This window comes from Rhinoderma darwinii, chromosome 2, assembly GCF_050947455.1.
Source record: "Rhinoderma darwinii isolate aRhiDar2 chromosome 2, aRhiDar2.hap1, whole genome shotgun sequence".
NCBI lineage: Eukaryota > Metazoa > Chordata > Amphibia > Anura > Rhinodermatidae > Rhinoderma > Rhinoderma darwinii.
Genome location: NC_134688.1, coordinates 461,689,955 through 461,752,602, shown reverse-complemented (window position 1 = coordinate 461,752,602; position 62,648 = coordinate 461,689,955). Strand labels below are relative to the sequence as shown.

Genomic DNA, 62,648 nt, shown 5'->3' with positions numbered 1-62,648 from the left:
AGTATTTCCAAGGGTCATGCGTAGCTGTCTGACTTATTTTTGCTGATAAGGAACATATACAAACCTTATACATGATAATAACTGATGTCAATGGTAGCGTTATACCTTCAGAGGCATGCCACTCTATTGATGTGGGCATAGGGCTTTAGGGTTGTGCATCAGCCACCACTGCTGAAGGGAATGCCACAGATGGCCTGGCTCTTAAGGCTTGTGACCACCACTAAACGTCATATTATTTGTATAGCAGTTTTACATCGATTGGCCATAAGATAACCTATGACAGCTGAAGTGAATAACATTGTATTTCTCGTTACAATGGCGCTAGTCAATGGGGGGGGGGGGTATATTAGCCGGCAAGAGATCAGTCAGTTCTTGAAGTTGATGTTTTGGAAGCAGGAAACATGGGCAAGTGTAAGGCTGGATTCACACGAGCACATTACGTCCGTAATGGACGGAACGTATTTCGGCCGCAAGTCCCGGACCGAGCACACTGCAGGGAGCCGGGCTCCTAGCATCATAGTTATGTACGTTGCTAGGAGTCCCTGCCTCTCCGTGGAAGTACTGTCCCGTACTGAAAACATGATTACAGTACGGGACAGTTGTCCCGCAGCGAGGCAGGGACTCCTAGCGTCGTACATAACTATGATGCTAGGAGCACGGCTCCTTGCAGTGTTCGGTCCGGGACTTCCGGCCGAAATACGTTCCGTCCATTACGGACGTAACATGCTCGCGTGAATCCAGCCTAAGGATTTGGTAACAATAAAGGGCCAAATTGTGATGTCTATACGACTGGGTCAAAGCTTCAAAATGGCAGGACTTGTGGGGTGTACCTGGTATGCAGTGGTGAGGACCTACCAATAGTGGCCCAAGGAAGGAGAACTGGTGAACAGGGACATGGCTGTCCAAGGCTCATTAATGCGCTTAGGGAGCGAAGGCTAGCCCGTCTGATCCCACAAAACAGCTACTGAAAAATGTAATACTGACTGTGAAAGAAAGATGTCAGAACAAACAGAGCATCACAGATTGCTGCTTTTGGGGTTGCATAGCTGCAGACCGGTCAGTCCCCATTCTTACTCTTGCCTACCATTAAAAGAGCAATAAAAGAAGGTGACTCTTTCACATCATGTGGACGGCCGGGTGTATATGCGTCCAGGGGCGTAACTAGGAAAGACTGGACCCCATAGCAAACTTTCGACTGGGGCCCCCCTCCTCTGGGTATCACACAACCCCCCCCCCCCCTTTTAGATAGTGCCTCCCTATAGATTCCACCACACAGTGCCCCCTATAGATAGCACCATACACAGCCCCCTGTAGATAGCGCCATACACAGCCACCTGTAGATAACGCCTTACAGCCCCAAATCCCCCCTGTAGATAACCCCATACAGCCCTCCTGTAGATAACGCCATACAGAACCCCCTGTAGATAATGCCGTACAGAACCCCCCTGTAGATAACGCCATACAGACCCCCCCCTGTAGATAACACCATATAGCCCCCCCCCCAAAAAAAAAATGGCCTATAGTTTGTCCTACAAAAGACATGCATTCCGATACATGTGTGATCGCTGGCAGCGATAAGGAGAACAGGGCACCGAAAGTCCCCCGAAGTTCTCCATGACAAACCTCGGACTTCCGGCGTCTGCACAGTTCAATAAAAATGGAGCGCTGGTCACGCATGCGCACAAGCGCGACCGGTGCGCAAATAATTTCTATGGAGCTACAGACAGACCCCGGAAGTCCGAGGTTTGTCATGGAGAACTTCAGGGGACTTTCGGTGCCCTGTTCTCCTTATCGCTGGGCGTCCCAGCATTCACACATGTATCCCCGGGCTGCAGGCCCGGTAGCAGCCGCTACGGCTGCTATAGCGGTAGTTACGCCACTGTGTGCGACCCTTACCTGGGAAAGAGATGGCACCAGGATGCATTATGGGAAGACAAGCCGGCGGAGGCAGTGTGATGATCTGGTCAATGTTCTGCTGGGAAACCTTGGGTCCTGGCACTCATCTGGATGTTACTTTGACATGTAATAACTACCTAACTATTGTTGCGGACCAAGTACACCCCTTCATGACATCGGTATTCCCTAAAGGCCGTGCCCTGTTTTATCAGAATAATGCCCCTGCCACACTGCAAACATTGTTCAGGAATTGTTTGAAGAACATGTAAAGAGTTCAAGGTGATGACTTGGCCTCCAAATTCCCCAGATCTCAATCCGATTAAGCGTCTGTGGGATGTGCGGGGAAAACAAGTCAGACCAATGGAGGCCCGAACTCACAACTTACAGGACCTAATGATAATGTCTTGGTGCCAGATACCACAGGAACCTTCAGAGGTCTCGTGGAGTCCATGCCTCGAATGGTCAGAGCTGTTTTGGTTACGCTAGGGAGACCTACACAATATTAGGCAGGTGGTTTAACCACTTAATGACCGGGCCTTTTGTGTATTAATGACCAAGGGATTATTTTTTGTTTTTTCACTGTCGCATTCTAAGAGTCGTAACTTTTTTTTTATTTCGTCGACATCGCCATATAAGTGCTAGTTTTTTCCAGGACAAGTTGCATTTTTCAATTGCACCATTTTTAGATGCATATAATATATTGATTAACTTTAGAGAATTGAAAATAAGCAGCTATTCCAGCATTGATTTTCGCGTTCTATATTCACGCCATTCACTATGCAGCGTAAATAACATGTGGTCTTTATTTTATGGGTCGGCACGATTACGGGGATACCTAATATATAAAAGGTTTTATATGTTTTCCTACGTTTGACCAATAAAAACCCTTTTAAAAAAAATTACTTGTTTTTGCATCGCCGCATTCCAAGAGCCGTAACTTTTATATTTTTCCGTCGATGTGGCCTTTACGGGACAATGTGTAGTTTTCATTGGTACTATTTTAGGGTGCATGGGACTTATTAATTAACTTTTATTTTATTTTTTATGGGGGAAAATGGGAGAAGAAAAAAAAAAAAAAAAGAAAAGGAATTTCACCGTTTTTTTGGACGCCATTAACCCGGCGGTTTAATTAATGTGTTCAATTTATTTTTCGAGTCATTACGTTTGCGGCGATACCATATATATTACTTTTTTTTTTACGCTTATACTAAATAAAACCACTTTATTTATGGTTGAACGGTCATATATCGGATCAGTTACTAAATCGGTATCTTGATGCAACTTTGGGAATAACGTCAGTATGGGTTCCTCTGTCTCATCAGGTAATAGAGCTCCCTTTTAAATTCATATTCCGTTTCTGTGGCAAAAAACGGGGCCACACCGGTTATCACTTATTACACTCCGCACTACTACCTAGACACTACACCTCCTGCAGTTCATCCTGGTGCAGATCGTGAAATGTCAAAAATCAATCCCGAGAGGAAGTGTTCAGTAATAAAACTGCTAATTTTACAGCAAATTATCCGCGATTGACTCCGTTAAACGTATAACAACTGAAAGTGAGCACATCCATTTAGAAAGTGACTTGAATGGCAATGTGACTCACTTGGAGTAAATATATAGACTTTGACTGTTGCTAGGCAACACTCCAAGCTCTGCGTCATGACGATGCCGGTTCTGTACCTGTAGAGTGCCATTACCTTACACAGAGCGGTATTAATCGCACGCAGCGTTTTTCTTCCCCAATCCTAAAATTAAAAAACCAAAGAAAAGGTTATTTTATATTTTCCATTGCTTTTTTTTCTATTCAATGATTCATTAGCAATCTCCGAAGGCGATGGTCACATGACTGACAGAACAGTGGAATTTTACAAAAAGCTCAGTGATTTAATCAACATCTGAAAACGCCTCATGCCACTTTCTGTAAAGAGAGCCGGGGCAGCTGACTATTAGGATGAGCCCTGTCATATGCCCAGCAGCAAGCGCCGGAAATATCCCATACAAAACAATGACATTCCATGCCAACGATTAAAAGTGAAATGCAGCTCGATCGGGTTGAGATCTGGTGACTCGGCCGTTGCAGAATATTCCACTTCTTTGCCTTATAAACTCCTGGGTAGCTTTCGCAGAATGTTTTGGGTCATTGTCCATCTGTCCTGTGAAGCGACGTCCAATCAACCTGCTGCATGTGGTGGAATCTGAGCAGAAAGTAAATCCCTGAACACTTCAGAATTCATCCGGCTGCTTCTGTCTTCAGTCACATCATCAATAACCACTAGTGACCCAATGCCAAGCAGCCATGCATGCCCATGCCATCACACTGCCCCCACCATGTTTTACAGAGGATGTGGTGTGCTTTGGACCAGTGCGCTCTTATTTTTCAAGAATGTAGCAAACTGTTGATTTGGCCACTCCTAACATTTGTGCTCTCTCTCTGATAGATTTCTTCTTTTTTTTTCAGCCTAACGATGTTCTGTTTTACTTGCATTGAGAGCCTTTGACCTCATGTTGTGAGTTCACAGCAACAGCTTCCAAATGCAAATGCCGCACCTGGAATCAACTCCAGACCTTTTACCTGCTTAATTGATGATGGATTAATGAGGGAATAGCCCATGCAGCCCATTAACCCCTTAACGCCGAAGGACGAATATATCCGTCCTCTGCAGCTGCTAGTTCGCGCAGGAGGACGGATATATCTGTCCTGTGATGGCGCGGGTACTGACATTGTACCCGCGCGATCAGCGGCAGGAGCACGGCTGTTATACACAGCGTGACTCCTGCTGCAACTGCCGGAATCGAAGCGCGCTCCGATTCCGGCAGTTTAACCCATTAAAATGCCGCTGCGGCATTTAATGTGTTTGACAGAGGGAGGGAGCTCCCTCTGTCACACCATCGGCGCCCCCGCAAAGAAATCACGGGTCGCCGTTAGGTTTTCATGGCAGCCGGGGGTCTAACAAAGACCCCCAGGTCTGCCTTCAGCATCTGCCTGTTAGGCGATGCCGGAGGCATGACCTAATAGTTTGCCTGTCAGTTTTACACTGACAGGCAATAATGCTTTGGTATACTAAGTAAACCAAAGCATTATAACAGCGATCAGCAGATCACATAGTGAAGTCCCCTGGTGGGACTAAAAAAAAAATGTAAAATCAGTTAAATAAAGTTTGTGAAAAAAAAAAATAAGTACAGTGAAAATCAAATAAAACTTTGCCCAAAAAGTGGTTTTATTTAGTAAAAGTGTCAAAACAAATCACACATACACATATATGGTATCCCCACGATCGTAACAACTTGAACAATAAAATTAACACATTAAACCGCCGGATGAACGGCTTAAAAAAAAAAAAATCTACGGCAAAATTCTTTTTTTTCTCCCATTACCCCCATAAAAAAATTAAATAAAAGTTAATCCATAAGTCCTATGTACCACAAAATAGTACTAATGAAAACTACACCTTGGCCCGCAAACATCAAGCCCCCATACGGCCACATTGACGGAAAAATAAAAAACGTTACGGCTCTTGGAACGCGGCGATGCAAAAACAAGTAATTTTTTTCTAAAAGGCTTTTTATTGTGCAAACGTAGGAAAAACATATAAAACCTTTACATATTTGGTATCCCCGTAATCGTGCCGACCCATAGAATAAAGTTAACATGTTATTTACGCTGCACAGTAAACGGCGTAAATTTATAACGTGAAAATCAATGCTGGAATAGCTGCTTATTTTCAATTCTCTTCTAAAATAAAGTTAATAAAAGTTAATCATTATATTATAAGCATCTAAAAATTGTACAATTACAAAATACAACTCGTCCCGCAAAAAACAAGCCCTTATAAGGCTATGTCGACTGAATAAAAAAAAAAGTTACGACTCTTGGAATGCGACCGTGAAAAAACCAAAAATTAATTCCTGGTCATTAACGTGCAAAATGGCCCGGTCATTAAGGGGTTAAATAGCTTTTGAGATAATTGTCCAATAACCTTTGGTCCCTTGAAAAAGAAGCAGCTACATATAAAAGAGCTGTAATTCCTAAACCCTTCCTCAAATTAGGATGTGAAACCCTCAAATTAAAGCTGAGAGTCTGCACTTTAAGCCCAAATTGATTATAGAACTGTATATGCAATGTTTTGTTAAACAGCTAAAATTCTAAAACTTGTGTCACTGTCCACATAATTCTGGACCTAACACATACATATATATATATATATACACACACACACACACACACACACACACACACACACACGTATGGCATATGGACATGCTGGGTAACTTGAACTGTATGGGGAAGGTTCTCCTTTCACTAATGCAAATTTTGGAGCCTTTACTAGAGGCTCTTGGGCCCCAGTGCAAGATTTGTAACATGGCCCCTCCATCTGCTTATGTGGCCTCTGGGACCCCTCAGACACCAGTGCTCGGACGCGTCTGAATGCAATTATGGTTTAATTTATGCCAAGCAAAATCTATATGAAGGCTCAATGGCAATTTTACTGACATAAATGCCATGTCTTGTTTGTATTGGTGAAAAGGGTTTCCACCGTATAACCAGGCCTCGTTCAATAGTGTGCATCATATTCATCAAAAGCCATGTACCTATTGGCAATATGGTGCACGCTGGCAGGTATGTCGGTCTTAGGGTCATAGTACACGGCCCGACATGGACCGTGTAAACGAGCGCCGATCACCGAGACAACTTGTTGATCGTTTGCTCCTTTCACAAGGTGCTATGTATGGGGACGAGCGAACGTTACCACGTTTTGTGAACGCTCCTTTTCACAATATTTGCCCCGTTTAAAAAGGGGCCAAAACCATTATTCGGAAAGACAAAAAGTATAAAAGACAAAATGTATAAATTTTTTAAAGGGGTTGTCCCAAGATTAAATGTAATCCCCTAACTACAGGATAGGTGTTAACATGCTAATTGGTGGGGGTCCGATCACTGGGACTTCCACCGATAACGGTGGTCCCATTACTCCGAATAAATGGAGCAGCAGGTCGAGCATGCACACTGCTGCTACATTCTTCGTATGGGATTGCCGGAGATAGAGAAGTAAAGCGCTCGGCTATGTCCGGCAGTGCCATAGACAGTGAATGGAGTGGCAGTGTGCATGCTCGACCTGCCACTTCATTAGTTCGGAGGAATGAGACCCCTGATCTCGTGATCGGTTGGGGTCCCAGCAGTTGGACCCCCATCGATCAGCAGGTTATCACTTATCCTGTAGTTAGAGGATAACATTTAACCCGTTAGTGACCGGCCCATCGTGTTTCTACGTCGGTCACTAACGGGCCTTATTCCGATGCCATAGACTTTTTACGTCGCGGCATCGGAATAAGTAAACAGAGCAGGGAGCTGTCAAATCTCCCTGCTCTCAGCTGCTAGAGGCAGCTGAGGGCTGGGGGCGTCCCTGCTCTGCCGTGTGAGATCGATATTAGTATCGATCTCACACGTTTAACCCCTCAGATGCGGTGCTCAATAGTGAGCACCGCATCTGAGTGGTTTTGGAGAGAGGGAGGGAGCTCCCTCTCTCCCCCACCGACACCCGGCGATACGATCGCCGAGTGTCTGTGTCTCTAATGGCAGCCGGGGGCCTAATAAAGGCCCCCAGGTCTGCCTGGAGTGAATGCCTGCTAGATCATGCCGCAGGCATGACCTAGCAGATGCCTGTCCGTGTTAAACGGACAGGCAGTAATACACTGCAATACAGAAGTATTGCAGTGTATTATAATAACGATCGCAGAATCGCATATTATAGTCCCCTAATGGGACTAGTAAAAAAGTGAAAAAAAAGTTTAATAAAGTTAATTAAAAAAAAAAATGTGAAAAAAAATGAAAAACCCAGCTTTTCCCCTTACAAACTGCTTTACTATTAAAAAACAAAATAAAGTTAAAAAGTTACACATATTTGGTATCGCCGCATCCGTAACGACCCCGACTATAAATCTATTACATTATTTAACCCGCACGGTGAACGCCGTAAAAAAATTAATAAAAAAACTATGGAAAAATTGCTGTTTTCTGTGAATCCTGACTTTAAAAAAAATGTGATAAAAAGTGATCAAAAAGTCTCACCTACTCCAAAATGGTACCAATAAAAACTACAAGTCGTCCCGCAAAAAAAAAAAGCCCTCATACAACCGCATCGACGAAAAAATAAAAACGTTACGGCTCTTCAAATATGGAGACACAAAAACAAATAATTTAGAAAAGAAAAGGGTTTTTACTGTGTAAAAGTAGTAAAACATACAAACGATACAAATTTGGTATCGTTGCAATCGTAACAACCCGCTGAATAAAGTTATTGTGTTATTTATATCACACGGTAAACGGCGTAGATTTAGGAGGCAAAAAAGTGGCGAAATTTCAGATTTTTTTCTATTCCCCCCCAAAACAAAGTTAATAAAAGTAAATAATACGTCCCCCAAAATGGTGCTATTAAAAAATACAACTCGTCCCGCAAAAAACAAGACCTTATACAGCTATGTCGACGCAAAAATAAAAACATAGCTCTTGGAATGCGACGATTGAAAAACGTAAAAAATAGCCTGGTCATTAACGTCTAAAATAGGCTGGTCATTAAGGTCTAAAATAGGCTGGTCATTAAGGGGTTAATCTTGGGACAATCCTGTCAATAAAACTGAACTGTAATATCAGATTCAGCCCAAGGACAGGTGTGGCGTTATTTTTAGAAGAGAGCAGCCATGTTTTTCCAATACTGGCCAACCTTTTTAAAAGAAAAATAAAACCCATCACTGTGTGAATAAAGCCAAAATCTGCAACTTTGTGTGCAGAGAGTCCGTAAAGGGTCAAAAAGCCCAAAAGGGCGTTGTGGCTGGAGCGGTTATGGGGGCACTGGTACTGTTAATGGTGTCTTGTTGCGGTCACTGTGTTGAGGGCACGGTTATGGGTGCTCTGTGGCTGGCACGGTTATGGGGGCACTGTGGCTAGGGCTGCTATGAGGGCACTGTTTGGTATAGTTATGGGTCAATGGGGCTGTATTCATTTAATTTTTCAAATATGACAACTAATGTCCAGGAGGCTCCTGGAAACTTTGTGAGGTGGCGCGATGGAGTGGAAAAATTCTGGTCCTACTGTGGGAGTAATTAAGTACAACTGGATTAATTTAAGTGCATAAACAGGATTGTGCTCCAAGTGGAGACCCAATATATATTTACCTATACAGTATGTCTTACCAGTAGGCACATATGTACAATAGTAAAATGAGCCATTCAATAAACTACCCTCCACCACCCTAGAGAAAATACCAATCAAGCGAAAATAACATTTCCCTTGAAGCACAAAGACATAGGAAATCTAAAAAGTTCCAAAACACCAATATTGATACTGGCTGAATTCTCTCCATTCTCTCCAGTCCGTCTTTTAACAGACACATTAACAACTCATTTCTTCTGGTTTCTTGGGCCAAGAATTCACAAGCAACAACAAAAAACACTCCTTAAACCATCTTAGCCGGCTCGTCTCAAGAATTACAGATTAGTGGCCTCCTGACGGTGCGAGAGCGACTTTCATTTATATATTTATTTTGTTTAAGAATAATTTTGTTCATTATGGGAATAACTGATCCTTAGAAAAATTTTTGCCAAGTAATCGTACAATATAATCCCTTTATTGGATGGAAGACAGCCTAAAATAAAATCTAATGCCAGGTTCGGACTGGCCCACCAGAGAGTCCATTGGTGGGCCCAGGCTCTAACACAATAATGGGCACAAAAGGTCCAGCAGAAGACAACCCCATTTGAAGGGGACTGTGAAGCAATTACTTACCATTAGGGTCTATTTCTTATGGGATGATTACAAATAACCTATTGGATCTTATTGGTGATATGTCCTGTGTGTACAAATGATAACAATAAGGTTTAGGCCTCATGCACACGAGCGTATTTTTGCATCTACAATTCATCCGAAAAATGCGGTTGAATTGCGGACCTATTAATTTCTATGGGCCTATGCACACGACCGTGGTCTGTGCATTGGCCGGGAGCCCGGACTGCAAAAGAATATGACAAGTCATTATACGGTCCGAATTTGCGGTCCAGGCTCATTGAAATCAAAGTGTGCACGGACCGTGAATTGCGGACGGCCCACGCATGACACTCCGTGGCCGTCCATGATGAGCACAGGGCTACGGCCGTGTGCATGAGGCCTAAGGCTGGATTCACACGAGCACATTACGTCCGTAATGGACGGAACGTATTTCGGCCGCAAGTCCCGGACAGAACACACTGCAGGGAACCGGGCTCTTAGCATCATAGTTATATACGCTAGGAGTCCCTGCCTCTCCGTGGAACTACTGTTCCGTACTGAAAACATGATTACAGTACGGGACAGTTGTCCGGCAGCGAGGCCGGGACTCCTAGCATCGTACATAACTATGATCCTAGGAGCCCGGCTCCCTGCAGTGCGTACGGGACTTGCGGCCGAAATACGTTCCGTCCATCACGGACGTAATGTGCTCGTGTGAATCCAGCCTAACAATGCAATTAAAAAGTAGACATGCACGTGTCCTGTATGGATGGAAGGTGGTCCTCAGAATAATTTCCTCAGGTGGGCCCAAGGAACCCCTTTGAGCTAGAAAATAAAAGCAGGATAGATCGACGTCCTTGAACTTTAACATCTGTAAAGTCTTTTGAGAATATCTTACATGGCAAGGGAAGTGGGTGGATCATTGACCAATTTAAGCTGCTAAATGATGGGAAGACCCAGCTCATTGGAAAAGACAGTTATGCTTGGAAACAAGGCCGTACATGCAGCTGCAATAGGGCCCTTGAAGAGAGAGGGCCCAGCACTGCTTGGTCCTAACTTCTTTGTTACTGGGTGTTGAGAACTTGTGCAGGATGCCCCTCCCCAGAGGAACCACATTTTTATCAAACAAGAGGGTAGGGAATTGGTCCAAGGGTCGTTAAAATACCATGGAAGGCGAAAACAAAAACAAACACTGTCTTGTGTGGCAAAACCTGCCACCATAATGGGGGCCCATTTTGAGCTTTACTATGGGACCCCTCTCTTCTATCACAGAGTGACAGTTTTATTCCCTCTGGGGAAGAGATATTTTGCACACTTTTTCCAGGAAGCATTGCTGTAAAGACTTTCTATCTTTTGCAGGATCTCCATAAAAGAATAAAGATCTATATCCATCATGGGGCTGATACCCCTTTTGAAAAGACAAAATTCAAGAGCTTTTTGAATGGCATTAGCGTGTCTTCGTACCAACACTTGCTGTCCCAGCTACTATGAAGAGAAAGATGGCAGCCATTACCCATCATTGGATCATGGATTTCTTATTATCTGGCAAAGATTCCATTACAAACTTTCGATATTAAGGCCCCTTTAACAAAGACATAACCCAATGTTATCCTTGTGTATCAAGAAATATCATACAATGTGAAAGTTTCCTTGATAGTTCTTTTGTCCCATAATCCTTTGCCTTATTGGCCACTATGGAAAGCTTTTGGACCTATGTAAATGTTTTTATTCTCTTTGTCTTATGTGTACAGAGGAGGTTTCAGAATTTTTCTGCATCTACAATAAAGGCTTTGTGCCTGGTATACACAATGATCCCATTGTCAGGACTAGGACTGGGTCTCGCTCAGTAATACATTTTGAAAAACCGAAATATTTTTGGCTTTTATTGTGTCTTGGTTAAACACTTCCAGAAGCGCAGAATGTAGGAATATTTGCATCTAGTTAGAACGGTCTCAGATTTTGCTGTCCATGAGGTGGTCTTGGATTTTATACAAATCCAAAACCGTCATGGAAAATAATCCGGAGTTACTGAACGATTACGGTATTGCATAGAAAACTATACAACTAGGAGTGTGAATAGGTCCGACAGCAAAAATCAGAATGGGGTCCTGATGGGAACCCCCTAAATCAGCACCATCACAACCGGATTATAAAATGGGCAATTACTACTGAACATCAAACAGAACAGTTTACCAACTTACAGTATAATGCGGTGTTAGGCCACACAAGTGAAATATGGGCAAAGTATTAGGGCCGCAAGCCCTGGCCTGTCCTCAGGACTCATGACCCCCAACTAACAGCATTATAGAGACCGATGGACCGGGCTGAGATTTGCGTCGGAGTAAAACTGGCCTAAGCAATAGTGAACTTGCACCACCTTGGGTTACATTAATTTCCTTCTGCACTGTGTATTAGGTCCGTGATACCCTAAATAACTTTGTATAAGAAATTCTCCGTTTCTTTTCTTCCTGTATGGGACATCCAGTACTTCCTTTTGTCCACCCTCAGTACACAAACACAGTCCCACGTTCCACCATTTTTCGATCTTTCTGCCATCTTTTTTTATAATTCTGTGATTCGCCATTCCTCCGTTATTCCTCCTGGAAACGAACCAATTGCCAAAAATAAATTGACAACTGGGTATTACTATTCTCCATGTCTGACACTGTCAGCACTGACTGGACAGTGTCAGACTGTGTAGGGACTTGCCCCGTTGACAAAGGAATGGTAACGTCCAGTTGTCAATTAATTCATATATTTCCAGGAGGAATGAGAGAGGAACGGCACAACACCAATTCTACAAATAGCTATTCCAGAATTGCTTTTTTATGGGGAATGGAGGTTTTTACCTACACAGACATGCAGTGCGGACAGGTCCTCTTTAATTGGCAAAATAAGAGGCTTCCCCTCTGGGCCCCACTTTATGCCACATATTGCAGGTAACATTCTTTAACACAAGGATATTAAGGGTATGTTCACACGGCCTATTAACGGACGTAATTCGGGCGTTTTTGCCCCGAATTACGTCCGAAAATAGCGCCTCAATAGCGCTGACAAACATCTGCCCATTGAAAGCAATGAGCAGACGTTTGTCTGTTCACACGAGGCGTAATTTACGCGCCGCTGTCAAAAGACGGCGCGTAAATAGACGCCCGCGTCAAAGAAGTGACCTGTCACTTCTTTGGCCGTAATTGGATCCGTTATTCATTGACTCCAATGAATAGCAGCGCCAATTACGTCCGTAATGGACGCGGCGTTCAAGCGCCTGCACATGCCGTTACGGCTGAAATTACGGGGATGTTTTCAGGCTGAAACATCCCCGTAATTTCAGCCGTAACGGACGCCCTCGTGTGAACATACCCTAAAAGTCTAAAATTCTCATGCAGGCATAAAACCAGCGCTCACGTATCCCGAGCAAAAATCCAAAATTAGAACAACGGATTAGGAATTCTGAACGCGGAAGGGCATAAAATATCTTACCCAATTGTACCAAGATGTAGAACAGTCCTTTACGGACTAACAACAGGAGTTCAATCTGTCACAGACTTGTTTCTATTGATCTCGCCAGCGCAGACACGCGGGCACAGAATAATACGGCAGATTGCCCGTTGTACTAGAACGAGGTCCGCTAGAATCAGGTTTTGATAAATCCACCCATCTAGCAACGGTGTCTTCCCTTTACAAAAACCTTCTTGCCAGAAACGCGTCTTCATCGGAGAGATTCTTTATAAACTGGAGGAGAGACATCCCACAACTGGAGGAACTATGTTTTTTACGGGGCGAGCTGTAGTTTTTAAATTATTCTTTTGGGAGGTAAGGTGACCAAAAAACAGCAATTCTGACTTTTTCTTTTTACGGTGCTCACCGTGTGGGATAAATAATGTTATATTGTAATAGTTCAATCTTTTACGGAGGCAGCGATACCATAGATGTATGTTTATGTAACGTTTTTTACATTACTTTAGGGGATAAATGGGAAAAGGTTGTTTTTTTTACTTTTAATATTTTCTATTTAAATTTTTCCTATATTACTTTGTTTCAGAAGAGGACATAAACATGTGATCGTATGATCGCTGGTAGAACACACTGCAAAGCTTAATAGGCGGACCAAGATGGCATAACTGGGTGCTCTCATTAGGCCCACAGGCGGTCATGACAATCATCGGCACCCTGAAATTATGCCGTGGGGAAGGGGGTGCCTATAGAGTGGGGGCCCCTCCATCACCCAATCTAGTGGCTTAGATGCCACAGTCGCTATTGACCGTGACATCTAAGTGGTTAAGTGGCCTGGATCAGACTTACCTCAAATCCCGGCCATTAGTGCGAGGTGTTCGCTGTAATAAACACGCTGTGTATGGAGCCGGATCCATAAACCCCCATGTATGTCAAATGTCGGGAAGGGGTTATTACACATATTATATTCTCCTCTGAATGGGCTTTCCAGGGATATGCGCTCAGAGGTTAGTCTACTGGGCTTGGTAACTGAGGTTATTCCCATTGAATATGGTAGAATCCTATAAAGACTAACGTTCTATGCTAAGAAATCACTGCGACGACTCCTATACAATACTGGGTAAACTTAATGGATGCTGATCGATCCCTTTACAAGCTAAATATTGGACCCTCTATCGTATTGCCCAAATATCCATAGTATGAGTGACAGGTGACTGCGCGCTGGAATGGTATTACCTAGGTGATCGTTTTAGGTCAATTACGATTGCTTTTTAATGACCTGTCTTTTTCCTTATCAATGGAAACCGACATATAACATCTGAAACTAGTGAGGTACGAGTTTTTATCTTCACCGTTACGGTTTCACATAAAATGCAAAAAAGAAAAAATAACTTACTGCCCCCATTTTGGCTGGTGAGGCAGCCAGTGGCTGCGGATTCCAGATTGGGACTAGTGGAGAGCAAAAAGGTTTAAAGTTGGGAATACCATATATAGATTTATTTAAGGGTCAATGCACACGAAGTGTATTACGTGCGGTTTTGCTGCACGTTTTTGCGTGCGACAAAACCGCAGCGTGATACAGTACCAGCATAGGCAATGGGATTCCAGGAAATCTCATGTCCACGCTGCGGTATTTGATGGGACGTAAATTGACCCGCGGTGCATATTTTCGAAACCGCGACATGTCAATTTATCCTGCGATTCCGCTTGCAAATTCTACCTTCCTAGTTTTGAAGAAAATACGCAGCAAAGCCTGCAGCGATTTACGCAACAAAACCGCACTGAAAACCGCATAAAAAGAATAAAAAAAAAAAAAACACCTTCAGGTGCGTTTCTTTCCTGCGAATTTCTTGCGGTTTCCCTGCGTATTTTCCGCAGCAAAGTGTGCATATAGCCTAAGGCCATCATTTCTTGTAGGTCAGGTTAAAAGAAAACCAGAGTTGACTTATCAGGATACTTACTGGTAAGACAATGTATTATTTGTAACGCAGCCTCCTCTAGTGGTAACACATGGTACTGCATGTTACAATTACACGCCATGTGGCTGTAAAGGACTATTCCCACCCTTACATTGCTCCTCAGTCCCGCTAGTGAACTATTATTTGGAGGCGCTGCTACACCATAAACACGACACCGAAATTCTCTGCATGAATTTTTAGCAGACAAACTTTTCTGTACTAACTTTGCATTTAAAAAGCAACAACAGCACAAGTCGTATGACATCCACTGTACAAACTTCTTCCAATTACATTCCAATAACTAAAAAGGGGAGATCCAACGGTGCCCAATCTATCCGATTGACGTATATAGGGGTCCATCAGGGTACCTCCGTGTTGTCCGTCGTTTTGACTGCAGAAATAGCGCCCCCATTATCAGTGCCACCCAATACATAACTCCAAACAACCTGCACAGATACAGAGTTGAAGACTTGTCAGATTTGTATGCAGCTGTTTGAGGGCAGCATAAAATAGTGCCAGGCACGCTGTCACTTTTTCTGTATGTTCACGCGTTTCGGACAACCAACTTACCTTATATATTAGCGGCGCACATGCCAGCGCTGGAGTCCAATGATATGCATGATATTCACGCTTCGCCTGCCCTCTAATCGCTGATTGACACATTTCTCCCCATACACAGTAATATGGAAAAACGCGTCAGCAGCTAGAGGAGAGTGAATATCATTGGGCTCCAGTTCGTGTGCGGCAAGTCTAAAACGTAAGTTCTCAGAATTGACTGAATAAGTGAGACGGCTAAAATCCACGTGTCCAGTTCTATAGAATTCTCTTCCGCTATTTCATACCTAAATCGGTTACTGGGAAAGCTGGGTGACAACCAATATGGCTTCCCCTATAGTTCCCACATAAAAACGTCATTCTGCTTTTCCAGAATCCTGCCCAATCTACCTAGTATACGGCTACATAACTAGGCATATTTGCCACTCAGGAGTCTAGGAAAGATGTGTGACAGCAAATAAGACATTATAGCTCCCACAGTGGCTATCACCCAACTTTCCCAGTAACCGATAAAAATAAGTAATAGCTGAATAGATCTGATTAATATCCTGTATACAGAGCAGCTGTATCTAGCGCTGAGACCTGAATCCGTCAGGTCAGCGGGACTGACGGGTTCAGTGACAGCGGGTCCAGTGTGTTCGTAACTTAGAAGTGATCGATAACAGGTGGATTCTGTATGTCAGAGACACGCAGGACCCGCTGACTCTGAACACGCCGGATTCAGGTTTCAGCGCCAGATACAGCCGTTCTGTATACAGGATACAAAGCAGCTGTATCTCAAAAAGCAAAAATTATATTCAATAAAAAGTATTAGAAAGTTGCACCAAACTCACTGAGACATTTTATAACAAATAAAACACATTTTCAAAAAAGGTGTACATGGCCTTTAAAGGGTCTTTTAGTCTTTAAGGAGTTCTTTAGAGATGGAGCCGCTTTCGACTCTTTCGGTTATGGGCAGAAACTGATGGGTAGACCCCTCCCCCCACTCGGTTTACAAATGTTCAGTTCACTCCCCTGTGATCTACATACCCAGGCTTGTTGGTGTCCCCCCTCCCAGGGCAAGTGCTCTGCATTACCCCCCTACCTAACTACGCCGGTCATAAAACAGCAATGTCAGCTAACAATTTTTTGCCCATTAACTCTTCTCATTTTGCCCGAGGATTTCTCCTTGTGGCGACACAAAGTAACTTGCAAAAGAGTTTCTGACCAACATGCCACTCACAGGGCCTCGCACCGTGCTCCATGCCACGTCATGAAGCGGGTTACTGAGAACGTCCTCAAAAACAAAGCCGTCCCTTAGAAGCACCAGGTTATGTAGTACGCAGGCCGCCTTTATGATGTCTTGAACAAAGTTTGATTCCAGCTGAATGGGGGCATAGAAGACTCGCCACTTGTTGGCCAGGATGCCGAAGGCACTGTCTATTGTCCGTCTTGCCCGTATAAGCCTGTAATTGAAGACCTTCTGGATCGGAGTTATATTCCTGTTGGGGTAGGGCCTCAAAATGTTCTCAGTGAGCCCAAACGCTTCATCTGCAACAAAAATGAACGGCATAGGTGGGCGACTCGCGCCCGGCAAAGGTTTATATTCTGGCAAATGCAATTTGCCTTCTTTCAACTTACGCCCCAAGTTAGACTTCTTAAAAATGCTGCAGCACCCTGTAGTCCCATACGCTCCAACATCTATGGCAATGAACCTATAACTGCTGTCCACCAAGGCCAGCAGGACAATAGAGTGTTTGTTTGCGTCCCATTGCTTGGCGCCGCTATTAGGTGGCATTTTCAGTCGAATGTCTTTGGCATCTAAGGCCCCGACGCAATTGGGGAAGCCGGTTGTGGCATAGAAGTCATCAGCTATCTTCTGCCAGGTTTCAGTAGTCGGCTCTGGCATGAGGGCATTTAGCAGCGTGTCACAAATTGCTCTGCAGGTCTCTCGAACGATCAACCTGATGGTGGCTTTTCCAATGAGGAATCGAAAGTGAAGAGAAGTAAAACTATGGCCGGTAGCCAGGTACCTGCAAAGTCAAGGAGACAATCTCAACAAACAAGACTCGTAGAAGAGGATAGTATACGGGTGTATATATGTTATATATAGTGTAGTGATATTTTTACATTTTATCTCGAGGTGAACATGGAAATTAATGACTGCTCTTCCTTAAAGCCCCCCTTCACTTATTCCGCAGACTTTGGAACTTCAGGTTACCTAGCAACCACTTGTCTTCTTGTCTGGGTGACCACCATTCTAAGGACAAATCCAACTAAAAGAAGATGTAATATGTCACAGATACACGACAAAAAAACAAAACAAAAAATAAAAAACACATCGTCTATGATCCTGAACCACCACGAAGGGGCTTCAATGCTGTACAGCAGCCTCTTTGGTACCACTCAGAGGTTTCCGTGACTGGAATGGCCCTTAGAAATTCTTTTAAAAACATCCAGTAGAAAAGGGTTTGTTGTTCACGCTAAAGCCCCATGCACACGAACGTGCTTTTGCGGCCGCAATTCCCCCGAAAATCCACGGGAGAATTGTGGCCCCATTCATTCCTATGGGGCCATGCACACGACCGTGGTTTCCACGGTCCGTGCATGGCCCAGGAGCCCAGACCGCAGAAAGAACGTGTCTTATTACGGCCGTGTTCTGCGGTTCAGGCTCATAGCAAATAATGGCCGCAGCCATGTGCACGGCCTGCGATTTGCGGGCGGCTCGTGGGTGACACTCCGCCCCCGGCCGACCCGAAACTCACGGCCGTGCACATGGCTACGGTCGTGTGCACGAGGCCTAAGAGTTCAGTGTCGATCATTTTTGGTCCTTTGATGTGCTGATCTTGGGGGTGTCCATTGCAATCAGTTGTTATCAGCGGGGAAACTCAATACTTAGACCTTATTCACACGACAGGGTTTCCCGGCCGACATGCCCTATTTTCGGCCGTTCATTCGGCCGCCTGGCTCCCATAGAAGTCTATGGGGCCGGGTAATACACGGCCATCACTTGAATGTGCTCCAAGTAACGGCCGTGTCTTCCGTCGCTCGCTCTCTCCTCCTTCTCCCCACAGTGCGAAGTGCATCTGAGGAGGAAGAGGAGGGTATTTTTGTGCTCCCTATAGGAGCAGAATCCCCAATCCCCGGCCTCAGCTTCGGCAACGCTGTGGCCGGGGATTAGGGATTCCACTCCAGAAGTCCGTGACTTCACTGTGTCCATATATGGACACAGTAACGTCACAGACTTCTGAAGAGGAATCCCCACCACTGTGGCTGGGGATTCCGATCCAGGAGAAGTCCCTCACTTCACGGTCCATATATGGACAGTGAAGTGAGGGACTTCTCCTGGAGCCGTCTCCTACAGGAAAGTAGAGGGGGTGACTATGTACAAGGGGGCTGTGTGGGACTACCTACAGGAGGGGGGCTGTGTGGCACTACCTACAGGAGGGGGGCTGTGTGGCACTACCTACAGGAGGGGGGCTGTGTGGCACTACCTACAGGAGGGGGGCTGTGTGGCACTACCTACAGGAGGGGGGCTGTGTGGCACTACATACAGGTGGGGGGCTGTGTGGCAAAAATTTACAAATGAAATTCATCCGATTTGAAAACAGACAGGGAAAAAAAACGGATGCTAAATGGATCGAAATCGGCTGTTAAAAACGACAACACGGCCCGGAGTCGGAGCGGATGCAAACCGGCCGGGAAAAACGGCCCATTTTATCGGTCGACACTCGGACCCTGTCGTGTGAATAAGGCCTAAGGCCTTAGGGCTTGTCCACACGTAACGGAATTGCTGCAGAAAATTTCTGCAGCAATTCCACAGAAACTAGCAGACAATCTGCACCATTTCCTGAGTTTTTTACTGCAGAATATGGTGTGGATTTTGCGGCGTTTTTCTCAATGTTGCGAGATGGTGACATCTCTGAAAAACGCAGCAATTCAGTCCACTTTCCGCAGCAGGAATTGACATGTTGCAGTCGGAAAAATACGCACCGCAGGTCAATTTCTGGTCGGAAATTATATGCAGCGCGTGGATGGGATTTGTGTAGTCTGCTGCGTAATTTCCACCCGCAATTCCAGAAGAAAAATACGCAGCAATTCCACTACGTGTGGACAACTCCTAACTGCGATGCGGTCATGTACTGGGCTCTCCATTCATGGTAATAGAAGGGTCTTGAGCAGGGAACTCTGAGGATAGACCATCAATAACAGATCAGTGGGGGTCCAAGTCCAGACACCCCTGTCCATCAGCTGACTAAAGGGGCAGCGGCGACGAACGCAGCGGCCTCTTCAAGGTTTAACAGGCACAGCGCCGTACACTTCCATACCCGCTGTGCCTGGCATTGCAGCTCCGTCCCATTCAATTGAATGGGACCGGAACTACAATCCACGGCACAGCCACTATGGAAGTGTATGGCGGCCCCTTCAGTCAGCTGATCAGCGGGGATGCCAGGACTCAGAACCCCACCGATCTGATATCGAGGGCCTATCCTAACGGATAGGCCACCAGTATAATATTCCTGGAGAACCCCTTTAACTATTTCACCCCAATAAGACCTTGAAAAAGGGAAATTCTTAAAGCGGACCTGTCATTAGACTATGTGTGGGGGCAGGTCTGCTCTCCTATTAGGCCAAATAGCATGAAAAGAAAAATATTGTGCCTTTTGACTAAAATAAGCTATCGAAGAATAGAGCGGATTTATAGTTATGAGTCCCCTTATTCATGAGGGGCGCACTCCCCGCCGCCCGTCCTCGCAGGGATTGACAAGATTGCTGTGTTTCTTTGATCACTCCTACCAGTCAAAAAAAAAAAAACAAGCCATGTTGCCCATAGCAACCAATCACTGTGCAGCTTTCATTTTTCCAGAGCAGTGTGAGAAACGAAAGTAGAGCTCTGATTGGTTGTTATGGGCAACATGGCCACATTTGATTTTGGACAGTTTTGATAACTGAGGCCCAATGTTTTTTTTTGTGCAATTCAGGCTAATAGAAGAGCGGACCTGTCATAGGACAGTATAGTCAGATGACAGGTTCGCATGTCCTTTAACCCCTTGGCGCCGCAGACATTTCTCTCATTTCTTGCTTTTTTCCTCCCTTCATTCCAAAAGCCATAACTTTTTATTTTTCCGTTGATCTAGCCATATGAGGGCTGATTTTTTGCAGAATGAGTTTTTTTTTTTTATTGAACTATTCAACGTACCACATACATTTTTTAAGTTTCCCAGTGCATTATTTGTGGGGTTAAAGTGGGAAAACCGGTGATTCCACCATCGTTTTTTCTGTTTCGTTTCTACGGCATTCACAGTACAGTAAAAACGAATTAACTTTATTCTGTGGGTAAATACAAAATTCATAGTTTTTTGTTTTTTTTTACAAAGAAAGAACTTTGTTAAAATATATATATATATAGCTGTCGCCATATTCTGAGACCCGTAACTTTTTTTTTCTGTCAATTGAGCAGTCTGAGGACTTGTTTTTTACGTGGCGAACTGTAGTTCTATTAGTATTATTTTGGGACACGTGACTTTTTGATCACTTTTTATTCCCTTTTTTGGGAGAGACAAGGTGACCAAAAAACACTATTTCTGGTCTATGTGAATTTTTTCCTGCGGCGTTCATTCAGTGGGTTAAATAACAGGATATTTTAATAGATCAGACTTTTACGGAGGCGGCAAAACCAATTACGTTTAATTTTTTTTACATTATTATAGGGGGAAAATGTTTTTTTGTTTTTTTTTTAAACATCTAATATTTCTTATTTTTTTATTAAACGTTTTATTCGCCTGTTTTCTCCTTTTTATGGTGCCCCTAGTGGTCTTGATTGCTGGTACAATACACGGCAATACCTATTCCGCCAAACTGCCATGACAACCATTGGCTGCCCACAATCGCATCGCGAGGAGGCAATGGAGGAGGCAGACCCCTGTTTCGAACGGCTTCGATGCCGCGGTCGCTATTGACCACGGTATCCAAGTATTTAAACAGCCTGGATCTGAGTTTTCTCCGAACCCGGCCGCCGCAGTACACGGTCGGCAGTAACATACAGCCAACACCCGCTCCATCCCGTACGGCTGTGACATACAGCTACGTCACAGGTCGCCAAGGGGTTAAACAACATTTATACTAGAATACGACATACTTAATAGTCACGCAAAGCCGCTCCTCCGGGGAGATCGCCAGTCGCATCTTCGTGTCGCTCCGGATGAGGGCCGGCCTCAGATTCTCCAACAGTTCATCAAATGTTCCTATTGACATTTTAAAATAATCGAAAAACCTTTTAGGGCATTTGCGCAAGTCTCCATAACGGAGGTGAAACTGTCCCTTGGAAAACCGCTGACTGGTCAGGGGGTGCACCCAGTAATTCCTGACCGTCTCTCTTTTTCGCCTCTTCCGTTTGGAAACGACGTAGCCGAGCAGCAGTAACCAAAACTGGATCTCGTGTTCGGTTGTCATGGCTACTCACGGAGCAGGGGCTACAGAGAGGAAATGAAAAAAATATATCAAATCTGATAAAAAACAAGGTTTACAGAGACAAAATGGATCTCTGCTTGCTGCCAGTGAATGGAAACACTCACTGATTACATCCAGAGGCTGAAAACCTGTCCTGTTTTGTAACGGGCCACACGGATGCATCAGTTGGACATAATCTTGACAGTTTTAGCGCCTCTGGATGTTTTCGTTTACGGACAACAAGCAGATATTTTAAAAACGGTGAGGAACAAAGTAAATGAGTAATCTGCATAACATTGCATGGACATTGCTGGGTTTTGAACTGCTGTGGGTGTCACTGCCCCCTTACTCTGTTGCTCGTGGGTCCCCCCGATTTACAGCGATGTGCAGGAAGGGGTTAAGGAGGGGTGTGGCTACGATGAGTCGCCAAACGCACCAAAGGAGTGCGCCATGTAAATGCACACGACCAATGAGTTTGTGTAAGAAACAGAAATGCGTTTAACATGCCTAGCGAGTTGCGCCAAACATTTTACGCCACGTGTACCGTTTTGATTATTACAATTTGCACCATTTTGGGCATTTCATGTATCGTGAAGCTTTCTTTACCAAAGCGGTCGCAGAAGTAGGTTAAAAAGAACGCAATTAAAAAAAAACAGACAACTTTTTATAAACGTGTCCCTCTATGTACACGCACGGCGTGCCTATAGCTCGCAGCTGCAGTGAACCCTCGCTCCTCAGTATAGCTACATGGAATACGGCAGAAACTTTTTTTTTTTTTCCCAAGCAATGCGATATTTTTGTCTCGTTATTTTTACCGGTTGTTCCAGCTGTCTGACGGACGTGTAGCCTGAAAACCGCATAGTGACCTCTCATACTGCTCCGCGTCTGCTGTGCCTGTCAATCCACGACAAAGCCTGAAACTTCCAGAATGAGACGAGCTCCTCCCAGCGGTGACTACAGTCCCAGTACACAGCCGACCTCCTGCCAGCAGCCAGACCAGTATAGGAACTCCTCTACACACGGCCGCACTGACGAACCAGGATGCCGGAGTTTAATTGGAATGTAAGTGGGCATTATGCCTTAGATTAGTTCATTTTAGGAGCACTAAAGATCCAGCCATAAGACCCGGGAAGACTCCCTGCTAGCTGGAAAAAAGGGGTAGTGCAGTCTAGCGACAATATTCCTTTGCTACGTATAGACGTAGCAGAGCTGTGTTTGTCATCTGGCACAACTCGTCGTGATATTACGAGGTGCTCTGTAGTCTTACACAGGACTGCAGGTAAATCTTACCTGGAAAGTTATCACAACCACATGCAGACAGGGCACCCTCAAAGAGTTAAATAACAAATTCAGCTCTGCTACATTTGTACAATCTTGCATTGCCTTGGGGTTTTCAAGCTAGACATTGAATATTTTGCAACACAGATGGCATTTACGTGGGTTATAAAGATATTTATCATCCATTTCCAGCTGGCAAAGCAGTCTCTTACCAGCATGTAAGGCCCTGGGAGCCTCCCTGGTCTCCTTCAGCAGCTCCTCGCCGTGCGAGATTAGCAGGGTACAGTACTAGAACCGTGTCTGCTGTAAATCATCCAGTCATATTCTGCTACATGCCAACCACAGTCCTTATATTGTGACTCTCCTGCAGCCTCGAACAAAGGGATACAAATGGAAAAATAACCAGTAGAAGTAATCTGAGAAATGTCTGCACTGAGTGGTGGTGTCGGCCATTTTCATGAAGTCCAATGAGCATCAATCGGCTCAGGCTAGTGACGCCTGAGCTGGAGACGTTGTGAGTAGAGTACATGGCGACCTCTAGCGTTTAGATCAGTTTTTCAGGTTTCTGCAAGGTTAGAGGATTTTTTTAATGTATTTTTTTTTTTTCCACAAACCTACATTGAATAAAATGCTGAATGGCACATATTCCAGTCACGATTCATACGCCGCACGTCACTATTCAACCACTGAGACCGTGCCATCCACATGATATCAAATCCATGTGGTCATATGACACAGCCATACAGCCACATACCAGCACCAGTGACTACTAGTCTTCACAAGGACATGGAGATACAGAGCGGTCATCCCTGCCAGGTCGGCTTGTTACTAGGCAACAATCAACCGATTCAGTATCTGCCTACCAGACTTAGGCCTCATGCACACGACCGTAAAAACTCCCGTTATTACGGGTCGTAATTACGACCCGTAATAACGGGCTCATAGACTTCTATTGGCGACGGGTGCCTTCACCGTTTTCTCACGGGAAGGTGCCCGTGCCGTTGAAAAAGATAGAACATGTCCTATTTCAGGCCGTAATAACGGCACGGACAGTCCATAGAAGTCTATGGAGCTCTCGTAATGACGGGTGGCTACATGTGTGCACCCGTCATTACGGCAGCATTGCTAAGCGACGTCAGTAAATAGTCACTGTCCAGGGAGCTGAAAGAGTTAACTGATCGGCAGTAACTCTTTCAGCACCCTGGACAGTGACTACCGATCAGTATAAAGCTGTAAAAAATAAAAATAAGACGTTCATACTTACCGAGAACTTCCTGCTTCCTCCAGTCCGGTCTCCCGCCCGTTGCCTTGGTGACGCGTCTCTCTCGACATCCGGCCCGACGTCCTGGATGACGTTTCAGGCCATGTGATCGCTGCAGCCAATCACAGGTCAATCACAGGCTGCAGCGGTCACATGGACTGCCGCGTCATCCAGGGATGTCGGGCTGGATGTGAAGAGAGGGACGCGTCACCAAGACAACGGCCGGGTAAGTATGAATTTCTTTAACTTTTATTACAGAAAGGGCTGTCCCTTCTCTCTATCCTGCACTGATAGAGAGAAGGGGCTGCCGATTAGTGCAGTGCTATTTTGCCGCCAAAAACGTGCTCGTAAATACGGGTGGAATACGGGTGACACCGGACCCATATTTACGAGCACGGGTTCGTAAATACTGGTGCAAAACGGGTGGAATACGTGTGACACCGGACCCGTATTTACGCCAGTATTTACGGGTGGGAAAAAATACGGTCGTGTGCATGAGGCCTTTGGGTATGTTCACACGCTAAAGTGAAAACGGCTGTAAAACACAAGAGAAAACAGCCTCTGATTTTCAGCCGTTTTTAAAGCATCAAACGTTTTTTGATGCGTTTTTTTTTAGCTGTTTTTCTATTGACACAATGAAAAACGGCTCAAGAAGTGACATGCACTTCTTTTTAGTGAGCGTTTTTATTAAGGAACCGTTTTTTCAAACAGACGCGTAAAAAAAACGCCCCGTCGGAACGAAATGCCGTTTTTCCCTTTGAAATCAATGGGTAGATATTTGGAGGCATTCAGCTTCCATTTTTTCAGTCGTTTTTCGAGGCGTTTACGCCCTGAAAAACGCCTGAAAACACTGCGTGTGAACATACCCTTACTGCTTGCACAGAATATCCTTAAAGGGAATGTGTCGCTAGAAATTTTTTATTTTTTTTTCAGTTAAATAATTAATATTAAAGTGATTACACATTGTTTTACTTTTTTCACAAGTCAGGAAATATTATAAATTAGATTCTAATTTATAACATTTCCATGTGCTGGCCACTAGAGGGAACAGTTTCCAAAATTGCAGCATGGTCAATGTGGTAAAGCAACCTCATTGCTTTATGCTGCAATTTTGGGGTGGACACACTCGCTCTAGTGTCCTCACACAATCCCCCCCTCCCTTATTCTGGCTAGTGCCAGGAGAAGGAGGGGGTTGAATCTTCAAACCTCCTACATTGTGTGCTGCCATTTTCTGAGCGACTGCACAGTGTAGGAGGATTAGATACAGGTCTCAGCAGACAGTATAACACGAACACACACGAACATAACACACACGTCACATACACGAACATAAATTACCTGCTCCTGCCTCCGCTGGTCTACGCTCCTCTTCCTTGCGTCTTCGCTTCCTTGAACATATGGCCGGAAGCCGCGGCCCGGAAGTCGCCATCTTACTGTCCGGCAGCGGCTTCCGGTCCACAAGAAAATGGCGCCGGATTTCGCTCTGCGAACGAGCTTCGTTTTGGTCTGTGTGGGAGCGGCGCCGTTCCCACACAGACGGCGTACACTATAGTGAATGGAACAGCTCCCGTTCGCATTCTCTATGGGGATGTATGTGCCGTATTCCATCTCTGTATCGTTAATCGACACATACAGAGATGAAAAAAAAAATGGCAGCACCATAGAGAAGTAAAAGTTTGAACACAGTAAAAATTAGAAAGTGACAACACAAATAAATACAACTGTTGTTTATATTTTATTAAAAGCAAAATAATAATAATTAAAAAAAAATCATGACACCTTCCCTTTAACAGGAAGTCTGATGTAATGGGTCTCATTATGTTCGGATCCGTTACACATGATCGGATCCATCAGAACTGTCACGACTCTTGTAATAATGGCAGCCATTATGCCAGTGTAAACCGAGGCTAAGCTGGCCATACACACTGTCCTCTAAAAGATCTTTAACCCGTTAGTGACTGCCAATACGCCTTGTCACGGCGCTGCATCAGAATAAAGCTGCGCCGTCGGGAGCAGTTGAAACTCCCTGTTCTCACCTACCAGAGGTAGCGGAGAACTTGGGGCAGCGCTGCTCGAGCGGGAGGATCAAAATCCACCCGTTTAACCCTTTAGATGTGGTGCTCAATAGTGAGCACCGCATCGAAGTGGTTTTGCAGAGAGGGCTGGAGCTCCCTCCTCACCCCACCGGCACCCTGCTATGAGATCGCAGGGTGGCAGTGTCTTTTATGGCAGCCGGGGGCCTGAATAAAGGCCCCCAGGTCTGCCTGTAGTGGATGCCTGCTCTGGCATGGCCTAGCAGATGCCTGTCCATTGTAAACGCAGGCAGCAATACATTGAAATACAGAGGTATTGCAGTGTATTATAAAAGCGATCGGACGATCGCATAGTGAAGTCCCCTAGTGGAATAATAAAAAAGTTAAAAAAGTTTAATGAAGTTATTAATAAATAAATAAGTTAAAAAGAAAATGAAAAACCCACTATTTCCCCTTACAAAATTCTTTATTATGAAAAAAAAAGTTACACATATTTGGTATCGCCGCGTTCATAACGACCCAAACTATAAAGCTATTATGTTATTTAACCCGCTCGGCGAATGCTGTAAAAAATAAAAAACAATGTCAAAATTGCTGTTTTCTGTACATTCTGCCTTCAAAAAAATGTAATAAAAAGTGATCAAAAAGACGCAATGTACTCCAAAATTATACCCACAGAAACTACAAGTCTTTCCGCAAAAAAAAAAAAAAAAAGCCCTCATACAGCTGCATCGGCGGAAAAATAAAAAAGTTATCGCTCTTCCAATATGGAGACACAAAAACACATATTTTTGAAAAAAAAATAAGGTATAACAGTTGGTGACGCGGAACATCGTATGGGATTGTTCGCGGATGATGTGCGGACATCCGTCTCCACTCCTAATATATCTCTACAAGCCATTCTGGACATAATTCAAAATTTTAGTAATGCCTCATATAAAATGAACCTTTCCAAAAGTCAAATTCTAGACCTTGGCCTTCCCAGTACACAACGTATTAATCTAACTCGCAAATTTCATTTCAAATGGGTGAAAGAAGCGTAATCTCGCTGTAACCTGTCATTTACAGCGTGATCTCGCGAGATTACGCTTGCGGTGCTGTAACTACCACAGAAACGTTAACGAAGTGTCGGGATTGTGAATAGACATCCCGTCCTGGCTGGAAGGAATGTCTAGTCACTGTTAGGAGATAGGGCACTTATAATGTGGTGACGGAGCCTCTTTAAATCCTTATGGCCCTTTGGACCCCCTAGAAGTTGCCATTCCTAACTTGTCTCTAGCTAACTGGAAAAATAATAATCTAGTTAAGTTACATCAATTGTCTCCTTTTCTCAAGTATCCTCTCTCTATAACCTACCTAAACAAGATTTTTCAAGTACTTGCAAGTACGTCATGCTCTAAAATCCCTTCCTCCACCCCAATGTAATACAAATTCACCATAACCCTTAGAAATTTGGTTAAATTCAAACAAAAGTATCTCCAAATGCTATAAAATTCTAATATCCCCCAAACTCAGTATCAAGTCTCAGTGGGAAACTGATGTAACGCGATCAATCACAAGTGATCAATGGGAATCGGCTCTCAATGTGGTTTCCAAACATTCTAAATGCATCAACCACATTGAAAATGCTAAAAATATATTCTATAGATGGCATTATACCCCGTTGAGATGATCGCAATTCTTTCCTGATTTTTCTCCTACATGTTGGTCTTGTGGTTCACATGAGGGATCTCTCTTTCACTTATGGTGGACTTGTAAAAAAGCCCAATCATTATGGAATATAGTATTTAAAGCGTCTCTGCCACCACATTATAAGTGGCCTCTCTTGTACATAATATGATCGGCGCTGTAATGTAGATAACACCAGTGTTTTTTATTTAGAAAAACGATAATTTTTGACGGAGTTATGAGCAATTTTAGATTTATTCTAATGAGTTTCTTAATGGACAACTGGGCGTGTTTTACTATATGACCAAGTGGGAGTTGTACAGAGGAGTGTATGAGGCTGACCAATCAGTGACCAATCAGCGTCATACACTTCTCTTCATTCATATACACAGCACATAGCGATATAGCGCCGTTTTTTCCATTGATGTTTGTTGGTGTTCTGCTTCTGGTTTTTCGTCCGTTTACGGCCCGAATAACGGCCAAAAATAAGCCGTGTGAAAATACCCTTAGGGTTGATGCTGCCCTAGGCACTTTTAGTGCTCACTCCCCCTATAACTCCCCAAATTACGTAACATGCGTAGCTCGTTCAGCTATGCTTTTTCTGTAACTTCCGTTTCCCCCTATGAAAGTTACGCAAGCAGCATAGAACAGCCACGGTCGGCATTGTTTCTGTAACTCCCGTCCCAGGGGGTGAGAGAAGAAGCCCTGAATTCCCATCTGACTACTGAGAGGAGTCAGTCAGAGGTCAGCACACAACACTCCCCAGGGGCAAATACAGGATTATAATGGGGATTTCCAAATGCATACCGGCTGCCCTCTGTTTTTTATGCTACGAGTATCGATCTGCCGAGCCCTTTATATTACAAGCTCTAATATAAAGGGCTAGACTAGTGGACATGTGCTGACCACTAGTCGTAGCATAAAAACCAGCCCCCTGTACATAGTGCCACACTGCCCCCTGTAGATAGTGCCACACAGCCCATGTACATAGTGCCACACTGCCCCCTCTAGATAGCGCCACACAGCCCATGTACATAGTGCCACACTGCCCCCTGTAGATAGTGCCACACAGCCCATGTACATAGTGCCACACAGCCCATGTACATAGTGCCACACAGCCCATGTACATAGTGCCACACTGCCCCCTCTAGATAGCGCCACACAGCCCATGTACATAGTGCCACACTGCCCCCTGTAGATAGTGCCACACAGCCCATGTACATAGTGCCACACTGCCCCCTCTAGATAGCGCCACACAGCCCATGTACATAGTGCCACACTGCCCCCTGTAGATAGTGCCACACAGCCCATGTACATAGTGCCACACAGCCCATGTACATAGTGCCACACTGCCCCCTGTAGATAGTGCCACACAGCCCATGTACATAGTGCCACACGGCCCATGTACATAGTGTCACACACTGATTGTTTCCTTGCCTCACCAGCACTTTCAATTGTATCTGCGTCCTGAGTACGCCAATACAATTAAGTACAATAGCATGTAAGGACTTTATGGCCCTGGTCACAGGGAGGGTTTCCGGGCAACTGGAAATCCCCCTGCGTGCGCCACTGCCCCCTCCCCCTATGGGTGACCTGACATTCGGTGACAAATATGGGCCTATGTATTGCCAAAAAAGTCTCCGTGATGAACATGCCCTTAAAAAGCAACCGGGGATGTCAGCGCTGTTGTCCATCATTCTGAGTGTTTGTATTATTTTCTGCTTTCAGGCGTTGGACAATTTTCCGCTGCTGATGTACATTTTAGCAGCGAAGACCCTGCTGTTGTGTCTGGCCTTTGCTGGTGCTAAGATTTACCAAAGAAAAAGAATTGAAGCCAAACAAAAGCGCGAGCAAGAAGAGAGACTGAGGAAGGAAGCGGAGAAGGAAGAAACTGAGAAGAAAGACGACTGAGGTAAATGATGAATTACATAACGAGAGGTTACTTATCGGTCGCATTGTTAGGCTATGTTCACACGGCAACGCAAAATACGTCTGAAATTACGGAGCTGTTTTCAGGCGAAAACAGCTCATAAATTTCAGACGTTTTTGCAAGTACTCGCGTTTTTCGCAGCGTCCATTACGGACGTAATTGGAGCTGTTTTTCAATGGAGTCAATGAAAATCGGCTCCAAAAAGTCCCAAGAAGTGACAAGCACTTCTTTGACGCTGGCGTCTTTTTACGCGCCGACTTTTGAACACCTCGTCTGAACAGAACATCATAAGACCCATTGCAGGCAATGGGCAGATGTTTGCAGACGTATTGGAGCCGTCTTTTCAGGCGTAATTCGAGGCGTAAAACGCCCGAATTACGCCTGAAAATAGGTCGTGTGCACATACCCTTAGACGTCAGGTCAGCACAGCAGAGCTGTTGGAGTTGGAGCACCAGATAAAGTTTTGTAATAATTTTTTTTGATTTACAGAGATATTGCCATTTTGGGTGCAACAGGAAAAGCAGCAAATGCTCATTCATTGGCTGATCGCAACTTTTATGCCGCCATAGAAATGGTTGTTTGTCGACAGCAGACCTCTCCGTGTAAACAGATGATGTGTCGCCGACAAACTATATGTGGGCGCACAATCGTATTAATCGATTTGTCACACTCATCATTGCTCTATGTAAAACAGGCGCCGAACAACTCGCTGTAATTGTTGTTCGGCCCTCGTTACCGGGCAGAAAATGTAAATTTTTTGGGACCAGAGCGGGACATACTTAAAAAAAATCTGGATGTATCTGGCCTTTATCTAGATGAGTATCTATAAGTGTTATTGTGGCCCTTGAGAGTGGTGAAATCTGTCCCCCAAAACAAGAAAAGTTGTGCCCCCCGCCCAGCTATAGCGTTAGGGTATGTGCACACACACTAATTACGTCCGTATTTGACGGACGTATTTCGGCCGCAAGTCCCGGACCGAACACAGTGCAGGGAGCCGGGCTCCTAGCATCATACTTATGTACGATGCTAGGAGTCCCTGCCTCTCTGCAGGACAACTGTCCCGTACTGTAATCATGTTTTCAGTACGGGACAGTTGTCCTGCAGCGAGGCAGAGACTCCTAAGCATCGTACATAACTATGATGCTAGGAGCCCGGCTCCCTGCACTGTGTTCGGTCCGGGACTTGCGGCCGAAATACGTCCGTCAATTACGGACGTAATTAGTGTGTGTGCACATACCCTAACATTGAACATGTAGTCTATTGTACTAGGGGGCAATAATGTTTTTTTTATTCTTTGCAGCTTACGTGTCTGTGAAGAATGAAGCCAGAGCATTTTTTGTTTTTTCAAGCTGAACGGACTAATAAAGAATTTGTGGACTGCTAAATTATTACTTTACATATAATATTTTTCAATATCTTGTTGTACAGAATAATAATAAACTTTATAAAAAATGGTGAAAATAATTTGTCTACCTGATTTAAAAAAAAGACACGAAGATGATTATTATCTGACATGGATTCAAATGTCAGCAAAAGGAAATCCAGAAATCGAATATTATTTTTTAGATGGTCAGCGTTGTTCACAATACATGATTTCAGTGACCGCCATTCTCTCGCTACATGAGCAGGCATAGGGTTATTATATCAGAAATTCAATGAAGTCGCTGATCAGTGGAAGAACTAGAAGCCCACAGGGCCAATATAAGGCCTCCCGCACACTTCCGTTGGCCGCTGTACGGCCGTTAATGACGGATCCGTGAAACACGGGCCGCACGCGGATGGCTTCCATGTTCAGTCCGTTGTTTCATGGACCAAATATATGAAAAGGCCGAGACTGTTCCGTCAAAAACGGACAGGAGTAGGACCGGTCCTATTTTTGTCGGAATGGCCACACGGTTCCGTTAAAACAACAGAATGTGCATGGCCCCAATGAAATGAATGTCAGGGTGCGATCCGTTAAAAAAAAATGATAGCACCCTGACGAAAATAACAGGTGAGCACGAGGCCTAAGACATTTCTGGTCCACATGCTGTCAAATGAACAGTCTCCACACTGCCCCCTGCCCCACAAGGCCAGTACCACATGCTGACGACAGGTTCAATGCACACGATGCGTATTACGTGCGGTTTTGTCGCGCATATTTGCATGTGGCAAAACCGCAGCATAATACCGTACCAGAGTAGTTAATGAGATTCCGGGAAATCTCATGTACACGCTGCTTTTGTTTCCCGCCCGTAAATTGTCCTGCCGTGCGGATTTGAAAATCCACAGCATGTCAATTTATCTTGCGTTTCTGCTTATGAATTGTATCTGCCTAGTGCTGTGGAAAAACACACCAAAACCCGCAGGATGAAAACGTAAGAACCGCACTGAAAAACGCACAATTAGGTGCGGTTTTTACCTGCGAAGTTCCTGCGTATTGCTGTGGTTTTGGTGCGTATTTTCTGCAGCAAAATAGGCAACGTGTGAATGTAGCCTGAAGGGTTTATGTACATATTCTACGGCCTTGACTATCCTTCCTCCCCCTCTGGTATGCATTAAAGTAGGGATGTCACGATACCAGAATTTGGACTTCGATACCGATACTTCGTGTTGTATTGCGATTTCGATAGCAAAACGATACTTTGCCAACAGTAACAATAAAAAAAAGTTCTTCCATTTTGTGATGTGAGGCGCGAGGTGTGATGATGAATTGTGCCTCACATTAAGGCCGGGTTTACACGAGCGTGTGCGTTTTGCGCACGCAATAAACGCGGCATTTTGCGTGCGCAAAAGGCACTTAACAGCTCCGTGTGTCATCAGCGTATGATGCGCGGCTGCGAGATTTTCGCGCAGCCGCCATCATTATGACACTCCGTTTGGATGTTTGGAAACAGAAAAGCACGTGGAGCTTTTCTGTTTACATTCAGTTTGACAGCTGTTGCGTGAATCACGCAGTTCGCACGGAAGTGCTTCTGTGTGCTGCGCGTGGTTTTCACGCACCCATTGACTTCAATGGGTGCGTGATGCGCGAACAGCGCACAAAGATAGGACATGTCGTGAGTTTTTTTCAGCGGACTCACGCTGAGCAAAACTCACGGACTGTCTGAATGCCCCCATAGACTAATATAGGTGCGTACGACACGCGTGAAAAGCACGTGCGTCGCACGCACGTATATCACGCTCGTGTAAACGAGGCCTTAATGTGAGGCACATGGAGGTTCAATTCCTCACACCTCGTGCCTCACATTAATAAGTGAAAGAAGTTTTTTTTTTTACAGCGCACACATCATAAATGGTGCAAAAAAATTGTTGTGCAGGTTATTACGGCCGCGCCAATACCGAATATGTGTATATTTTATGTATTGGCACTTATTTTAATGTTTAATGTAAAAAAAAGGTGTATGTGTATTTTTTTAGATTTAATATTACTTTGTTTTTACTTTATTTTTAAACTTTAATGTACTGGCATATATCTATATACTGATAGCACACAGGCATACATCTATACACTGATAGTACACAGGCATACATCTATATACTGATAGCACACAGGCATACATCTATATACTGATAGTACACAGGCATATATCTATATACTGATAGTACACAGGCATACATCTATACACTGATAGTACACAGGCATACATCTATATACTGATAGCACACAGGCATACATCTATATACTGATAGTACACAGGCATATATCTATATACTGATAGTACACAGGCATACATCTATATACTGATAGTACACAGGCATACATCTATATACTGATAGTACACAGGCATACATCTATACACTGATAGCACACAGGCATACATCTATACACTGATAGTACACAGGCATACATCTATATACTGATAGCACACAGGCATACATCTATATACTGATAGTACACAGGCATATATCTATATACTGATAGTACACAGGCATACATCTATACACTGATAGTACACAGGCATACATCTATATACTGATAGTACACAGGCATACATCTATATACTGATAGTACACAGGCATACATCTATATACTGATAGTACACAGGCATATATCTATATACTGATAGTACACAGGCATATATCTATATACTGATAGTACACAGGCATACATCTATATACTGATAGTACACAGGCATATATCTATATACTGATAGTACACAGGCATATATCTATATACTGATAGTACACAGGCATACATCTATATACTGATAGTACACAGGCATACATCTATACACTGATAGTACACAGGCATACATCTATATACTGATAGCACACAGGCATACATCTATATACTGATAGTACACAGGCATACATCTATATACTGATAGTACACAGGCATACATCTATATACTGATAGTACACAGGCATATATCTATATACTGATAGTACACAGGCATATATCTATATACTGATAGTACACAGGCATACATCTATATACTGATAGTACACAGGCATATATCTATATACTGATAGTACACAGGCATATATCTATATACTGATAGTACACAGGCATACATCTATATACTGATAGTACACAGGCATATATCTATATACTGATAGTACGCAGGCATACATCTATATACTGATAGCACACAGGCATACATCTATATACTGATAGTACACAGGCATACATCTATACACTGATAGTACACAGGCATATATCTATATACTGATAGTACACAGGCATACATCTATATACTGATAGTACACAGGCATACATCTATATACTGATAGTACACAGGCATACATCTATATACTGATAGTACACAGGCATACATCTATATACTGATAGTACACAGGCATATATCTATATACTGATAGCACACAGGCATATATCTATATACTGATAGCACACAGGCATACATCTATACACTGATAGTACACAGGCATACATCTATATACTGATAGTACACAGGCATATATCTATATACTGATAGTACACAGGCATACATCTATATACTGATAGTACACAGGCATACATCTATATACTGATAGCACACAGGCATACATCTATATACTGATAGTACACAGGCATACATCTATATACTGATAGTACACAGGCATAAATCTATACACTGATAGTACACAGGCATATATCTATATACGGATAGCACACAGGCATATATCTATATACTGATAGTACACAGGCATATATCTATATACTGATAGTACACAGGCATACATCTATATACTGATAGTACACAGGCATACATCTATATACTGATAGTACACAGGCATACATCTATATACTGATAGCACACAGGCATACATCTATATACTGATAGTACACAGGCATACATCTATACACTGATAGCACACAGGCATACATCTATATACTGATAGTACACAGGCATACATCTATATACTGATAGTACACAGGCATACATCTATATACTGATAGCACACAGGCATATATCTATATACTGATAGCACACAGGCATATATCTATATACTGATAGCACACAGGCATATATCTATATACTGATAGTACACAGGCATACATCTATATACTGATAGCACACAGGCATACATCTATATACTGATAGTACACAGGCATATATCTATATACTGATAGTACACAGGCATACATCTATATACTGATAGTACACAGGCATACATCTATATACTGATAGTACACAGGCATACATCTATATACTGATAGCACACAGGCATACATCTATATACTGATAGCACACAGGCATATATCTATATACTGATAGTACATAGGCATACATCTATATACTGATAGTACACAGGCATATATCTATATACTGATAGTACACAGGCATACATCTATATACTGATAGTACACAGGCATACATCTATATACTGATAGTACACAGGCATATATCTATATACTGATAGTACACAGGCATATATCTATATACTGATAGTACACAGGCATACATCTATATACTGATAGTACACAGGCATACATCTATATACTGATAGTACACAGGCATACATCTATATACTGATAGCACACAGGCATACATCTATATACTGATAGTACACAGGCATACATCTATATACTGATAGTACACAGGCATACATCTATATACTGATAGTACACAGGCATACATCTATATACTGATAGTACACAGGCATACATCTATATACTGATAGCACACAGGCATATATCTATATACTGATAGTACACAGGCATACATCTATATACTGATAGCACACAGGCATACATCTATATACTGATAGTACACAGGCATACATCTATACACTGATAGTACACAGGCATACATCTATATACTGATAGTACACAGGCATATATCTATATACTGATAGTACACAGGCATACATCTATATACTGATAGTACACAGGCATACATCTATATACTGAGAGTACACAGGCATACATCTATATACTGATAGTACACAGGTGTCGAAGAAACCCCTTCCAGGTAGCACCTTTTGGGATGGGTGCTCTAATGGGCTCCCTCTGCTTTGTCAGGTGGTATTCAAATATGGTAATTGAAGTATCAGCAGTGCACCGGGAGATCAATAAAGACAATAGCAATCTGTCGTCTCAATCAATATTCTCATTTATTATCAAGATACATAGGTTAATATACCCTCAGGGCGTACCCTCTAACCAGGGTGTTACCTCTCATGGAACAACCAATCATAACATTTTACACGTAGACTGAAAATACGTCATAGGGTACCTTCCCACTGAGGTCACGTGATCTTTCTAACACCTGCAAATCCCGGCCTACAAACAATAGAAATGTAGGAGGTTTTCATAAGGCTATGTGATGATTTCATATATGTGTGTGAAATACTGAGATAAAGAATTAATTACAAATATGATGATTATTTCAGGCCTAGGCGTTCTGCCAGACTCCTATCTACCAGTATTGAAGGCCACGAAAAAGAACACAAAGTAATAACTTATTCCCTTGTGATTTAAGCAGAACAGAAAGAGATCATTACAAAATGGAGAATACATATCTTCATAATCCGGCATCCTGCTTGATAATTCATAGTGTAGTTTAATACAGAGAACATAAGCAATTTGACCATCCATCACAAACCCCCCTTTTTCTCATATTAAAATACAGAGATTAAAAATTATCTGATTATAAACCTCAAACAAAATAGTGAATAGGGCCACTACTAATAATATAATGCGATCACCGAGTTCAGGTTTGGGTATAGGGTCCCGTCAGTGCGTTGACAAGTCCCGTAGTTGCTCGTCTGCACGGCTGTTTGGATTTGTTGGACTCTACTTTTGTCAATATTTATATGGTGATAACAATAACAACATGCCCTGTATAAAAGTCCTAACATGTATATAAGATATAAATGGCAAAGCTTTAATAAATGAACACACTTAGTGTTACATGGTGGGGTGTTCACCCATTCACCAGGTTCTGGCCTTGTGCATAAAATCCCTGTGACATAGGGTATTGTTGATTAAAAGGTTTCGGCTTATGATAGACAATTTTCTTAGCCTTCTTACATAGCAGAGGTATCAGACATGCTACTAATTTAACAAAAACGTATATAATCAATATTATGAGTAATATATGTAAAGCGCCTTGCATGAGTCCTGCAGCCCATCCCCCAATGCCTCTGAACCATGAGTCCTGCAGCCCATCCCCCAATGCCTCTGAACCATGAGTCCTGCAGCCCATCCCCCAATGCCTCTGAACCATGAGTCCTGCAGCCCATCCTCCAATGCCTCTGAACCATGAGGCCGGGTTCAGCCATGACAACCAGTCTGGCCAATCTAGGTTCCAATCTTCTTCAGAATTGGCTTTCCTAAATTCCTCCTTTAATTGCTTTGCTTGTTCAATATCATGTTTAATCTGTACTGTCCCTTGGGGATCTATATAATGACAGCATGCAGGACCCACTATCTGGCACATACCCCCTTGACTTGCAGTTAAGTAATCTAGTACAAGTGTATGTTGGTTAGTAACAGTAATAAGCTGTCGGGTAAGTACTGAAGATACATTTAAAGCATCAAATATTAATTCGGTAATATTGTCAAACAACTCTGCTAGTTTTTCTATGTTATGTGCATTTCTAATTGGTCCTCCAAAGATGGATAGAGCATATCCTAACTTGGTGTGCCAAGGTAAGTGTACCAATGGGTGGGCTTTTTGCTTTCCCTCCCTTTTGTACAGCATATGTTTTGGTACTTTATCATAAGGAAGTGCATCCTTGTCCCATGTCCAGGTAGCAGACTGTAACCTAGCTAGGGTACAGGTACCTGTGGTAGTCTGCGGGATCCATTTATATGCATTATGTCCGCACACTATATATATATCATGGGGAAGGTCAAACCATTGCATACTTCCTAGGGTTAACATGTGAGCAAAATGAACTAGGGGAAAAGACTGCTGTAATACACACCAAGGACAATTTGTTCCCAAAGACCCATGGTATACTCCTGTGCATCCACAATACATAGTTTCATTCCCTTGTAAGTCTGTTTCTTGCATATACCCTGGATAACGTTTACAATCAGTCTTACTTCCTGAAGGGAAGAAATGGCCGTATTCCCAACTACCATTATGTATGTACCGTTCTACCAGACTTGGTCTAAATACATCTGAGGTCTGTTGGGTTTTATTGAAGCTTATCTTTATGCCTTTTATGGGGATCTCACCTAGTGTCAGTGTTTTAGTGACATTTTTAGGGACCCATTTTCCATTTTCCTTTTGTGTGAGAATCAGAGCCTTACCAGGTATCAGGGTTAGATTTACCTGCCACCAGGGATCCTCCATCCATCCTGCTATGGGTAAGGGCACACTGGTATTAGACCATGTATACCTTTTTGTGTTATCCTTTACCTTTGAGGGATCCCAACATGTAGTGTTAAGAAGTTCTTTCTCACTAAGGGGCACAGCCATGTATGGCATGGATTTTGAACTTATAGGACTGTGTGTGCATATCCAACAATCAGATAAGTTTGTTAATGCTGTTATAATTTGATGATGTTTTATGAATTTATTGTCCACTTCCTCCTTGAGAACTTGAGTCATCGTCCCCACGAGGGGCAACATCAGCACCAACCCTGCCAAGGGCAACATCATCGATCGAGGCGACGTCATCTGGGCTGATAACCTTTTTGCAATGGCTTGCATGTATCCAATTGGCTCGTCCTTGGAGCTTCACTGATGTGGCGGTGACCAGCTGTACTTCTACTGGTTGGCTGTACCTTGGTTCCAGACTGCTCCTGTTGTGTATCTTTGTTACCACCCAGTCTCCAGGTTGTAGTGAGTGTGTACCTGAAAGAAAGTTTGGATCTGGAATAGAAGAAAGGATTAGTTTATGTGTCCTCTCCAGTTGCTTGTGTAGGGCAGCCAAGTACGTGGTCATATTGTCATAATGCTTTTGTAACTGCTGAGGAAAACACAGTCCAGTCTTTGGCATATTTCCAAACAATATTTCATAGGGAGAAAGTTTATCCTTCCCTCTTGGCGTAGTTCTTACAGAGTATAAAGCCAGGGGTAGACATTGTGTCCATGGTAAAGAAGTTTCATTCATGGCCTTCTGGATTTTTAATTTCAAAGTTCCATTTAGTCTTTCTACCTTACCACTGCTTTGTGGGTGATAGGGAGTGTGAAATGCTTGTTCTATCCCAAGGCTTTTTAATATGTTCCTCAATAGTTCTTGGGTAAAGTGAGTACCTCTGTCACTTTCAATTGTCTCTGGTACTCCATAGCGGCACACTACCTCAGCTATCAGTTTCTTTGCTGTGGTATCTGCATTTGCTTTAGCCACTGGAAAAGCTTCTGGCCATCCTGAAAATAAATCAGTGCAAACAAGTACATATTGATAAATTCCCACCTTAGGTAGTTGTATGTAGTCCACCTGTAATCACTGAAAGGGGTAGTAGGACTTAGGAGTGTGTTTAGCTGGTGTTTTGGTGGTTTTACCAGGGTTGTGTTGTGCACATGTCATGCAGCCCTCTGTATATTTGGCAGCTGGAGCATGCCATGTCTGTAACACTAGCTGGCTCATAGCTCCCTTTGAACAGTGTGTTTTCCCATGGGCTAGGGCACACATCATTGGATACAGTGCTCTTGGTAGGCAAACCTTAGAATTAAGATGCCTCAACTGTCCTAGACCTATTGCTGCACCTCTCTCCTCCCATTCTGCTTGCTCTTGAGGGGGTGCTTGGTCCTGGAAAGCACGCAACAGGGTCTCTGTGATGGGTTGTAAAACAGGCTTCACAATCATCAGAGGGAGAGCAGCAGCGTCCTTTGCCGCTGCATCCGCAGCCTCATTCCCTTTTGATAGGAGATCACTGTTATTAGTGTGTGCCTGTACTTTGACTATAGCTGCTTGGTCTGGCATGTGCAGTGATTCTAAAAGTTCTTCTACTGCTTTTGCATTCTTTATAGGTTTACCTGCCGAGGTCAAGAACCCTCTGGCTCTCCATATTGTCCCAAAGTCATGTGCAACTCCAAAGGCATATCTGGAGTCAGTGTATATGTTGACACGCTGTCCCTTACCCAATTTACACGCCTCAGCGAGTGCTTTTAGTTCTGCCTCCTGAGCTGAGCTGCTGGAGGGTAGGGACTGTTGTATGACGGCCTTACCATTGTGGACCACTGCATACCCGGTGAGGAAATGTCCTTTGTCTTCGCTCCAATATCGAGATCCATCTACAAAATACTCAGCATCAGGGTTAATCAGAGCAACATCAAATATACTGTTTATGCCGTTTGATTCCATATCCACTAGGCTTTGACAGTCATGTTCATGTTCAAAATTAAATAGTTCATCATCAGTGGATAGTTGAAAAATAAGGGGGTGTCCATGTCCCTGTCCCCCCACTCCTCCCTCCTTTTGTTCAGAATCTAGGGGCAGGAGTGTAGCTGGATTCAGAACAACACAACGTTTGATAGTCACATTAGGGGACAGAAGAGTAAGTTCAATTTTAGTAAGTCTTGCAACTGATAAGTGTTTTGTCTTGACTGTGTTCATCATTTCTTGCACTGCGTGTGGGACTTGCACAATAATGTCATGTTGGAGTACAATGTCTGTTGCTTTATCAACTAAAGCTGCTGCTGCTGAGACAGCGCGTATGCAGGTCGGGGATCCTAGTACAATGGGATCCAGAGCAAGGGAGTAATAGGCAAGTGGTCGCATCTTGCCTCCATGATCTTGGGCTAATACTCCAGAGGCATGGCCTGCCTGTTCATGGCAGAACAGAGTAAATGGCTTATTGTAGTCAGGAAGTCCCAGTGCTGGCCTTGTAGTCAGTGACAGCTTCAGGGAGTGAAAATTGTCAATTGCCTCAGGTGACAGTACAAATGGGTCAGAGGTGAGACAGTCATATAATGGTTGCATCATAGCAGAGGCATCCCTGATCCAGGCTCTGCAGTACCCTATTAAACCCAAGAAAGTCCTCAATTGTTTGGGGTTCCTAGGGACTGGGTGTTTCTGTATGATTTCCAGCCTGTCAGGGGTTAAGTGTTTCATACCTTGGGAAATACAGTGACCAAGGAAAACAACTGTTTTGGCACATAATTGCAGCTTGTGCTTGCTCGCTTTACAGCCAACTTCTTCTAGGAACATTAATAGTGATTTAGAATCTGTTTCACTGTTCTCCAGACTCTCACTACAAAGTAACAAATCATCTACATATTGTAGTAGAACTGAGGACTGATTGGGGGGCTGCCAGGTGTCCAGAATATCTTTCATGGTACGTGAGAAGATATCAGGGGAGTTTGCGGCACCCTGTGGCAGAACTACCCAAGCATACTGTCTTCCCCTATGTGTAAATGCAAAATACTGCTGGCACTCTTTATCCAGCGGGATGGAGAAGAAAGCATTGGCTAAGTCTATAACGGTGAAATAGACTGCAGTGCCGGGGACCTGGTTGAGCAGGGTATGTGGGTTAGGCACTTGTGGTGTATTAATTATTGTCACAGCATTCACAGCCCGCAGGTCATGTACCATCCGGTACTGTACAGGTTGACCGGGCAGTGTCTTTTTCTTTACTGGGTAAAGAGGAGTGTTGAAAGGCGAGATTATGGGCACTATAAGATTGTTTTCCAGTAAGGAATTAATATCCTTTTCTATAGCAGCGTCTTGCTGTGGACTCAGAGGATATTGCTTTATACATACAGGACGGTTCTGCATGTCTGGTTTTAAATTTACTTGTACAGGCGGCACATTTAAAACTCCTACATCCATCTTATCTTGTGCCCATAGTTTTTCTGGGATGTCTGCCAACCAAAGGGGAGGGGTACTGGGGGCTTTTTCAGTGTCCGGCATACTTGCCATACTAAGGAGTTTGCATAGCAGGGACTCTGGAATGGCAGAGGTTAATGTAGGTGTGCCAGAAGAAAAGTCCAATGCTGCTCCCAGGGCACTGAGTACATCTGTCCCCAATAAATTGTAGGGAGTGTGTGGTGACACTAACACACGGGAGACAATTGATTGTGTGTCATGTATATTCAGTCGCATTGGTTTTGTTAACTGTAACTGAAATGATGTTCCCTCCACCCCTTCACAATCTATATAGTCTGGTGATAACAACTCTGCCGGTACATATTTGGTTTGTAATACAGTTCTGGCTGCCCCTGTGTCTACTAGAAAAGAGGTATTTTCCCCTGTGGGTAAAGTAACAGGCACCATCAATGATGGACCTGTCGGGGGGAGCACTGGGCAGAGGGAGACATCAGGGTTGCCAGTTTCCTATGCAGCAATCAAAGAATTGGGAGGCTCAACTGGACGGGAGGGACATCGGGCTGAATAATGACCCTTCTTATCACAGTTCCAGCATGTAATCTGGCTAAGATCCCTTCTCTGGGTTCTCAAAGTGTCTTTTTGTTCCCTGCCTCTTCCTCTATAGCCCCCCTTTTGTTTCATCGGGGCGAGACGGGTTCTTTTAGGAGCTAAATCTAACTGCACCTTTTGCAATGCTTACTAAATCATTAAACTGGCATGTACGCCAGTCGGGGCGGGATCTTTTAACAGCTTCTTGTACTGCCGGCTTAAGACCGGACATAAAAGTTATTTTTAGTAGGCGCAAGTCTTTTGCATCACCTTCTTCATACCCGTGATCTAACCACTGCTGCTGTAAAGTTGTGGCATAATCAGGGACTGACTGTTTAACATCTTGGGAAAATGACATAAAACTATCAGTTCGATCCTGTTGAGTAGCATCTACCCAGGGCTGCATAGCGTTCAGGTATTCTAGTCCTGATTGCTCATTGGTTTTATTTGCTGGTACGGGATTTGTAATAGCAGCTTGTATTTGATTTTTGAGTACTTCCCCTCCCTTTGTTTCTACCAGGCTCTCCATAACTGACCATGTAGCACGGTAAGCTAGATGTACTGCTCGCAGCTTTCTATGGAAAGCGCTTGGTGTTTTACGTGGGTCTGGGAGTGTTACATACAGCTAGTAAATCAGCCGGGCTCCAGGGGCGATACACAGTGGCTTCATGTGACTGGATTTCCCCTACTGCCCCAGGTACTGGTTGCCCGTCTACATCTACTGGTTTTGGTCCCCTGTGTGTATGGATACTTGATACTAACGGAAACAATCTAGTGGGGCGCTGCGTACCACAACTGACACAATATCCTGCAGTGAGGGGGTTCTGCTGCCCACAGTGTGGACATGTCCAGCAGCTGCCTTTCTTGCTATTTTCAGGATAAGGAGGTGGCGCAGTTGCTGCTGCGGGGCTGTTTGGCAGTTGTAAAGGGGTTAACACATTAGTGAGGAGCTTTTCACTTAAAGGGTCATATAAATCATACATTATTCCATGATTTGCTTCCATACTCTTATGTTCTGTGTTACTCACTCTCTGTGCTACCTCATACCACATTTGGGCTTTTTCCACCATGTTATTGTCTTTCAACCATCCAACACAATTTGTCATAAATCTTTTCCAATCACATTCTGCTAATGTTCCATAGGACCCAACTCCCATCATTTTAAACATTCTTTTACAATCCTTCACAGCCTCAGATCCTTTTGCTCTTTCTACTATTTTGATGGCAGAGACCCACGTCTCAGGGCTGTCCCGCATTTTTGTCTTACTATTTTCTGACCCCATGGTCAGTGGGCGTAGGGTAGTCTCCGGAAAACTCCCCAGCTCCAAACAGACAGGCCTTAGTCTGTTGACAGATATCTCAGACAATCTATCTTACAGTTTCAGAAAGACTATCAATATCAAAAGTCGTTCCTTCAGACTATTCTAGCAGTGGGATATCCTTTTGTCTGATCCCTCACTGTTTTGAACATCAAGAACAGACAAAATGCTGCCAATCCACAAATTGCAAGAGCAAATCCTTCAACACAATCTACATTCATGAACTGCCATTGATTCAAGCAGGAGTTGGTCACATTAATTTCAAACTTCTACAAACCCTTCGTCTCTTTCACTTATGCAGAACACTTTCAGTTCATACAGCCTGTGATGTAGCATATATCCCAAACTCTTTCCTCTAGCACTTTGCAATGGTTTCACATACAAATTATATTTGGTAACATATATGTTATCCTCCCCGCTCAGCCGTTCACTCTGTGGGTTGTAGTTTAGGGGCCTGTTATCTATGTTGGTGATTTCTTTAGGGGCTCTGGGTCTGAGCCAATACCAATGTTCTTCACTGTAATTACTACTACGACACAGGTGGCACCTGGGGTAAGTGTCAGGGTCATTCAATGAATACAGGATGTTATATTACAACGGTATTCAATCCAGCGGTCTGATGTTATACTACTACAGACTTAATTACTTGGATGTTATTTTACATCAAAGTGTATATGCCGGATTATCATGTGCTAGAAATCAGTCTGTACTGATTCCCACCTTATGCCAGTCTGGCAATGCATACAACTGGTTTATGGACCCTTACACACAATATCACTGTTTGGCAGTGAATTTAGGAAAATATAAATGATTTTCTAATACAGTATTCAAAGTTTTCCCTATTGCACTTGGTAATGGTATTGAGTGCAAATTCAATATAGACACAATTGCTCCTCCTTGCACTGAGTGTATATCGTCTTCTATGAAGTGGATATTACTTCTGGGCTGGGAGCCATACAGTTTCAACAATTTGATATGTATGTCTTCTCACAGATGTATTCAACATCACACTACACACACATTCATCACACTTGTCACATACACCCCCATGTAAATCCATTTAACCACACTACCATCCTGACAAAGGACCTGATTATTACGGGACCCCTTTGTAGAGACTTACATATACAAAGTACGTTTCCAGGGACTTAACAGAGTGGCTGAAACAAATGGTGTAACATAAAGTCTGTTACTTACCGATCGGTTTTGGTTTCAGTGACTCCCCAGGTCCTTCCAGATTAGTGGACTTTGCACAAAATTCTCATTAGGAGGTCCCGGGTTTCGGCACCATAACTGTCGAAGAAACCCCTTCCAGGTAGCACCTTTTGGGATGGGTGCTCTAATGGGCTCCCTCTGCTTTGTCAGGTGGTATTCAAATATGGTAATTGAAGTATCAGCAGTGCACCGGGAGATCAATAAAGACAATAGCAATCTGTCGTCTCAATCAATATTCTCATTTATTATCAAGATACATAGGTTAATATACCCTCAGGGCGTACCCTCTAACCAGGGTGTTACCTCTCATGGAACAACCAATCATAACATTTTACACGTAGACTGAAAATACGTCATAGGGTACCTTCCCACTGAGGTCACGTGATCTTTCTAACACCTGCAAATCCTGGCCTACAAACAATAGAAATGTAGGAGGTTTTCATAAGGCTATGTGATGATTTCATATATATGTGTGAAATACTGAGATAAAGAATTAATTGGAAATATAATGATTATTTCAGGTCTAGGCGTTCTGCCAGACTCCTATCTACCAGTATTGAAGGCCACGAAAAAGAACACAAAGTAATAACTTATTCCCTTGTGATTTAAGCAGAACAGAAAGAGATCATTACAAAATGGAGAATACATATCTTCATAATCCGGCATCCTGCTTGATAATTCATAGTGTAGTTTAATACAGAGAACATAAGCAATTTGACCATCCATCACACAGGCATACATCTATATACTGATAGTACACAGGCATATATCTATATACGGATAGCACACAGGCATACATCTATATACTGATAGCACACAGGCATACATCTATATACTGATAGCACACAGGCATACATCTATATACTGATAGCACACAGGCATACATCTATATACTGATAGTACACAGGCATACATCTATATACTGATAGTACACAGGCATACATCTATATACTGATAGTACACAGGCATAGATCTATATACTGATAGTACACAGGCATACATCTATATACTGATAGTACACAGGCATACATCTATATACTGATAGTACACAGGCATACATCTATACACTGATAGTACACAGGCATACATCTATACACTGATAGTACACAGGCATACATCTATATACTGATAGCACACAGGCATACATCTATATACTGATAGTACACAGGCATACATCTATATACTGATAGTACACAGGCATATATCTATATACTGATAGTACACAGGCATACATCTATATACTGATAGTACACAGGCATACATCTATATACTGATAGTACACAGGCATACATCTATATACTGATAGTACACAGGCATACATCTATATACTGATAGTACACAGGCATACATCTATATACTGATAGTACACAGGCATACATCTATATACTGATAGTACACATGCATACATCTATATACTGATAGTACACAGGCATATATCTATATACTGATAGTACACAGGCATATATCTATATACTGATAGTACACAGGCATACATCTATATACTGATAGTACACAGGCATATATCTATATACGGATAGTACACAGGCATACATCTATATACTGATAGTACACAGGCATATATCTATATACGGATAGCACACAGGCATACATCTATATACTGATAGCACACAGGCATACATCTATATACTGATAGCACACAGGCATACATCTATATACTGATAGTACACAGGCATACATCTATATACTGATAGTACACAGGCATACATCTATACACTGATAGTACACAGGCATACATCTATATACTGATAGCACACAGGCCTACATCTATATACTGATAGTACACAGGCATACATCTATATACTGATAGTACACAGGCATATATCTATATACTGATAGTACACAGGCATACATCTATATACTGATAGTACACAGGCATACATCTATATACTGATAGTACACAGGCATATATCTATATACTGATAGCACACAGGCATATATCTATATACTGATAGTACACAGGCATACATCTATATACTGATAGTACACAGGCATACATCTATATACTGATAGTACACAGGCATATATCTATATACTGATAGTACACAGGCATATATCTATATACTGATAGTACACAGGCATACATCTATATACTGATAGTACACAGGCATACATCTATATACTGATAGTACACAGGCATACATCTATATACTGATAGTACACAGGCATACATCTATATACTGATAGTACACAGGCATATATCTATATACTGATAGTACACAGGCATATATCTATATACTGATAGTACACAGGCATACATCTATATACTGATAGTACACAGGCATATATCTATATACGGATAGTACACAGGCATACATCTATATACTGATAGTACACAGGCATACATCTATACACTGATAGTACACAGGCATACATCTATACACTGATAGTACACAGGCATACATCTATATACTGAAAGTACACAGGCATACATCTATATACTGATAGTACACAGGCATACATCTATATACTGATAGCACACAGGCATACATCTATATACTGATAGTACACAGGCATACATCTATATACTGATAGTACACAGGCATACATCTATATACTGATAGTACACAGGCATACATCTATATACTGATAGTACACAGGCATACATCTATATACTGATAGTACACAGGCATACATCTATATACTGATAGTACACAGGCATACATCTATATACTGATAGTACACAGGCATACATCTATATACTGATAGTACACAGGCATACATCTATACACTGATAGTACACAGGCATACATCTATATACTGATAGTACACAGGCATATATCTATATACTGATAGTACACAGGCATACATCTATATACTGATAGTACACAGGCATACATCTATACACTGATAGTACACAGGCATACATCTATACACTGATAGTACACAGGCATACATCTATACACTGATAGTACACAGGCATACATCTATATACTGAAAGTACACAGGCATATATCTATATACGGATAGTACACAGGCATATATCTATATACTGATAGTACACAGGCATATATCTATATAATGATAGTACACAGGCATATATCTATATACTGATAGCACACAGGCATACATCTATATACTGATAGTACACAGGCATATATCTATATACTGATAGTACACAGGCATATATCTATATACTGATAGTACACAGGCATATATCTATATACTGATAGTACACAGGCATACATCTATACACTGATAGCACACAGGCATATATCTATATACTGATAGTACACAGGCATACATCTATATACTGATAGTACACAGGCATACATCTATATACTGATAGCACACAGGCATATATCTATATACGGATAGTACACAGGCATATATCTATATACGGATAGTACACAGGCATATATCTATATACTGATAGTACACAGGCATACATCTATATACTGATAGCACACAGGCATACATCTATATACTGATAGCACACAGGCATATATCTATATACTGATAGTACACAGGCATATATCTATATACGGATAGTACACAGGCATATATCTATATACTGATAGTACACAGGCATACATCTATATACTGATAGCACACAGGCATACATCTATATACTGATAGTACACAGGCATATATCTATATACTGATAGCACACAGGCATACATCTATATACTGATAGCACACAGGCATACATCTATATACTGATAGTACACAGGCATACATCTATATACTGATAGTACACAGGCATACATCTATATACTGATAGTACACAGGCATACATCTATATACTGATAGTACACAGGCATATATCTATATACTGATAGTACACAGGCATACATCTATACACTGATAGTACACAGGCATACATCTATACACTGATAGTACACAGGCATACATCTATATACTGATAGTACACAGGCATACATCTATATACTGATAGTACACAGGCATACATCTATATACTGATAGTACACAGGCATACATCTATACACTGATAGTACACAGGCATACATCTATACACTGATAGTACACAGGCATACATCTATATACTGATAGTACACAGGCATATATCTATATACGGATAGTACACAGGCATATATCTATATACTGATAGTACACAGGCATATATCTATATACTGATAGTACACAGGCATACATCTATATACTGATAGCACACAGGCATACATCTATACACTGATAGTACACAGGCATACATCTATATACTGATAGTACACAGGCATATATCTATATACGGATAGTACACAGGCATACATCTATATACTGATAGTACACAGGCATATATCTATATACGGATAGCACACAGGCATACATCTATATACTGATAGCACACAGGCATACATCTATATACTGATAGCACACAGGCATACATCTATATACTGATAGTACACAGGCATACATCTATATACTGATAGTACACAGGCATACATCTATACACTGATAGTACACAGGCATACATCTATATACTGATAGCACACAGGCATACATCTATATACTGATAGTACACAGGCATACATCTATATACTGATAGCACACAGGCATATATCTATATACGGATAGTACACAGGCATATATCTATATACGGATAGTACACAGGCATATATCTATATACTGATAGTACACAGGCATACATCTATATACTGATAGCACACAGGCATACATCTATATACTGATAGCACACAGGCATATATCTATATACTGATAGTACACAGGCATATATCTATATACGGATAGTACACAGGCATATATCTATATACTGATAGTACACAGGCATACATCTATATACTGATAGCACACAGGCATACATCTATATACTGATAGTACACAGGCATATATCTATATATTGATAGCACACAGGCATACATCTATATACTGATAGCACACAGGCATACATCTATATACTGATAGTACACAGGCATACATCTATATACTGATAGTACACAGGCATACATCTATATACTGATAGTACACAGGCATACATCTATATACTGATAGTACACAGGCATATATCTATATACTGATAGTACACAGGCATACATCTATACACTGATAGTACACAGGCATACATCTATACACTGATAGTACACAGGCATACATCTATATACTGATAGTACACAGGCATACATCTATATACTGATAGTACACAGGCATACATCTATATACTGATAGTACACAGGCATACATCTATACACTGATAGTACACAGGCATACATCTATACACTGATAGTACACAGGCATACATCTATATACTGATAGTACACAGGCATATATCTATATACGGATAGTACACAGGCATATATCTATATACTGATAGTACACAGGCATATATCTATATACTGATAGTACACAGGCATACATCTATATACTGATAGCACACAGGCATACATCTATACACTGATAGTACACAGGCATACATCTATATACTGATAGTACACAGGCATAAATCTATATACTGATAGCAGACAGGCATACATCTATATACTGATAGTACACAGGCATATATCTATATACTGATAGTACACAGGCATACATCTATATACTGATAGTACACAGGCATACATCTATATACTGATAGCACACAGGCATACATCTATATACTGATAGTACACAGGCATACATCTATATACTGATAGTACACAGGCATAAATCTATACACTGATAGTACACAGGCATATATCTATATACGGATAGCACACAGGCATATATCTATATACTGATAGTACACAGGCATATATCTATATACTGATAGTACACAGGCATACATCTATATACTGATAGTACACAGGCATACATCTATATACTGATAGTACACAGGCATACATCTATATACTGATAGCACACAGGCATACATCTATATACTGATAGCACACAGGCATACATCTATACACTGATAGCACACAGGCATACATCTATATACTGATAGTACACAGGCATACATCTATATACTGATAGTACACAGGCATACATCTATATACTGATAGCACACAGGCATATATCTATATACTGATAGCACACAGGCATATATCTATATACTGATAGCACACAGGCATATATCTATATACTGATAGTACACAGGCATACATCTATATACTGATAGCACACAGGCATACATCTATATACTGATAGTACACAGGCATACATCTATATACTGATAGTACACAGGCATACATCTATATACTGATAGTACACAGGCATACATCTATATACTGATAGTACACAGGCATATATCTATATACTGATAGTACACAGGCATATATCTATATACTGATAGTACACAGGCATACATCTATATACTGATAGTACACAGGCATACATCTATATACTGATAGTACACAGGCATACATCTATATACTGATAGCACACAGGCATACATCTATATACTGATAGTACACAGGCATACATCTATATACTGATAGTACACAGGCATACATCTATATACTGATAGTACACAGGCATACATCTATATACTGATAGTACACAGGCATACATCTATATACTGATAGCACACAGGCATATATCTATATACTGATAGTACACAGGCATACATCTATATACTGATAGCACACAGGCATACATCTATATACTGATAGTACACAGGCATACATCTATACACTGATAGTACACAGGCATACATCTATATACTGATAGTACACAGGCATATATCTATATACTGATAGTACACAGGCATACATCTATATACTGATAGTACACAGGCATACATCTATATACTGAGAGTACACAGGCATACATCTATATACTGATAGTACACAGGTGTCGAAGAAACCCCTTCCAGGTAGCACCTTTTGGGATGGGTGCTCTAATGGGCTCCCTCTGCTTTGTCAGGTGGTATTCAAATATGGTAATTGAAGTATCAGCAGTGCACCGGGAGATCAATAAAGACAATAGCAATCTGTCGTCTCAATCAATATTCTCATTTATTATCAAGATACATAGGTTAATATACCCTCAGGGCGTACCCTCTAACCAGGGTGTTACCTCTCATGGAACAACCAATCATAACATTTTACACGTAGACTGAAAATACGTCATAGGGTACCTTCCCACTGAGGTCACGTGATCTTTCTAACACCTGCAAATCCCGGCCTACAAACAATAGAAATGTAGGAGGTTTTCATAAGGCTATGTGATGATTTCATATATGTGTGTGAAATACTGAGATAAAGAATTAATTACAAATATGATGATTATTTCAGGCCTAGGCGTTCTGCCAGACTCCTATCTACCAGTATTGAAGGCCACGAAAAAGAACACAAAGTAATAACTTATTCCCTTGTGATTTAAGCAGAACAGAAAGAGATCATTACAAAATGGAGAATACATATCTTCATAATCCGGCATCCTGCTTGATAATTCATAGTGTAGTTTAATACAGAGAACATAAGCAATTTGACCATCCATCACAAACCCCCCTTTTTCTCATATTAAAATACAGAGATTAAAAATTATCTGATTATAAACCTCAAACAAAATAGTGAATAGGGCCACTACTAATAATATAATGCGATCACCGAGTTCAGGTTTGGGTATAGGGTCCCGTCAGTGCGTTGACAAGTCCCGTAGTTGCTCGTCTGCACGGCTGTTTGGATTTGTTGGACTCTACTTTTGTCAATATTTATATGGTGATAACAATAACAACATGCCCTGTATAAAAGTCCTAACATGTATATAAGATATAAATGGCAAAGCTTTAATAAATGAACACACTTAGTGTTACATGGTGGGGTGTTCACCCATTCACCAGGTTCTGGCCTTGTGCATAAAATCCCTGTGACATAGGGTATTGTTGATTAAAAGGTTTCGGCTTATGATAGACAATTTTCTTAGCCTTCTTACATAGCAGAGGTATCAGACATGCTACTAATTTAACAAAAACGTATATAATCAATATTATGAGTAATATATGTAAAGCGCCTTGCATGAGTCCTGCAGCCCATCCCCCAATGCCTCTGAACCATGAGTCCTGCAGCCCATCCCCCAATGCCTCTGAACCATGAGTCCTGCAGCCCATCCCCCAATGCCTCTGAACCATGAGTCCTGCAGCCCATCCTCCAATGCCTCTGAACCATGAGGCCGGGTTCAGCCATGACAACCAGTCTGGCCAATCTAGGTTCCAATCTTCTTCAGAATTGGCTTTCCTAAATTCCTCCTTTAATTGCTTTGCTTGTTCAATATCATGTTTAATCTGTACTGTCCCTTGGGGATCTATATAATGACAGCATGCAGGACCCACTATCTGGCACATACCCCCTTGACTTGCAGTTAAGTAATCTAGTACAAGTGTATGTTGGTTAGTAACAGTAATAAGCTGTCGGGTAAGTACTGAAGATACATTTAAAGCATCAAATATTAATTCGGTAATATTGTCAAACAACTCTGCTAGTTTTTCTATGTTATGTGCATTTCTAATTGGTCCTCCAAAGATGGATAGAGCATATCCTAACTTGGTGTGCCAAGGTAAGTGTACCAATGGGTGGGCTTTTTGCTTTCCCTCCCTTTTGTACAGCATATGTTTTGGTACTTTATCATAAGGAAGTGCATCCTTGTCCCATGTCCAGGTAGCAGACTGTAACCTAGCTAGGGTACAGGTACCTGTGGTAGTCTGCGGGATCCATTTATATGCATTATGTCCGCACACTATATATATATCATGGGGAAGGTCAAACCATTGCATACTTCCTAGGGTTAACATGTGAGCAAAATGAACTAGGGGAAAAGACTGCTGTAATACACACCAAGGACAATTTGTTCCCAAAGACCCATGGTATACTCCTGTGCATCCACAATACATAGTTTCATTCCCTTGTAAGTCTGTTTCTTGCATATACCCTGGATAACGTTTACAATCAGTCTTACTTCCTGAAGGGAAGAAATGGCCGTATTCCCAACTACCATTATGTATGTACCGTTCTACCAGACTTGGTCTAAATACATCTGAGGTCTGTTGGGTTTTATTGAAGCTTATCTTTATGCCTTTTATGGGGATCTCACCTAGTGTCAGTGTTTTAGTGACATTTTTAGGGACCCATTTTCCATTTTCCTTTTGTGTGAGAATCAGAGCCTTACCAGGTATCAGGGTTAGATTTACCTGCCACCAGGGATCCTCCATCCATCCTGCTATGGGTAAGGGCACACTGGTATTAGACCATGTATACCTTTTTGTGTTATCCTTTACCTTTGAGGGATCCCAACATGTAGTGTTAAGAAGTTCTTTCTCACTAAGGGGCACAGCCATGTATGGCATGGATTTTGAACTTATAGGACTGTGTGTGCATATCCAACAATCAGATAAGTTTGTTAATGCTGTTATAATTTGATGATGTTTTATGAATTTATTGTCCACTTCCTCCTTGAGAACTTGAGTCATCGTCCCCACGAGGGGCAACATCAGCACCAACCCTGCCAAGGGCAACATCATCGATCGAGGCGACGTCATCTGGGCTGATAACCTTTTTGCAATGGCTTGCATGTATCCAATTGGCTCGTCCTTGGAGCTTCACTGATGTGGCGGTGACCAGCTGTACTTCTACTGGTTGGCTGTACCTTGGTTCCAGACTGCTCCTGTTGTGTATCTTTGTTACCACCCAGTCTCCAGGTTGTAGTGAGTGTGTACCTGAAAGAAAGTTTGGATCTGGAATAGAAGAAAGGATTAGTTTATGTGTCCTCTCCAGTTGCTTGTGTAGGGCAGCCAAGTACGTGGTCATATTGTCATAATGCTTTTGTAACTGCTGAGGAAAATACAGTCCAGTCTTTGGCATATTTCCAAACAATATTTCATAGGGAGAAAGTTTATCCTTCCCTCTTGGCGTAGTTCTTACAGAGTATAAAGCCAGGGGTAGACATTGTGTCCATGGTAAAGAAGTTTCATTCATGGCCTTCTGGATTTTTAATTTCAAAGTTCCATTTAGTCTTTCTACCTTACCACTGCTTTGTGGGTGATAGGGAGTGTGAAATGCTTGTTCTATCCCAAGGCTTTTTAATATGTTCCTCAATAGTTCTTGGGTAAAGTGAGTACCTCTGTCACTTTCAATTGTCTCTGGTACTCCATAGCGGCACACTACCTCAGCTATCAGTTTCTTTGCTGTGGTATCTGCATTTGCTTTAGCCACTGGAAAAGCTTCTGGCCATCCTGAAAATAAATCAGTGCAAACAAGTACATATTGATAAATTCCCACCTTAGGTAGTTGTATGTAGTCCACCTGTAATCACTGAAAGGGGTAGTAGGACTTAGGAGTGTGTTTAGCTGGTGTTTTGGTGGTTTTACCAGGGTTGTGTTGTGCACATGTCATGCAGCCCTCTGTATATTTGGCAGCTGGAGCATGCCATGTCTGTAACACTAGCTGGCTCATAGCTCCCTTTGAACAGTGTGTTTTCCCATGGGCTAGGGCACACATCATTGGATACAGTGCTCTTGGTAGGCAAACCTTAGAATTAAGATGCCTCAACTGTCCTAGACCTATTGCTGCACCTCTCTCCTCCCATTCTGCTTGCTCTTGAGGGGGTGCTTGGTCCTGGAAAGCACGCAACAGGGTCTCTGTGATGGGTTGTAAAACAGGCTTCACAATCATCAGAGGGAGAGCAGCAGCGTCCTTTGCCGCTGCATCCGCAGCCTCATTCCCTTTTGATAGGAGATCACTGTTATTAGTGTGTGCCTGTACTTTGACTATAGCTGCTTGGTCTGGCATGTGCAGTGATTCTAAAAGTTCTTCTACTGCTTTTGCATTCTTTATAGGTTTACCTGCCGAGGTCAAGAACCCTCTGGCTCTCCATATTGTCCCAAAGTCATGTGCAACTCCAAAGGCATATCTGGAGTCAGTGTATATGTTGACACGCTGTCCCTTACCCAATTTACACGCCTCAGCGAGTGCTTTTAGTTCTGCCTCCTGAGCTGAGCTGCTGGAGGGTAGGGACTGTTGTATGACGGCCTTACCATTGTGGACCACTGCATACCCGGTGAGGAAATGTCCTTTGTCTTCGCTCCAATATCGAGATCCATCTACAAAATACTCAGCATCAGGGTTAATCAGAGCAACATCAAATATACTGTTTATGCCGTTTGATTCCATATCCACTAGGCTTTGACAGTCATGTTCATGTTCAAAATTAAATAGTTCATCATCAGTGGATAGTTGAAAAATAAGGGGGTGTCCATGTCCCTGTCCCCCCACTCCTCCCTCCTTTTGTTCAGAATCTAGGGGCAGGAGTGTAGCTGGATTCAGAACAACACAACGTTTGATAGTCACATTAGGGGACAGAAGAGTAAGTTCAATTTTAGTAAGTCTTGCAACTGATAAGTGTTTTGTCTTGACTGTGTTCATCATTTCTTGCACTGCGTGTGGGACTTGCACAATAATGTCATGTTGGAGTACAATGTCTGTTGCTTTATCAACTAAAGCTGCTGCTGCTGAGACAGCGCGTATGCAGGTCGGGGATCCTAGTACAATGGGATCCAGAGCAAGGGAGTAATAGGCAAGTGGTCGCATCTTACCTCCATGATCTTGGGCGAATACTCCAGAGGCATGGCCTGCCTGTTCATGGCAGAACAGAGTAAATGGCTTATTGTAGTCAGGAAGTCCCAGTGCTGGCCTTGTAGTCAGTGACAGCTTCAGGGAGTGAAAATTGTCAATTGCCTCAGGTGACAGTACAAATGGGTCAGAGGTGAGACAGTCATATAATGGTTGCATCATAGCAGAGGCATCCCTGATCCAGGCTCTGCAGTACCCTATTAAACCCAAGAAAGTCCTCAATTGTTTGGGGTTCCTAGGGACTGGGTGTTTCTGTATGATTTCCAGCCTGTCAGGGGTTAAGTGTTTCATACCTTGGGAAATACAGTGACCAAGGAAAACAACTGTTTTGGCACATAATTGCAGCTTGTGCTTGCTCGCTTTACAGCCAACTTCTTCTAGGAACATTAATAGTGATTTAGAATCTGTTTCACTGTTCTCCAGACTCTCACTACAAAGTAACAAATCATCTACATATTGTAGTAGAACTGAGGACTGATTGGGGGGCTGCCAGGTGTCCAGAATATCTTTCATGGTACGTGAGAAGATATCAGGGGAGTTTGCGGCACCCTGTGGCAGAACTACCCAAGCATACTGTCTTCCCCTATGTGTAAATGCAAAATACTGCTGGCACTCTTTATCCAGCGGGATGGAGAAGAAAGCATTGGCTAAGTCTATAACGGTGAAATAGACTGCAGTGCCGGGGACCTGGTTGAGCAGGGTATGTGGGTTAGGCACTTGTGGTGTATTAATTATTGTCACAGCATTCACAGCCCGCAGGTCATGTACCATCCGGTACTGTACAGGTTGACCGGGCAGTGTCTTTTTCTTTACTGGGTAAAGAGGAGTGTTGAAAGGCGAGATTATGGGCACTATAAGATTGTTTTCCAGTAAGGAATTAATATCCTTTTCTATAGCAGCGTCTTGCTGTGGACTCAGAGGATATTGCTTTATACATACAGGACGGTTCTGCATGTCTGGTTTTAAATTTACTTGTACAGGCGGCACATTTAAAACTCCTACATCCATCTTATCTTGTGCCCATAGTTTTTCTGGGATGTCTGCCAACCAAAGGGGAGGGGTACTGGGGGCTTTTTCAGTGTCCGGCATACTTGCCATACTAAGGAGTTTGCATAGCAGGGACTCTGGAATGGCAGAGGTTAATGTAGGTGTGCCAGAAGAAAAGTCCAATGCTGCTCCCAGGGCACTGAGTACATCTGTCCCCAATAAATTGTAGGGAGTGTGTGGTGACACTAACACACGGGAGACAATTGATTGTGTGTCATGTATATTCAGTCGCATTGGTTTTGTTAACTGTAACTGAAATGATGTTCCCTCCACCCCTTCACAATCTATATAGTCTGGTGATAACAACTCTGCCGGTACATATTTGGTTTGTAATACAGTTCTGGCTGCCCCTGTGTCTACTAGAAAAGAGGTATTTTCCCCTGTGGGTAAAGTAACAGGCACCATCAATGATGGACCTGTCGGGGGGAGCACTGGGCAGAGGGAGACATCAGGGTTGCCAGTTTCCTATGCAGCAATCAAAGAATTGGGAGGCTCAACTGGACGGGAGGGACATCGGGCTGAATAATGACCCTTCTTATCACAGTTCCAGCATGTAATCTGGCTAAGATCCCTTCTCTGGGTTCTCAAAGTGTCTTTTTGTTCCCTGCCTCTTCCTCTATAGCCCCCCTTTTGTTTCATCGGGGCGAGACGGGTTCTTTTAGGAGCTAAATCTAACTGCACCTTTTGCAATGCTTACTAAATCATTAAACTGGCATGTACGCCAGTCGGGGCGGGATCTTTTAACAGCTTCTTGTACTGCCGGCTTAAGACCGGACATAAAAGTTATTTTTAGTAGGCGCAAGTCTTTTGCATCACCTTCTTCATACCCGTGATCTAACCACTGCTGCTGTAAAGTTGTGGCATAATCAGGGACTGACTGTTTAACATCTTGGGAAAATGACATAAAACTATCAGTTCGATCCTGTTGAGTAGCATCTACCCAGGGCTGCATAGCGTTCAGGTATTCTAGTCCTGATTGCTCATTGGTTTTATTTGCTGGTACGGGATTTGTAATAGCAGCTTGTATTTGATTTTTGAGTACTTCCCCTCCCTTTGTTTCTACCAGGCTCTCCATAACTGACCATGTAGCACGGTAAGCTAGATGTACTGCTCGCAGCTTTCTATGGAAAGCGCTTGGTGTTTTACGTGGGTCTGGGAGTGTTACATACAGCTAGTAAATCAGCCGGGCTCCAGGGGCGATACACAGTGGCTTCATGTGACTGGATTTCCCCTACTGCCCCAGGTACTGGTTGCCCGTCTACATCTACTGGTTTTGGTCCCCTGTGTGTATGGATACTTGATACTAACGGAAACAATCTAGTGGGGCGCTGCGTACCACAACTGACACAATATCCTGCAGTGAGGGGGTTCTGCTGCCCACAGTGTGGACATGTCCAGCAGCTGCCTTTCTTGCTATTTTCAGGATAAGGAGGTGGCGCAGTTGCTGCTGCGGGGCTGTTTGGCAGTTGTAAAGGGGTTAACACATTAGTGAGGAGCTTTTCACTTAAAGGGTCATATAAATCATACATTATTCCATGATTTGCTTCCATACTCTTATGTTCTGTGTTACTCACTCTCTGTGCTACCTCATACCACATTTGGGCTTTTTCCACCATGTTATTGTCTTTCAACCATCCAACACAATTTGTCATAAATCTTTTCCAATCACATTCTGCTAATGTTCCATAGGACCCAACTCCCATCATTTTAAACATTCTTTTACAATCCTTCACAGCCTCAGATCCTTTTGCTCTTTCTACTATTTTGATGGCAGAGACCCACGTCTCAGGGCTGTCCCGCATTTTTGTCTTACTATTTTCTGACCCCATGGTCAGAGGGCGTAGGGTAGTCTCCGGAAAACTCCCCAGCTCCAAACAGACAGGCCTTAGTCTGTTGACAGATATCTCAGACAATCTATCTTACAGTTTCAGAAAGACTATCAATATCAAAAGTCGTTCCTTCAGACTATTCTAGCAGTGGGATATCCTTTTGTCTGATCCCTCACTGTTTTGAACATCAAGAACAGACAAAATGCTGCCAATCCACAAATTGCAAGAGCAAATCCTTCAACACAATCTACATTCATGAACTGCCATTGATTCAAGCAGGAGTTGGTCACATTAATTTCAAACTTCTACAAACCCTTCGTCTCTTTCACTTATGCAGAACACTTTCAGTTCATACAGCCTGTGATGTAGCATATATCCCAAACTCTTTCCTCTAGCACTTTGCAATGGTTTCACATACAAATTATATTTGGTAACATATATGTTATCCTCCCCGCTCAGCCGTTCACTCTGTGGGTTGTAGTTTAGGGGCCTGTTATCTATGTTGGTGATTTCTTTAGGGGCTCTGGGTCTGAGCCAATACCAATGTTCTTCACTGTAATTACTACTACGACACAGGTGGCACCTGGGGTAAGTGTCAGGGTCATTCAATGAATACAGGATGTTATATTACAACGGTATTCAATCCAGCGGTCTGATGTTATACTACTACAGACTTAATTACTTGGATGTTATTTTACATCAAAGTGTATATGCCGGATTATCATGTGCTAGAAATCAGTCTGTACTGATTCCCACCTTATGCCAGTCTGGCAATGCATACAACTGGTTTATGGACCCTTACACACAATATCACTGTTTGGCAGTGAATTTAGGAAAATATAAATGATTTTCTAATACAGTATTCAAAGTTTTCCCTATTGCACTTGGTAATGGTATTGAGTGCAAATTCAATATAGACACAATTGCTCCTCCTTGCACTGAGTGTATATCGTCTTCTATGAAGTGGATATTACTTCTGGGCTGGGAGCCATACAGTTTCAACAATTTGATATGTATGTCTTCTCACAGATGTATTCAACATCACACTACACACACATTCATCACACTTGTCACATACACCCCCATGTAAATCCATTTAACCACACTACCATCCTGACAAAGGACCTGATTATTACGGGACCCCTTTGTAGAGACTTACATATACAAAGTACGTTTCCAGGGACTTAACAGAGTGGCTGAAACAAATGGTGTAACATAAAGTCTGTTACTTACCGATCGGTTTTGGTTTCAGTGACTCCCCAGGTCCTTCCAGATTAGTGGACTTTGCACAAAATTCTCATTAGGAGGTCCCGGGTTTCGGCACCATAACTGTCGAAGAAACCCCTTCCAGGTAGCACCTTTTGGGATGGGTGCTCTAATGGGCTCCCTCTGCTTTGTCAGGTGGTATTCAAATATGGTAATTGAAGTATCAGCAGTGCACCGGGAGATCAATAAAGACAATAGCAATCTGTCGTCTCAATCAATATTCTCATTTATTATCAAGATACATAGGTTAATATACCCTCAGGGCGTACCCTCTAACCAGGGTGTTACCTCTCATGGAACAACCAATCATAACATTTTACACGTAGACTGAAAATACGTCATAGGGTACCTTCCCACTGAGGTCACGTGATCTTTCTAACACCTGCAAATCCTGGCCTACAAACAATAGAAATGTAGGAGGTTTTCATAAGGCTATGTGATGATTTCATATATATGTGTGAAATACTGAGATAAAGAATTAATTGGAAATATAATGATTATTTCAGGTCTAGGCGTTCTGCCAGACTCCTATCTACCAGTATTGAAGGCCACGAAAAAGAACACAAAGTAATAACTTATTCCCTTGTGATTTAAGCAGAACAGAAAGAGATCATTACAAAATGGAGAATACATATCTTCATAATCCGGCATCCTGCTTGATAATTCATAGTGTAGTTTAATACAGAGAACATAAGCAATTTGACCATCCATCACACAGGCATACATCTATATACTGATAGTACACAGGCATATATCTATATACGGATAGCACACAGGCATACATCTATATACTGATAGCACACAGGCATACATCTATATACTGATAGCACACAGGCATACATCTATATACTGATAGCACACAGGCATACATCTATATACTGATAGTACACAGGCATACATCTATATACTGATAGTACACAGGCATACATCTATATACTGATAGTACACAGGCATAGATCTATATACTGATAGTACACAGGCATACATCTATATACTGATAGTACACAGGCATACATCTATATACTGATAGTACACAGGCATACATCTATACACTGATAGTACACAGGCATACATCTATACACTGATAGTACACAGGCATACATCTATATACTGATAGCACACAGGCATACATCTATATACTGATAGTACACAGGCATACATCTATATACTGATAGTACACAGGCATATATCTATATACTGATAGTACACAGGCATACATCTATATACTGATAGTACACAGGCATACATCTATATACTGATAGTACACAGGCATACATCTATATACTGATAGTACACAGGCATACATCTATATACTGATAGTACACAGGCATACATCTATATACTGATAGTACACAGGCATACATCTATATACTGATAGTACACATGCATACATCTATATACTGATAGTACACAGGCATATATCTATATACTGATAGTACACAGGCATATATCTATATACTGATAGTACACA

At 42.5% G+C, this 62,648-nt stretch overlaps 1 protein-coding gene and 2 long non-coding RNA genes across 4 annotated transcripts; 1 reads left to right on the top strand and 2 right to left on the bottom strand.

Annotated features, from left to right (window-relative positions):
* Nucleotides 1-22,994: 22,994 nt before the first annotated feature.
* SMIM11 (small integral membrane protein 11) lies at nt 22,995-31,687 on the top strand. Of its 2 annotated transcripts, none has more exons than XM_075854587.1 (3): nt 22,995-23,115; nt 30,022-30,205; nt 31,524-31,687. In XM_075854587.1, the coding sequence occupies exons 1-2, from the start codon at nt 23,095-23,097 to the stop codon at nt 30,202-30,204; spliced, it is 204 nt and encodes a 67-aa protein (XP_075710702.1). In that variant the 5' UTR covers nt 22,995-23,094; the 3' UTR covers nt 30,205; nt 31,524-31,687. The 2 variants fall into 2 exon arrangements, with proteins under 2 accessions (XP_075710702.1, XP_075710701.1); XM_075854586.1 differs by lacking the exon at nt 22,995-23,115 and adding an exon at nt 23,993-24,147.
* Nucleotides 31,688-36,739: 5,052 nt separating this feature from the next.
* Nucleotides 36,740-46,281, bottom strand: LOC142743636 (uncharacterized). The gene is made up of 2 exons (XR_012881607.1): nt 45,481-46,281; nt 36,740-39,477 (listed from the first exon to the last, which is right to left on the bottom strand). It is a non-coding gene; the product is annotated as an uncharacterized LOC142743636 (long non-coding RNA).
* Nucleotides 46,282-52,403: 6,122 nt separating this feature from the next.
* On the bottom strand, nt 52,404-61,945 carry LOC142743635 (uncharacterized). Its single transcript, XR_012881606.1, has 2 exons — nt 61,145-61,945; nt 52,404-55,141 (listed from the first exon to the last, which is right to left on the bottom strand). It is a non-coding gene; the product is annotated as an uncharacterized LOC142743635 (long non-coding RNA).
* Nucleotides 61,946-62,648: the final 703 nt, after the last annotated feature.

Bases quoted from the DNA above. Each gene is read 5' to 3' on its own strand.
- SMIM11 (XM_075854586.1), top strand. From the start codon at position 24,037: ATGATATCAAATCCATGTGGTCATATGACACAGCCATACAGCCACATA. The intron at 24,148-30,021 runs GTCGGCTTGTTA...TTCTGCTTTCAG, and splicing joins AGAGCGGTCATCCCTGCCAG to GCGTTGGACAATTTTCCGCT.